At 33.5% G+C, this 66,243-nt stretch overlaps 5 protein-coding genes and 2 pseudogenes across 7 annotated transcripts; 5 read left to right on the top strand and 2 right to left on the bottom strand.

Annotated features, from left to right (window-relative positions):
- Window positions 1-12,857: 12,857 nt before the first annotated feature.
- Window positions 12,858-18,422, top strand: LOC133185121 (uncharacterized). Its single transcript, XM_061320179.1, has 10 exons — window positions 12,858-13,929; window positions 14,195-14,363; window positions 14,464-14,578; window positions 14,715-14,904; window positions 15,435-15,596; window positions 15,974-16,033; window positions 17,064-17,153; window positions 17,565-17,677; window positions 17,983-18,154; window positions 18,245-18,422. The coding sequence occupies exons 1-10, from the start codon at window positions 12,858-12,860 to the stop codon at window positions 18,379-18,381; spliced, it is 2,280 nt and encodes a 759-aa protein (XP_061176163.1). The 3' UTR covers window positions 18,382-18,422.
- A 2,353-nt stretch (window positions 18,423-20,775) lies between these two features.
- On the top strand, window positions 20,776-21,611 carry LOC133186114 (myb/SANT-like DNA-binding domain-containing protein 3; annotated as a pseudogene).
- A 97-nt stretch (window positions 21,612-21,708) lies between these two features.
- On the bottom strand, window positions 21,709-22,780 carry LOC133186113 (putative nuclease HARBI1; annotated as a pseudogene).
- Window positions 22,781-23,069: 289 nt separating this feature from the next.
- LOC133186112 (innexin-11-like) lies at window positions 23,070-26,602 on the bottom strand. The gene is made up of 3 exons (XM_061321388.1): window positions 26,534-26,602; window positions 24,295-25,182; window positions 23,070-23,909 (listed from the first exon to the last, which is right to left on the bottom strand). Exons 2-3 carry the CDS (start codon window positions 25,173-25,175, stop codon window positions 23,531-23,533), a joined length of 1,260 nt encoding a protein of 419 aa, XP_061177372.1. The 5' UTR covers window positions 25,176-25,182; window positions 26,534-26,602; the 3' UTR covers window positions 23,070-23,530.
- Window positions 26,603-34,001: 7,399 nt separating this feature from the next.
- Window positions 34,002-45,986, top strand: LOC133186111 (uncharacterized). The gene is made up of 9 exons (XM_061321387.1): window positions 34,002-34,076; window positions 36,243-36,453; window positions 41,395-41,612; window positions 42,215-42,371; window positions 43,248-43,345; window positions 43,902-44,058; window positions 44,968-45,071; window positions 45,273-45,435; window positions 45,579-45,986. Exons 2-9 carry the CDS (start codon window positions 36,246-36,248, stop codon window positions 45,848-45,850), a joined length of 1,377 nt encoding a protein of 458 aa, XP_061177371.1. The 5' UTR covers window positions 34,002-34,076; window positions 36,243-36,245; the 3' UTR covers window positions 45,851-45,986.
- A 2,724-nt stretch (window positions 45,987-48,710) lies between these two features.
- On the top strand, window positions 48,711-53,626 carry LOC133185525 (uncharacterized). Of its 3 annotated transcripts, XM_061320816.1 has the most exons (8): window positions 48,711-48,758; window positions 48,865-48,925; window positions 50,006-50,219; window positions 50,802-51,025; window positions 51,582-51,738; window positions 52,586-52,689; window positions 52,886-53,048; window positions 53,185-53,626. In XM_061320816.1, exons 3-8 carry the CDS (start codon window positions 50,009-50,011, stop codon window positions 53,454-53,456), a joined length of 1,131 nt encoding a protein of 376 aa, XP_061176800.1. In that variant the 5' UTR covers window positions 48,711-48,758; window positions 48,865-48,925; window positions 50,006-50,008; the 3' UTR covers window positions 53,457-53,626. The 3 variants fall into 3 exon arrangements, with proteins under 3 accessions (XP_061176800.1, XP_061176802.1, XP_061176801.1); XM_061320818.1 differs by lacking the exon at window positions 48,711-48,758 and having other exon boundaries at window positions 48,768-48,925; window positions 52,589-52,689; XM_061320817.1 differs by lacking the exons at window positions 48,711-48,758; window positions 48,865-48,925 and adding an exon at window positions 48,771-48,864.
- A 5,228-nt stretch (window positions 53,627-58,854) lies between these two features.
- On the top strand, window positions 58,855-65,417 carry LOC133185524 (oxidoreductase NAD-binding domain-containing protein 1-like). Its single transcript, XM_061320815.1, has 7 exons — window positions 58,855-58,936; window positions 61,077-61,140; window positions 61,688-61,794; window positions 62,474-62,615; window positions 63,069-63,299; window positions 64,108-64,204; window positions 65,153-65,417. Exons 1-7 carry the CDS (start codon window positions 58,881-58,883, stop codon window positions 65,317-65,319), a joined length of 864 nt encoding a protein of 287 aa, XP_061176799.1. The 5' UTR covers window positions 58,855-58,880; the 3' UTR covers window positions 65,320-65,417.
- Window positions 65,418-66,243: the final 826 nt, after the last annotated feature.

Raw genomic sequence — 66,243 nt, 5'->3', positions numbered from 1 at the left:
AGCAATACAGAATGGGACTACAGTGGGTGGAGTTATTTTCCATTCTGTATTAGCCCTATATATTGTTTTGTATTGGCAAACTATCCTGTATCTTAACTACAGCACGGTTTAAAAATAAATCTGATTCAATTTATCAAAAGCACATACAAATAGTAAATGTGGATTTTTTCCTATTATAAATTTTAGAGTCATATTTCCCTAGGAATGTAAAATGTCAAATGTTTACAATCACTTTTAAAAATTTATTCCACACAGAATCTATACACATTATTCCATCCAAACAAAAACGGAAAATTCGCAATTAAAGAAAACATCCTGTGTGTTGGATAAATTCCTCAAAACCTGTTTGCTTTCCTGACTTTTTTGTGTCCCGTTCAAAATGGTAAAGCCAATGGGTTTACAGATTCAGCATCCTTTAAGTGAAATTCGATAACCCCCCTCCCCTTTCCACTCTTCTCGTGCAAACTCGATCAAATACATACATGCCAACTTCCCCAATTTTTTCGGGAGTCTACTGATTTTTAACCCTACCTACCGCTTGTCTACCAATATATTTTTATAATCCCATTTCTACCGATTTTTAGGAATTCCGGATTTTTTACCGATCCACTTTGAATAATACCGCATTTCCGTACTTGAAATACATTTTTTTTTTTTTTTTTTTTTTTTTTTTTTGCGTTTTTCGTCTTAAATCCTCATCGCTGATGACTGCTGCACCTCTCTTTTACTTTGTTTTTAATGTCACATTTCAATAAGAAAATAAAAATCTGTGCCATCAAAGTCGTTCAGAGAGCTGTCTGTGTCGCCTGTATTTGTACTAGTTAAACTGAGATTTTAAGACCCCTCGAATATATTAAATCGCCCACCTTGTCCATTCAGACTGATTTCAAGTCAATTACGTCTAACCCACTGTCAAAACTAATCTAACTGAATTTTACGTTGCATTGATCACAGGAGTCGGCCCCATAAAACAACGTAAACAAGAACCAGTGAGCTTCGCGAGCCGCTTCGCTCGCTACGCTCGCGAAGCTCACTGGTTGTTGTTTACGTTGTTTTATGGATAAAACGGCCGACTCCTGTGCATTGATTTAGCGGTTGGTAAAAGCAAAATGGTCGATTTCTCCAAAAACGCGTTGCATTCCTAGATATGCTATTGACTTTATTGATAAAATTGCGAACTCCTGTGATATTACAATCGCAAGCACGTTTATTTGGCTGCAAATGATATGTTTCCTTACCTGTTAGATCTAATACTTTTCAGGCGCAGAATCTTGCTGGAGCCAATGGACTCATTATGGAGGTGCAATTTGATACTTTTCCGGCTTATCTTGACGGACATGTCAATCCATATTTATTCGGCGTTGGCATTTCAATATGACGACCAGTTGAAAGCATCGGGTAGATTTCTTAAATAAAGAGAATTTGTTGTTTAAATTAAATAGTGTGTTCTCCACTATTTTTTTTTCCCCTTCATGTTGTCAACTTTTTATCTAGAGGAAGAACATGTTGTCAACTTTTTATCTAGAGGAAGAAAGAAAATATTAAGCAACTCATCCTCTGATAAAGGATTAAATATAATTAATTCTATCTTGCAAGCATTCATTAAAATACAGATCTCTGCAGAAGCAGTTTTAATCTCCGCCGGATGGTTTATTTACTCTATTTCATAACAGTCAATGGAGGTTTTTTTAACAACACTCTTCGAGAAGGGAAAGAAAATCAAGAGTGTCGAGACACTGTGATATTCTTTCACACTGTGACAAAATATCACTTTGACATTCTTTCACACTGTGATAACATTACTTTTATTCAGTAAATAAATTACAGCATTTCATTATTAAAATTGTAATCAAGCTCTTTTCGTTTCTTTGGAGATCACAGTCACCTGAAGTGTGGAACCCCCCCCCCTTTTCAAAATAAAAAAAAAAATAGTAACAGCCTTAAATGTCTCAAAAATATGAGATTTAACCGTCAGTCACATCCATATTTCGTTCCTTGCAAGCAGATTGTACTTTTTTAGGTTTAGAAATTGGCCACACACGGTATGATAAAAATACACAAGGTAAAAAACAAAAGAATGAGTGCACTTTAGTACGTCATTTGGAACCTTTTCGGCTACCCATTTTAAGCTTTACATTACAATGTATCGCTTAATTAATCTGTGATTATTGTGCAAGCATATTCTTTTGATATTTATTCCTTGAATTTTTTGTCATACATATTTCTATAATTACAGACAATGTCATTGAAAAGAACATATACAAACCTTAAATTCCGGAAATTTGAACGGGACCACTTACGAATTTAAGGTATCCGCAAATAGGCGGAATCATTTAAATCGCATGGATGTGGAATGTAAACATTAGCACATATATGATTTTTTTTTCGCACTGCGAATTTAAATGGAGAAGAGAGAGATTGTGTAGTTTTATGGTGCACAAATAATAAATGATTCTAGTGTTTAGGGATGGGAAAGATGTCTCGCCCTGCAGACCATTATACAGAGGCGACATGAGCCTGTACATGTACTTACTAATCACACTGTCAATACCAGAATTCTTTCAAAACACCCGTAATGAAAAATACAAAGTAAAATAAGAGACATACAATCTTCAAACCCTATTAAAATTTGCGCAAAAATCTTCCATAGTTTGAAGTTGAAAGTACGATAGATACTGTCACAATAGAAACTTTCAATAACAAACACAATGAAATGCTCAATGAAAGCCTCAGCGTATCGAACAGTGGAATGTCACGTGAGTAAAGTGATTATAATATCAATCGTTGACACTCGGTGAACTGTTAATTTAGTGGCTAATTCGACCGTAGTTTGGAGACTTTTTCAAAAAATTAGATATGAGCCGCAATTTGTCCAACATTGTCCTTTGGATATGTTGAAGTTTAAATCAAAATACACATTCTGTGCAAATGAGACCAATGGACAAGTTGCGGCTCGATGTAAACAATGTCGTTGAAAACTGGTATGCATATGAATAACAATAGAAATGTGACAAAACTGTTAGACCCCCGTCTCAAAAGCTAGTGTCGCTCGGCATTATTTAATACTTTCATGTAGTATAATATACCAAAACCTGCTCTTAAGACATTGTTTAATACCTATAAAACATAAAGTTTATGAACTTTGGAATTTTATTTTGCGCAAAACACCGGGACCCAGCTCTCATAGCTTAAGTGCACTCATCCTTTATAAACAAAGGGGGGGGGGGGGGATCTCTGCCATATTTCCAACTAGAAAGTAATCGCAGTGTTAACTTTCATATTTTTCTCCCTCTGTCGGGGAGATGTCCTACTAGTTTTTAAACCTAAACCCCATTCTTAGTGTTTTATATACCGCAATCGGACGTTTTATTAGTCCAATTAAACATTCAAACGAAATAGAAAAGCTCTAGCATCAACCGTTCAAAATTTATGGCCAAAGTTAAATATGAATGCCCAAGAACCAACCGTTCGAAATTTATGGCCCAGGTTAAAGTTTTTAAATAAGATTGTGTCAAACTCCAAATTCATTGTCAAAGGGCCAAAATCAATGATACCCAGGGAAATGATCGACTTGTCACGAAAAATATACAAATGAAATAGAAAAGCTCTAGTACCAACTGTCCAAAAGTTATGACCAACGTTCATGTTTTTGTAAAAACAAAAAAAAAAGATCAAACTCCAAGGTAAAGGTCAAAATTGTTGGTATTCAAAGAAAGGTCTTACCACAAGGAATACATCCGTGAAATATGAAAGGCCTTAGTATTTATATTTTAAAAGGTTAAAATTTTTAAAAATGGGTCAAATTCTAAAGTCAAGGTCAAAAAGAAAAAAGGTTTATACCCAAGGAAAGGTCTTGTCACATTGAATACACACGTGAAGTATGAAAACACTAGCACCAACTGTACAAAAGTCATGGCCAGGGTTAAAATTTAGTAAATTTTTGCAAATGTGGGTCAAACTCCAACGTCAAGAGGTCAAATATATTCATACCCAAAGAAAGGTCTTGTCACAAATAATACACATGTGAAATACAAAAGCCATAGCTCCAACCAATCAAAATTTATGGCCATGGTTAAAGTTTTTCAGACAAGAGATTAACAGAGAGACGGTCGGACAGGGCAAAAACTATATACCCCCCGAATCTTCGATTACGGGGGCATAAAAAACTGATACTCCTTAACAGGCATCTAAGGAAAGACCCATCTAACGATAGTGCTGACGCCTTGATTGTGAAGGGAAAACAGCCAGAAGATAATCATGACAAATTTTAGAAATAATTCAGTATCAAATCCCAAGTTTTCGAACATTTTTTGTTCAGATCAAGTATTAGAATGATAATAGATTTACTAATTGTTTATTGATTATAGTTATAGTTGTATATTGGACACTTCAGTCACACTGTTTACAGTTAGATGGTCGTGGCATTTTTAGACTATCTAAACCTCCTGGAAAAGGAGAATTCTGTATAACTTAGGAAATGGCTTTAAATAATATTTATTACTATAAATGTGGTGTTTCTTTTACTAAATAAATTATGACTAGAAAAATCAATATTTTTAGATGGATATGTTACGTAATTTATTGACCACCCAGACTTCTTAAAATTCTTCAGTAAGTCATTGACTTGAATTTAAAAGTGATTTGGGATAACCACCATGTAAAAATGTAAGCAAATTAATAAAAAAGATTTTGTTCAACAAAATAGACCAACACAATAGTTTTTAAGTTTAGTCAAAAAATTGCTAAAATATTCAAGAACTAAGAGTTAGAACCAAATTAACAAGCAATTTCAAAGAATTGTGGTCCCCCGCTTTCGGTGTTTTAGTGAAATGAAAGCCATTATTTATGGCATATTGTGTCAAATATGAACGCCCTATCATATCTCATTCAAAAGTAATCACCAAAGTTTTTTTGTTTGTTTTTTGTTTGTTTTTTTTGTTTGTTTGTTTGTTTGTTTTTTTGTTTGTTTGTTTGTTTGTTTGTTTGTTTGTTTGTTTTTTTGGAAAATTATAGGTCAAACATGAAGTCAATTAAGGTCAAGGAGAAAAAAATCATAGCATGCTCGGAAACATCTTGGCACAAGTAATGCACATATCAAACATGAAAGCCCTTTCTCTTCTCAACCAAAAGTTATAAGGAAAGATAACGTTTTTGAAAAGTAGGTCAAACTTCAAGGTCAATGTCACAGGGTCAAACGTCTTATCACAGATAACATACATGTAATATGAAAGCCCTATCTTTTCTCTTTCAAAGTTATGACCAATTTAAAGTACTAGTAATTTTAAAATTTTTGAAAAGTAGGTCAAACTTGAAGGTCAAGGTCAGGGGGTCAAAAATCATAGTATACTTGGAAAGGTCTTGTCACAGGTAATGTACATGTGAAATACGAAAGCCCCATCTCTTCTCATTCAAAAGTTATGACCAAGATTGAAGTTTTTGTGACAGACCGACAGACGGTCAGACGAATGAGATATAATGTCCCCTCACTTTCGCGAAAGCGGGGGACAACAAGCCAAAAAGATGAAAGAGCCAAAAGATGAAAAGACAGATTCGGTTTTCTGGCAAATAGGGTATTTTATACTCAAAGGGTATTCATGGCCCTGTATATAAAAGTTCTTTTTGGCTGTCCTACTATTGCCTGGCCACCTACGCTTGGTCTGTACGTCTGTCCGTTGACCAATGAACCCTAACATGATTCAACCCTCGAATCAAGATACAAATACGTTAGTATTATTTATTGGCTCAGTCCCCATCTCTACACCACAGGAGTTCTAGCCCCAAGCTCTTTCATCTACTTCAAAGTTCTCCATTCTATTCCTCTTAGTTAAGAATTTTAGTAATAACTTTGCATTTCCGTTCAAATTTTATTACTTAGCATCGATGGGTTTCATTTATCTATTCTGACCATTACAAAAGAATTTACAAAATTAAAGTTCATTGTACTAACATCACAATCGAATTTACTTTAAGTTAACAAAATAATTGTAGTTCATGAAATTAGCCCCTTTTCCAATTATAAATTCACTTTAATTGGTACGCCATTAATGTCCGTGCTGGTTAAATAAACTTTTATTTTATTTTACTGACACTAAAAAGTTCATTATTAATAACTAAATGATTATGATATGAATATGTTTTCAGTTTGAAATATTCAAACAAAATGTCTGTTCTAAACACTATACGTTTACGAAAGACAATTGTCTGATTTTTAGGGCATCGGCACGCCTCAGCCGATTGGTACGGCTTGCCGATTGCACCTCATCTAACGATGGTTTGATGAAGGTGACGGAATCAGCCGAGGTTTGCCGAATGATTTTTAGGGTAGCTCGAGCTTGTTAAACATTGTCGATAAATCAGTCTTATACAGATGACATACGGTGCATTATATGACAAGTTTGTACTTGAAGAGTGTGGTATTTAAACAATCCAAACAAACCAAATAGAGTTAAGGTAAACGTTCTGGAAGACCGCCATTGTTCCACAGAAGGTAAGAAGACTTCTATGCATTACCAAAAACGCATCATTATATAAGATTTTTTTTCTCTCCATGCAGCTGGCTTAAAATAAAATAAATTCGCTCATTGGAAAAGGTATAATTTGGTTTATCAAACAAATATTTACTGTTTGTGTCGCGATTTTTGAGTCAATAAGCAGAGAAAATGTGTGTTACACAAAATAATATTTCAGGCAACGAATATTATTGGTCAGATATCTAAAAAATACATAATATACGTGTATTATCTTTTATATTCAAATACAAATCTCTATTGAACTTAATAAAACACAATAGGTTAATGATATAAAAATACAAGAATCAATATAGGGAAATAACAAATACGTGGTGACTGTAGATCGATGATCTGAATATTTAACATATTGTAGTATCTTACAGCTTTGTTCTACTCAGTAGGTGATTGAGATGAGTAGCTCAAGTGACAATTCGGATTGGGAGCTCAGTGTCGCTTCAGAAGACGTCGAATGTGACGTATGTGAGATAGAGGACGTGGCAATGCAGTGCGAGACGTGCCTCGTTAACTTGTGTAGGGGGTGTGTCCAGAAACACCTCGAATCAAAGGAAGACAAAAAACACAGCATCTCTAGATTTCCCGGCTTCATCCACCAATATCCATCGTGCTCCTCTCACGACAACAAACGATGTGAACTGTATTGTAAAGATTGTGACAATCCCATTTGTGTCATGTGTATTACGTCAGAAAAGCACCGCGGACATGATTTACAAGACGTCCTGAAAACGTATAAGGATAGACGAAGGTCGTTTTAAAGTGATTGCTTTTCACTTGGAAAGAATTATCAGATATTACCAATGACAACTTAAGTAATGTATGGAGTCCATACACTCTAGACGCTTTGGTAACCAGCTTATCCAAGACTGAACATTTCCTGCCCTGTGTGGATTGTAGAGTTAAAATTTTTAATTTGTAGTTAAAATCTTTTTAATGTGTGATTTCCAGAAATGTGCAATACTTTCAAAGAAGAATTAAATTGTAGCCAAAGTGGCATAGTTATTGTGCAAGAATTGAGGTACCCAATGAATTTGGTTGTAAACCATTAAACATAAATATCCAAATTTATTACTGAAGTGGAGTTTAAAATGTGATATCCTAATTTATTAGCTGCAGAACCGTAGCTCTTTGTTATAAATTCAAGCAAATTAAAAAAAAAAACTTTGAATACAATACAGCACTGCTTTTTTTTTTTTTTTAAAGGTAAGTATCAAATTATGAGTAAAAATATATGATAAATTAACGGATATCATATTTTTGGTGGGGAAACGCATGCATATAATGCAAAAATAATACCTAATTAGTACCAAAAATGGTGCTGCAAATCAATATACAATTATTGCTGGTTTTGAGGTCAATACGATGATTAAGACACCTGAGGAGTACAATATTCACCAAGCCCGAAGGGTGGCTAGAAGGTGGCTAAATCATCGTATTGACCGAAAAAACAGCAATAATTGTTTTATTATATGATTCAATGACACAAACTCATTAGGCAATCCATTCCATCATGTTTGCATTTGCTGAAGTACTAGCTAAACATAATGAGAGAAACGGGATTAAAATAAACATAAACAGTTGTTGTGTTAATTTGGAATTTTAAATCCTATTTTGTGCAATTTTGAAAAAAATAAATGTCAGTCGCATACTCGGTATATAGGATCGATTTTGAAAAAGGGGGGTATAAGGAAAAGAAATTGACATCTTACCGGAAAAAATTCTTTGACTGGCTTCCCCTCCCCCACCCCCACCCGCGAAAAAAACGAGAATTCTCCAATTCAAAATTTTATTTGGTAGGATGTTAAAGTCAATAAACGGGGGAGGGGTCTTTGAACATTTTTATCCTTAAAATTTAATTAATTAAAAATCAACATACCTAAAACTGGTGGGGAGGGGCAGGCCCCCTGCAGCACCACAACCCCCACCTCAACTCCTCACCAAAGATTCTATGTGCCTTTATGTTATGTTCATATCAGTGAAAGTCAGGTGAAAGTGAAATAATTTTCCAAAACTATTTGTATCAATTTGGAATTTCACTATATATTTTTAGTCTAATGTAGAGAAAAATAAATCCTTATATTCAGCCGGAAGGTCACGTGCAGGTGAATATAATTTAATATTTTTCTTATCATTGTTTGGTCTCAGTTAATCAGAGAGATGGGATTACTCAATCATATAATAAAGGTTTTTTTACAATACTTGGATCTGTAGCTTTCTGGTTTGTCTGTCCAAATTTTCTTAACCAGAGAGCTACAGCTCTGCTTCAAAGAAGATTTGTCACCACCAGACGTAGTCTTATTTTATCCATGGATGCCATTGATCTTTGCAGGCAAATGCATGACTATCAGTCTATCATCAGCAAGAATTGTAAAAAAAAAAAAAAAAAAAAAAAAAAAAAAAAATCGACAAATCCCAGTTTCTACTCAGTTAATTTCCCAGTTAATTTATTGAAAGATATTTAGAAAAAACTAGAATGTTCCAAGGAACGCATGTGTCGCATGCTTTGTAGATTCATTAAAGGTATCAATAAATCTAAGAGTGGTCAGTTTAGCCTTTTTATTAACTATAAGCATGATAGACTGATAGTTCATGTATTTGCCTGCAAAGAAAAAAATGGCATCCATGGATAAAATAAGACTGCGATAGGATCTGACAATCAAAGAAAATATGGTTCCATAACCCTCAAATGAATAATTAAATTGAAATTATTAGAAATAACTATTTGTCATTTTATTAATACGTGTTTCTAAGAATCCTCCAAAGTAGATTTCAGTCCGTCTTTATTGCAATTGTCAGTCTACACGATCCATTGTCGAATACCGACCCCGACGTATTTTCATGGTATTTAAATATATTAAGTTTGTGTGGTAACTGAATATCATAGAGTTTCAAAGTACTTTTTATGAGCTAAACGTGTTTCCAATAACCATTCAAAAGAGATTTCAGTCTGTCTTTACTGCAATTCTCAGTCTACACGATCCATTGTGGAATACCGATCCCGATGTATTTTCATAGTATTTAGTATGTGTGGTAACTGAATATCATACGGTTTCAAAGGACACTAACAGGAGCTCATAAACATGTATAAATGCTAATTATCTAAACCCTCCATCTCAAAATTCAAAATTCATAAGTTTAATTAAAGTGCCCGAGATATTTTTTGCAAAGTAGGTCAAAGGTTAAGGTCAAGTGGATTATAATGCTGGTATTTTTCATATTGCCTTACGACAAACAGTGCACATACTAAATAGCATAGACTTTACAGTCAACGCGGTTTTCGTATTTACCGCGAGTCCTCGCAGTGTGAAATTGATCGCGGTTTAACACAGGTAACTCAGGTAAAACCGCGTGTTCTCGCGGTACGGGTCCTCAACTAATCCACACCATCGCGGTTTGCGTAAAAAATTATTCTCTTCATAAACGCGAGTTACCTCCCCCGACGGGGAAAAAAAACACAACAGAACAAGAATGAATAGAAGTAAAAAAAAAAAATTTTAAAAGGATAAAACCAGTCTTAGCAGTTATTTAGGTCTCCTTTTTATATTTGATTAATTTATCTTTTATTTCACGCCTCTTTCAAAAATAAAAAAAAAGAAAGAAAAGGAAAGGAAAGAAAGAATACATGATATGGAGACAACTATATATATATATATATATATATATATATATATATATATATATATATATATATATATATATATATATATATATATATATATATATATATATATATATATACTAGATGAAATCCCGCGCAAGCGCGGGGAATTGAATTTATACGACAAAAATTGTATTGTAGTTTCTACTGACAGCATACAGGGTTATAGCAGGAAGAAATACTTTGTTCAAAATCCCGCATGTGCGTCTCCACCCCCACCCCAACCCCTTTTGTAAAAACTTTGAAAAAAATAACAATTTCATTAATTGATCTTTATTGTGAAACCTGTTATACTATGTTATGAATATATTGTATGCTCTTATTTCATTTCCGTCAAGGATAAATTAAAAGCAGTGAATATGCTCATTTTACTGATAAATTGATTGGGGGGGGGGGGGTTAAAATTCACAGGTACTTGTGTCTTGGTTTATAAATATGTATGTATCTTATTGATATGTAAAAAATGTACTTTACCTTTTTAAAAAAAACTGAAACGCATTGATTAAAGCACACAATTTTACAGCTTTAATTGTATTTGAACAATATCTTATTCATTAATTTTCTCTTTTCATGTAAGTAGTGAGGAATATATACACTTTTTACCAATAAATTTATTAGAAAAACCTACTACATATATGTAATAGTCTTTCGATATCTAAGTATATTCCCAACTTTTAGTGTTATCAATGATTTACCATTATCTCAATGACCATTCACACATAAGCTTTTCTTATGTTCCTACTGCTATAATTGTCTCGTTTTTCTTTTTAACATCGGGCTCGATGCTATATGATGTTCTAGAAGCTTCCGTCAATATTAAGATCGGTGAATGACGAAAATAATTTGCACATTTCCCTTTTTAATCGGTTATCACAACTTATTTCGTTTATGTCATTTAAATCAAGTTTTGATTGAATAATTCAGTGATGACGTTTAATGAAATAAATAAACGACTGATTGTTGTCAGTTTCATTGAAAATTGCCAGAAACTTAGATCCGCCAACCGGAAACGCCACCGTACTCACGTTTTTGCTATTTCATGACTGTTTATAGAAAATAAAAGTAGACTTTTCATTTAATGTACGATACTTACAATGCGAGTGAAATCTAAATATAGTTTACGGACATCATATTGTATCTAGTGTATTCTTAGAGGAGTAAGTAAAAACTCTGGTGCATCCGTTTCGGAGTTTATTTGCAAAATTTATTAATTTATAAGTATAGATATATATATATATTGTATGTTCATTTATTAATTGTTCTTAAATTATCCGTAATTATACATATGCATTTATTTTGTAGATCACAATTATTGATCATCCGATAACTCAATGATTTAATTGTCAATTGAAAACAACTTTTCCTTCATTTAACCATTTTAAATAAGTAAAATAGTCGCAATATTAAAAAAAGAGGCTCAGCATAAAATTTTCAAAGGAATAGATATTTTTCTGTATTCCTTATTAGTAATTCAAGTTTACTCGAAAGTACATATGAACGTACAACATGGGTACCAGACTCTTTTTCATGACTTCTAATCTAGTGCACTTTTACGGTATTTATCCAGGTATTACAAACAAACTGTGATTCGGGTGTAAAATATTATTTAGAAAATATATCCTGTCTATAAATATTATCATTCAAACTTATACATGTTTATTTGCAAGCTTTTTTGATTTAAAAATTTAATTAATTTTCGGTCCATAATCGACTGATTATTCAAAAATTTAAAACTGATTCAAAGCTAGTTTAAGTTTTCATTCATTGTTTTCTAGTGACGGTTACCCTAGTGACTGACTTCCCATGCTCTGGGCATCACACATTATCTTCATGCATGTGATACCCCTCCCTGAATTTTTTTTATTTATTTACCTTCAATTACAGGCAAAAACGTTATTAATAGCTCAGAGGATGTTAAATATACAACATATTTGATTTTGAAATTTAATTTACACTGATAAAATACAATTGGAACAGAAGGTTGTATGTGTCCCCGGGCTAGATTCGAGTTTGTACATGTAGTACGCACAGTCAGAATGATTGTATATAGATTATATCTCTGAGTGCATACGGTAAATTTAAATCATATGAGAAGAAGAAAACACTTGCTGTGGCCTTCAACTCGACATTTAGATAAATACCGACGATATATTATCAATTAACAATAGTTACTTTCATTCATATGTCGATTCGATATATCCCTGTGAACTTGAAAGACACCAAAAGTCTGTCACCCAAGTTTCATATTTGGATGTTTTATTTCTTCAGTTTTCCTTGTCTTTGAATTACTACTACAATCGTATGTGGACATAAGATCTAAATATTGTGTTAATGGATAAAGCTGGCACCCCAAAAAGACCTATTAAATTACATGTATTTTGTTCAAAAAACTTCTCGAAATAACATAAAAGTCTGTAGCGAAAATTGTTAAACTGCTATGACCAGATATAAGATTTTACATTCAATTGTAATGCATCGAAACTAAATCCGTTCTTTAAACCGGAATGAAAATTTAAAATCAATATGTTTGTTAATCAGCTCAACAAAATCGACATTTAAAAAGACCATTATGATTGACAGGTAGAAAATAGTATATACAAGGGATTACAGAGAGAACTGTTACAAGGAAGTTAAATTCTATACAATTTAGTTCAAAGTCAATAGAAGCCAGCAATATGTGTGTAGATTTCCTTCTTTCGATTTTATGTCTAATACTAGTTTTCAATCAAGTATTCTCGGTTTGTGATATAACCAATGGGCCGTCAGGGAATACAGGATGTGTTTATTCCCCATCATACTCAAAATTCCAGGCAGCTGTTTGTTTGCCTAAAGAAAAGATCGTGTACTCCACGGGTAAACATTTGACATGTAGGGGATCTAGTACGAAATATTGCTGGTATCAATGTACAGCAACAGCTAGTCACGGAGGACTATCGGCTTGTCAATGTGATCCAAATTCCCCAAGTGTGGGGAACTCGGATACACCTAATATTAACTGTTATTTTCCATCTGGAGACTGCTCGTGGTTTTCTGAATGTTTGACAAAGAGGAAACCTTGCCCAGCAGTAACAGAGGCCAGTAGAACATGTCAAAAACTAGAGAAAAGTGCCAAAGAAATTTCGAAAAACGGCAAGGCGTGGGTTATAGGTGTGATAAAATGCATGCAAAATAATTTAGTTCATTTACTTTATCCACAGATTAGAGCCGATTGTGAAAAAGTGAAATCCATTCTAGAGTCCTCCACTAAATACTGCTACACAGAGCCTCTGGTTGATAATCACTTTTGCGAGTTATCCTGGGATGATATCTTCCAAATTGACGGTTTCGTTGGCGGCGTCTTCTCCAAATTTAAGAGATGCTTAATGACAACATATGTTCCTATTTGGGCAAAGCAGCTCTTGTTTTATGTGGAAAACTATAATACAAATGAATTAGATAAGCTGGCTGAGGAGATTGCGGAGACCCTTTCCCAGTCATTTCAGTGGTCGGAATCCGGTGTAAAGTATAAAACAATAGGTCCAACAATACTTCCAACAAATGTGGACTCGGTACCAATACGAATCTATCTCTACTCTGAATCAAAAAATGAAAAACTGGTTTTAAAAACGATAGATGATCTAAAGGAGAGAATTGCTGAAGGAGATATAGCCACGCTGAAATTCAAGAAGGGAGAGATCGTAAAAGTGACACATGTAATTGGCTGCAATGATCCCCAGTGTCTCTCAAACTCTTTTTCTATGCAAACAGGTATAGTCATGTTATACAGTCTCTTTATTTAAGAATCAAAGAAAGAAAAAAATCCCTTTTCTCTTGCCTAATTAGTACTTTACAAAAATAGTTTGAAGGTAAAAATTTGCGCTCTTTCCTCTAAATGTGACTATTTCACTAAAATAGAGACCTTTAAACAGCGTAGAACAAGAGAAGCTATATATTGTGAAGTACAAAGAGATACTTATATATAAACCTTACAATTTATGCTTTAATTTATTTATTTTTGGTATCTTTGATCCAGAATGCAGTGGAATTGCCAAGACTTTGTCCTGTGAAATCCTTGAAGCTCATAAATCGGACAAACTGACACTCCTCGGCACACATGTAAGACAAGACCCGCCGGATGATGGCGCTGACGCTCTGAGGAATATACAGGACGCTTGTGAAGGGAAAACGGCAAGAAGATCATCGTAAAGATTCTTATTTATAATGTAGTATTAAAACCTTTTTTTGTTTAAATCAGTTAGTTAAACTTTTTTGTTTTTTTTATTTCTTTTATTTATATTTTAGTTATTCCTGTGAAATCAATGGTGAGACTCACACCTCTCCTGGCGGAACCGTTTGTTTGGACGAATTGATTCTTCAGTATGTCATTGACCTCCAAAAGACTGCTTACAAACCACAGGTACGAAATGATTTCATATCTGAAGGATTAACATATATGTATATCAGTAGAAGTTAATTAATATTTCTATTTTAATTCTTTTCTTTTTTATTTTGTTTGTTTGTTTGTTAAAATTTTTATCTGCAAATGGACACAGATAAACTCTCTCGCGGGTTCGTGCCACACTACTACTTCACTTCACTATAGTGGAATGGCGGTTGATTTACAACTGAACAAACTAACAGGAACAAACTTAAGAGATCCAGACCAAGAGGAAGCTTACAAACAGGCCTGCTCTAAAGCTGGAGGGTGGAGTCACGGAGGGACTCACGTACATTGCCAGATAAGTCAGTGTTGTTGTAAAGATCAAAATTAGATAATGACAAACAATTAAATTCACCTCTTTATTTTGTTAAATCCTCACTCTAAATGAGGTCAGAAAACGTTTAATTCAAAGGAAGTTTGAAACAAAAGACAGAAAGCAGATTTAAATTTAAAGACAAAATGATGAAAATCTCTTTTGATATTGACCAGAATGGAGTGTTAGCTCTGTATGAAAAAGAAGTAGAATATAGGAATACATTTAATCATCTGAGCTTTCTACTAAACAAAATGACTGACTCTTTCTTCAATTTTCTTTCATTCTTCTGTATTTAATAAGGCAATGCTCTCTCTCTCTCTCTCTCTCTCTCTCTCTCTCTCTCTCTCTCTCTCTCTGTTGGGAAAGACATTACCTGAGTTTGTTGGAGAGGACATTCATCTAATATTTCCAGTCAGCTTGTCTTAGTAATTTTTACAAAATTTGTGTGAAATACTTCAGTTAAACTGATATATAAAGGTAATAAATCAAGACAAGATATTTATTATATTTTTTCAGTAAATTTAAAGCAGCAAAGCACGAAGACAGTGAAAGGTGATTCAGAATGTACAAACCTAGGAGGGGAATGCAAGGAAACTTCCGTCAGTTGTAATAATGGACGATTTGAGACAATGCTGTGTTCTGGAAGATCATCTCGCCAATGCTGTATTCCTAATTCCGGTAAGAGATATATCAATTTTATATACCCAAGCAAGCGCAGCAATAAGAGAAAACTAATATTTTGTGGTCTCAGATAATTTCTAACTTGCTACAGTAAGATAACCTTGAAAATGCTGGCTTTCAATCAATGTCATAACAGACCAGCTTTACATGTATTAAATAGGCAGGGGAGGGGGTATATAAGCATGTCTTTTATGGTGGCAGTAAAGGAAAGGCTTTCGCTCCAGAAAAAAATTCATGAATTCGTTTAGTACCATTTTGGGGTACTTTTTTTAAGCACTTGTCGCACAGAACACTTTTTATTATCGAAGGCTGTGTTTGTTTAATTTAAGTTTTACACGACTAACTGTTTTTACACGAAATATTTTTAAATATAGGAAATTATGACTGCTTTGGTGATGTAACAAAATTGACACCAAGTGGAAGAAAAAATGGAGGTAAGTATGAGATGGAATCAGACATTGAACTTAAAGGTTCCCCAGCAGGCGTCTGTTTCACCGACAGCATTGCAACAAAATTCAAAGGACAAATAAAACAGTGTTACAGAAGGTCTTATAAAAATAAAACTGAAATGTTGATGTACAATTAGTTCACAAGAATTGTAGGGTGAGCAATATTATTATTCACTTAGAAACTTTTCAAATTATGTCCCAGCAAAATTTTAATTAAGAATTTAATTAAAAAGTTTTGAGCAATCTACGAAGATAGGCGCCATGAATTAAAATGGTTCCGCAATAAGCTAGCGAGCTAGCTTTCCCAAATGGTATGTTTTTATAGCTCTTTAAACATTTAAAATTTTAAAAAAAAATGATTTATATTGTTCATGTATGTTCGGCAAAATATCTTCTTTGTTTATAGTTTTAATCTACAATTTATAGAACTCAAAATGGTCGATGTTTCTTCACAAATTCTTTACCTTCTACGATATCTCGAGCAATTTTAGAAAATGAGAATCTTTGGAATTACTATTTCCATTAATTTTTTTTTTACAATATTCATGTATTATACTTGGATCATTTATTGAGAAGAAAAATGAGTTGTAATACCTTTAAGAATTGTTTCCTATATAAATCTATCTCAAAAAGTCTAACGTTTTAATGAGCGGTAAAAAAAAATGATATTAGACCGCAGAGCGAGATATTGGATCTATGGATGAGATGTTGGACCCTTAGGTCACACCGTGGGCGGGATCAGCGTTATCTTAATTGCATTCATTGGTGTTCGACAAACACGGAATTGACCGAGTTTTAAACGCAGCCGCGGTGCGGCTAAACGAAATTTACACTATGAAGACGCTAGAGCAAGATATTTCAAAAAAGTAAAAAGTATTTACCAAACATTTATTGACTGTGTTCTCCAGACAAAATGCGTTTTATCGGAACAAGAACCAAACTGTTTCGGCAAACATATCTAATGTAAATGATAACTTTTTCATTTCTGTATTACTTGCAATTGTGTATTGAACAGGTATACCTGCTTCAATAAACGAAATAACACCAGACCTAAAGAAACTAACAGAGAAGAAAAGCTGCTATGTGTCGGCTGGAGAAAATAACTGTACGTATAGCCTCGGTATCAAACTTTGAACAAACATTAAGTCGACATTAAATGAGTATCGACTTTGTAGCCTTGCTTCGTATGACCTCAGAATATAGCCCGAAGAGCAGCACACTTCATTCTGATTAAATTGTATCCTTTGATCCGCTTTCATAGCGGATTCCAAATTGATTCCAATTATTTTAATCACTATTCTTTATTGGAAGAGGATTTTGGCGCTTTCTATATACATGTACGTACTTTCCTGCGAAAAAAATTGAATCCGTATTTTCATTGATAATGAATTCTCTACACAGAAAATTGTTTCATCTAAATATAGAGTGCTTTTCCATAATTATTAGCATGTTGACTTATCTTTTAAACTTAAATATATTGAGGGGTGATTTATTTTGAATTCCATTTTTCTTTAAGGTGTTCACCCAGCAGTAATAGCAGCCATTGCCAGCAGAGAGTCACATGCTGGTAGACTATTAATAAACACCAATGGCTGGGGAGATAACGACAATGCTTACGGAACTATGCAGGTACATGTAATATACACATGACAATGTTCACTGAAACACTTGATTATTTTTGATAAATCAATAATAAACAAGGATTTTTCACGATGAGAAATTACAATTGAAAATATTTTAAGAATTTGTAACTGGCTTATCTAATGATTTTACATACAAAACATCCTATGCTAGATAACCAAAGACGTACTAAAATGACAATATTTATAATTTCTGTCTGATAATATAAGTAGATTCTAGTAGATTAGTGATTTGTAAAACTTTTACATAAAACATTAAAAATTTCAAATTTCATGAGAATTCTTTTCTGAAAGTGTGACGTGAGGCATTGTCCTGTTTGCGATAAAACAACTGGCCAGAATTGTACAACATATAACTGGGATAGTTGTGAACACATCAATATGATGACGAAGTTCACCTTGGTGAAGTTCATAAAAGAAGTTCAGAAGAAACATCCCAACTGGGCCCTAGAGCAGCAGCTACAAGGTATAAAAAACTACATACAATTTTATTCAAGAAATAAATCACAGTATTTCAATGTTGAAAATGTAATAAATATTGATATTGTTTCATTAGGTGGTGTAGCTGCTTACAACTTTGGAGTTGGAAATGTTCAGTCGTGGGGAAATTTAGATATTGGTTCCACTAATAACGACTACAGCAATGATGTCATTGCTAGGGCTCATTACCTTATCAACCAGCACGGATGGTAGGCAGTCATCAAAGGATCATAACACAATGACGTCATTGCTAAGGCTCAGTACCTCATCAACCAGCACGGATGGTAGGCAGTCATCAAAGGATCATAACACAATGACGTCATCGCTAAGGCTCAGTACCTTATCAACCAGCACGAATGGTAGGCAGTCATCAAAGGATCATAACACAATGACGTCATTGCTAAGGCTCATTACCTTATCAACCAGCACGAATGGTAGGCAGTCATCAAAGGACCATCACACAATGACGTCATTACTAGGGATCAATTTGTAATCAACCACCAAGGATGGTTGGCAGTCGTCGAAAGATAATAACATATTATAACCATTGGTTGGTTTTTTTTTTGTTTTTTTTTTTTGTTTTTTTGTTTTTTGTTTTGTTTTTTTTGAGTTTGAATTTATGAATATTATACGTATTCCACCCAAAATGTTTTTTTTTTTTTTTTTGGTTATTGTTGTCAAATACCCATCTCCATATGTTATTCACTCAATAAAACTGGAATATATTCATCGGTAATTCATGTTTTGTGTAGATCATCAGGTATGTGAAAGGCATCAGTCCTTTAAAATCCACGTTTCGTATCACCAATCAAGTTTAGTCCTTTAAAATCCACGTTTCGTATCACCAATCAAGTTTAGCTTTGGCATCAGTTAGACATTTATTTATCGTCTCTTGTATTTTGAGTCCAACCTTGTTTATTTAATCAGAACTATGAATTCTCAACCGGATATTTAGGAGAACACAAAATCTGAATGAAACTATGTACCTCAAATCAAGGGAAACACGAAGAGAATATTGAATTCCAGTATTTCCTATGATGCAAAATATTCGAAAACCTTTTGATCGTAGCTACTTTTCTACTGTAAAGTAAAACCTATAAAGCTAACGATATCCATGAAATGCTTAGGAGTATAACTAGTGTGAATGGTAAGACCCATTTAGTAGTACGTTCTAAGAATGAACGTTATTCAACATAAAAAATTATTTGTTTTTTTACGTTTATCCTTAAAAGGTACTTACCCCAGCCAACATTCATGTAAACGTTTCTGATCGGTCTGCTCTGGGTCGTCTGTAAGTCCATGGATATCTGCTTCTTATTCATCAAACTTTTTTTACTAAATTTTGCACAAAGAATCATGCAATCTATGAAACAGTAATTTTCAAATTTGTCTACAAATATTAACAAGAAGTTTTCTTTTGATTCCATATTAAATGCTTCTAGAAAGAACCATTCTTAATCCTTAATTCTAGGGATTAGCTAATGGAGAAGATAAACTTGAATCAGGAATTTTGTGGACACTTTTGCTTTATTTTCTGCCTCATGAACATCAAGGGTGTGTTTTATCAACAGAATGGGAAGTTGTCTTCCTACAATTGGTTTTCTTTCCATCATAACGAATAATATGAAGACAATGAACAGTGATCAATCTCATAAATCCTGTCATCAATACGAATTGTGAACAGAACAGAAACATTGATCGCTCAAAACACCAGAGCTGGAATCAGGAGTCTAGGAGGAGTGAGCTTTCCAGGTCGATCAGTCATATCCGCCGTGAGTCCTCTGTATTGATCAGGGGGTCGTAACATAAAGGGTACTTAAGTCTAAGACCATGCTTAAGTAGGACTTAAGTACAGTCTTAAACTAAAGACCGTAACTAGAAACGTGCTAAGATTTGACAATCTTAGCAAAACTTAGGCTGCCGGTAGAGGTGACTTAAGTATGTCTTAACTTTCTTAAACATATATTTAGAACTATTTAAGATTGACTTTCTATGTTAAATCATTCCTTTATTTATATTATACATTGAAAAATAATTTTCTATATCTAATATACTGGTATAAGAATGTTAGTTTTCCGTAGGGGGGGGGGGGGGTATTCATCACTGATTCCAATATAACTTTCTAAATGACATATACATGTAAATGCAAAATATTATTTTGGGGATATGTTTGAAATATTAGTTGGAGCTAGGTTATAAACACTAATCATTTCCAGTAAATTATATACAGTAATCATGGATTTGTTTGTTCACTGTGAAATAATGAGATGAAATGATTTTAAAAATTGTCGGTGAATTAAAGGATGATGACTAGAAAATTAATAAAGATTTTCTGTAAATTAGAGCTCGACATTGAATGTAGAGCACAACAAGCAGGGATTCAGACAGCGTTCACTACCGTTAACGTTCGAGAGAGAGAGAGAGAAATGGCCACTTGCATACCTGTAGCTCAGGTAATCTTGATTTAATAGGTGATCTGGGGATCAGATAACCCTGTCTTAAACCTGGCTTAAGCTGTACTCGGGTGAGAAGTAGCTGGGTTGAAACCTGTGACTTAACTCTTTCTTACATGAATACGGCTTAAGATTATCTCATTCCTTGAAAATTATGGCAACAAGACAGAAGTCAGCAAAATTTTCTGAATTAGAAAAAGAAATTTTGTTAGCGCTTATCCATGCTAGGAAGGACATCATAGAAAATAAGCAGAATGATGTCAGAATGGTTAGTAAAAAGAACACAGAATGGATAAATATTGAGAAAGAATTTAATTCTAGACACGGTGTAAACAAGAGAACCATAACACAGTTGAAATCATTATGGAAAAATCTAAAAGCCAGAACGAAGTCTGCTGTTGCTGAGGAGAGGAGAGACAAGAAAAAGGTGGAGGACTATCTGGGAAAAGCTTGGATAAAATTTCCAGCACCATATCCGAAATGCTTTCACAATAAATTTTTAGTTTGCAAAATCCATATGACGATGATGCAAGTCTCCATGGGGATGAACCAGAAGAAGACAATGAAGATTCAGATGACAATGATGCGGTATATTTTGTCAACATTATTGCATTAAAACAATTTTAATTAAAATTTCTTTGCATACATGTATGCAGAAACAGAATTCAGGAGGATGCGCCGATAATGTCGGAAGAATCCGCTAAACCGCTACAACCAGCGTCCAGAGTTCCTGGTATTAAACTAAAAGCTGCTGTTCCAGGACGTCAAGACCAAGTCAAGAATAGGCTCCTGGAAATGGCAGAAATAGAATATAGTAAAAAGATCACAATCCTCCAGTTGAAAGAGGACATACTAAAGTTAAAGAAACAGAAACTAGAGAACGAAATAAAATTAAGTGAACCTAATTTGCCAGTACCTCCAACCGCTACATGTGGGGGTACAGATTCTAACAACAACAGTGGCTATTTCTGGCAGCCATATGCACAATGAGTAGTATTTTGCATAGTAACAAATATAAAGCTTACATTAAACATTTGAGAATTGAAAAATTAAATTTATAATCAATTAAACTCACTTGTTCGGGTTTTTACTGAAAATGTCGTATCAAAACTGCTCTTAAAGCCTGTCCCCCCTTGGTTTGCATTTGGTGGCACCGGAACTGGAACAGCTGTATCTCCTTCATCGTCATCATCTGGTACCGGGATGGCAGCTTTCCTTGCAATATTGTACAATACTGCGCAAGCAACAATAATGTGCAAGGTTGTAGAAATCTTAAATCTCAACTGGTTTCGAAGGCAAGGAAAGCGTCTTTTCCAAATGCCAAATACATTCTCAATTCTAACTCGACTGTTACTCAAAGCAATATTAAAGCGTCTCTCCTGTGGTGTCCGGCAAGTAAGAAGGGGTGTTATTAAATAAGGTTTGAGAGGGTATCCATTATCTGCAATCAAAATCCCAGGAATATTTCTTCTTTTAAAACTCGCACAGACACTACTGTTCTCAAAAATCCAACTGTCATGGGTACTTCCCGGCCATCATGCAACCACGTTTGTAAGCGTTAGATCATTGTCACAAATTGCTTGCACATTGATGGAGAAAAACCCTTTCCTGTTACGAAAAATTTCTGCCGTGTCACCTCCAGGTGATTGTATTGGGATATGGGTACAGTCTATTAATTGCACCCACTATTCCTGGAATACCACTATGGTTCAGAAAACCTCTTTGGATTTCAGTTAGTTTATTTACTGATGGAAATACTACATAATTCTTGTAAAGCGATGCCAATGCCGATGATACTCTCTTCACAATGCGAGAAGCTGAACTTTCTGAACTCCAAAGAGATCTCCAGAAACTCTGAGGAAACACCCAGTTCCGTAAAACCGTAAAGCTATTAGTAGTGGATCAAGAGGTGATATTAATGAAACCTTCTTTTGTTTTGGCCCCAGGTGTTCCCCAATTTCATTTAATAATTCAATTACACATTCCTTTCTTAAACGAAATCTGTCAATAAATTCCTCTTCGGAATAATTAAAAAAAGGGTTTGTCCTGTCTCTTACCATTCTTTCTTGCCTGATAAGTCTTTACACTAAATAAATTTGGTCTATCTCATCAAAATAATACTCCATCACTTATATAAACCTTCCTTTAAACCTGCCCATTACCTGGTTTACAGTAAACCCCAATTCTGAGCTCTACTCAGATAAATCAGAGAGGTCTGCAAGTGATTTGATAATTTTGAACCTGACTTAAGCCTAGATTACCTTGATCCAAGTTTAAGCCAAACATGTGCAAGTGGCCAAAAGAGTCGTTGATAAGTTGGAGATTTACGAAAAATTATATTCTGAAAACAATTCTTTTCCATCCTTCATTAAATTGTAAATAAGTATATCATAAAACGTTTGCAGCCTCTGCTTGCTGATATGGGAGGAAAAAAATTCAAAATGTACCTATTGTTTTGTACTTTTTTATTATACATGTAGTTTCAATTTCAAGTACATAAACGTTCGGTTATCGTGCCATGTCTGCGATAATGACAATTTGAAAGCAAGTGAACATTTGTCAAACGAAAGAATAACAACAAACTGTAAACTGAAAACATGGCAGTCTCGAGTAATAAAGAATATTCACGCATTTACAATGAACCACTAGTGCCAATTTGTGGTCCAGAGGCTTATAACCTTATGAACTATATAAAATTATTACTGGATTAAATTACGAAAATTACTTCCAAACTCTCATTCTCTCGTCATAACATTTTCTACATGTAGTTATATTCCTTTCCTAGAACGAAAGCGTTAATGTGTGTAATACAAACTATAGTTTATTTATTAAGAATTTAAATTCGAATGATACGTTATATGCACATGTTTTATGCCCTTCCATTTTTTTACCGTGAAAAATAATATACCTTATAGTGTACTGGTTGGATAGACCGGATATAACAAAGGTGCCGTCGGTTTATGACCTTGACCTGCGCTCGACTCTGACTCTTGTTGAAAATTTTCTGGCTGGGTATGTGATTGCTGTGTTCGAGGGTTCGACATAACGGCTGTCGAATGTACAGGATGTGATAAAATTGCAGAGGCGTGTTGTAAGTCGCCATGATACATCCTCCATAATTCAGTGACTGTTTCCATGACAACACTTCCGCTTTCACTATCTTGGACGTGCTTCAAAAAAGAAATTACATCTTCTCCCAAGGTGGTTGAAAACCGTTGAATATTGCGGTCTGACAAGGCTTCTCTTGAATTTCCCAGTTCCGATTTTAGCAGATTTGATTGTACAAACCTTTAAAGAAAAATATTTTTTTTTGAAAACTTGTACATGTAGTAAATATACATTGTTTAATATTAAGGTATTTGTATCTGCAATTTGAAAATTTTGCAATTTATTCCATTAAGGAAGACTCAACATTAATTTGAAGTTTTTCCTAAAATAGAAGTGTCTATATTAAATATTTTCGGACTAATTTACATGTTACTGGTCATGAAAAGAAATAAACACACAGTGATTTTGTCGTTTATTTTCTTTCTTTTTTTTCTAAATCTAAACTGCAGAATTTCGAAAATAGTGGATTTCCTGGAAATTGTTCCTTACAATGTATTCATGGGTGTATATATGGTATTGATGATTTGCTAATTTTACTTATATATGGCTTGAAACTCAAACTTACCAAACTCTGAAAAATGGCAGTACGGCACCAAATACATGAAATATACCATCAGCTATAGTGGCAGAGATACAGAAGATTAACCAACACCATGCCACCGCCACCATCTGTTCCAAAAACGGATTCAGTGTCAAAGTACATGAAACACTATATTTTCGAGTACGCTGGTAAATATAATAAGTATAATTGCACATGATGTGTTGGGGAAAAAATAGAGAGGGTTTCCACACAGTCAAGTTGTTTTCCTTCGTCTTTCCTGTGATAAATGAACCAAAGTTAATTTTATTGTTCTGCCCCAGGACATAATCCAAAAATCCCAAGTGGATGGAAACACTCACAAAATACATTAATTTAATAAAGCATTGAAATATTGTAAATGACCCAAGAGATAAAATGTTAATTTTCCGGTTTTGTATCCATTGGTAGATGTAGATCGCGAGCCTCTTGCCCTCAGATTTGCCGACTTCTTCACCGCCTCCTGTATGAACAATGAAATGAATGCCAAACTTCGTTTTTCCCAGATTCCATATCATTAACGGAATTCGAAGAAAAATAGCCTGCACTATCAGAAATAGAGATACATATTGGTATAGGGTTGTTTCACCGGAAGTTTCGACATCTTCGACAGATACCCATAGAAAGGTATTTTGATGGCTGGTTTTATCAGGTACGTTCCTTACTGTTCTAGCTTTATAACACCGAGCTTTTCCATAATCAACCATGGATTGTGTGAATTCTGCTGGAAACCCACATTCAATTGGATTAAAACACACTGGGTACATAAATGCCAATATGCCCAATGTTAGGAAAATCAGAGGAGTCCATTTTCCATTTAGCTTGTCCACCCAGCTCTCAAAAGACAATGTGGATTTTTTATCAGTCATGCTGGACCTTGAAGAAAATTTTAAATAAAGAGATAAAGAGATGGGGTCTTTCATCATGTTCTTGAAAATAAGATTTTAAATATTTATAAATTAAATATGTATATATTTATGTTTCAAACGTTGATCTCTTGTGGCCACACCCTAACCCGGGGGTTGGAGGGGGGCAAAATTTGAATAAACTTGAATCTATACTATGTTAGAAAGCTATTACAAAAATTTCATATTTTTTGGTCCGATGTTCTTGAGAAGATTTTTAAATAACCCCATGTTTTTGCCTTTTTTTTATTTTTATTAGCTTAAACAGGATATGATTAGAACTCTCCCTCTCTAGGAACTGTAAATTTAAAAAAAAATAGATGCTGTCATAAGACAGTAATACCCTCTACCCTCACACATAAGTGTTTGCCTCTAAATGTTTTCTAGCTCCCTTGGTAGAGGAGCAGCCAAAGATTTATTCTATAATATACATAAAATATATATATACATGTATCAAAGTGAGCATAAATTCATTACCAGTCTGAAACTACAGATTGTGATGAGGTAAATTCTGATTTTAAAAGAGGTGGTTAACGACCATTGAGTCCCAGGATGAAAATGAAAATTCCGAGACCTCATTGTACATCAGCAGGACACCCCCACACATCTTGCAAAAGATAGGATGGCTACTGCGTAAAATTTAAGAGGAGTTTTGGGCACTAGGTTATTGTAGAAAAACGTTTTTTCAGCTCCCATGTGATCCCTAGGATGAAAATGAAAACTTTGAAACCTTATTACACATCTATAGGGCACTCCTTATCATATTACAAAAGGCGAATTGGTTACTGCTTACTGAATTGTATGGGGAATTACAGGAAAAAGAAATTGTGACGGACGGACGGACGGACCCGGATAACAACAAATATCAGAAAGTGGTACAAAAAACACAAAGGCAAAAGACTTCTAGATGACAAAGATTTATGTTTGCTCAATGGGATTTGGATAAAACGGAGCCGAATTTTTATCTATGGTTATATAGCAGCGCATTTTTTGGTGAGTATTACAGTCAAAGGATATTTCTTACTGATTTAAAAATATTCGTCGCAGTGTTTAAAAAAAGAGTTAGTTTCCACGAAATTAATAATAACTAGGCCTCATCAGTCTGGGAATGCCGTGTACATATAACCCACCGCTGTTAAAGAATACTGTACGTATTCATTTCTTTGAAGGCTTTATAATTTCTCTTTAAAAACTTGTCGTATTTTCGTACGATAAAGCGAGATGTTTCACTTCAGATAACGCCAATGTAAAGGTAGAAAAAAAAATGTATTACTAGTTTTAGAGTTCTGGGTTTTTAAAAATATATGGAATACTTGTCTTACCGTTTACATATAACTAATGTCCAGTCCTCGAATGCGTGGTGCGTTTAAAATCCATCTGACGAATGTGTAAGGTTGGTTTGGATGTGTGTTTACAAATACGAAATTTAGCGGCCTTGATACGTTAACTGGAATGTCAAGGGATGAGCCGTTTGCTAAAAAAAAGGCATCATGTCATTTATGGAGTGGATCCATTGAGTGTAATTTAATTTGGAATGAGGTTTCCAAATATCTTGTATGATTTTGAATTTAAGTTTCTCACTCCCATTGTGATCATGCAATATTCCACAGTCGAGGTTTCTTTATTACCTTCCAGATATTGATTCAGCACTCAAAATAATGAAAATATAAAAAAAAATGTTTATTTATGAAATAACATTGACATTTATTCTTAATCATCCCTTTAGGATTACCGTTTCACAGATTAATCTTCGAATGAAATATGGAGATAACAAACATTATTCAAGCTCAAAAGTCCATTCAAATAATGCAAATCAGGAGCATAGCAAACACGGACCTCTAAGACATCACAGGTGGGATCAGGTGCCATGGAGGAGTGAGCACCCCCTGTCGACCGATCACACCTGCCGTGTGCTCCTTGTCATGATCGGGAAAAAAACGGAAAAAAATCCGTGGACAATTCAGAGTGTAAATAATGGCCTAACAATTAGTATGAAAAACGTCAGTCAGCATTTGACTTAATCTTAATTGTAAATTTTTTGGTCTTAAATCCAATCCTGCTTTGAGAACCTCACCACTGACAGAATTTCAATGTCATATTCAAAACTAAAAGGTTGAAGATAAAAAAAAAAGAGTAACCATGCAATATCGAGTAAATATAATGAATCGTGCACAGGGTAATAACACGGGCCCCTGGAAGCATCCCCTGTCGACCGGTTATACTCGCCGTCAACATTTTTTGCAGACCTGTGAAATAAATAATAATGATTTATGTTGGAAATAAAGACGTTCCTGAAAATATTCAAAGTATTGAGCTTTAAATGTAGACTGAAGCATCTTTTATTTGGCCAAGTTGTGGTCATGACTGATGCTGAAAAATGTTATACCATGTCAGGAGTGCAACAGTAAAAATGAAGTGTTGTCAAAAACATTGATTTTAAAAATCTGTATGACAGTTAAGTCAAAAAAGAATTTTCAAATTATAAAACAATAGCTGATATACCATTCATGATTTAAAAATGCTATATAAATCACAAGCAGCATTAATGAGAGTCAAGGAATGGGTCATACCCAATTATGTCAGGAGTGCAACATTTGATGTTTTGCTCCCAAACATGGAAAATCTTTTATCAGAAATGATTCACTGATTCCTATTTTGGAAATATTAAATTATTGAAATTTTGATATTAAAATCTGTGTCTTTTTCAATTTTATCAATCCATATGTCTTTATCTCTTCTTTGAATTTTTTTATGAATGTTAAAAAACACACTGAAAAATTGTTATAAAATTTATGTAATTCCACCTCAACTACACTAAAAGAACAGAAAATGTTCTGATGTAATTTATTCTTCACAATTCTATTTTAAAGACTCACGTGTTCTTGGTCAGCAGTGCAACAAAAATATTAGAATTATTGCTGATCAAAAATGAATAAATATGAAGAAAAAATCGATGAATGTTTCTGGTTGACCTAAATTGCTTTCAGTATTTGTTCCGTGAAGGAAAATATACTATAAAATATACTTTTATCTTCTTAATATATATTTTGAGGTTATATTTTGACATAAATAGGAAATAATTCAAGATATAATGCCAGGTTTAAATACTTTTATGTGTTTTTAACCATTCACTAGTGTAAGTATTGGATTATAAGTTGCCAAAACTTTTTGAATTTTTGTATTCTATATTTTTACTTTTAAATTTTACTGCAGTCAGGAGTGCAACAAAACTGTTTTATAATTATTAATAAACTTTATCTATCTTGACAAAAAAAAAATAATAAATCGCAGAAAATATTTGATAGGTTATTTGTAGTTCAAATCTTTATTTCTATCACCAAATTACAGATATTATTTGGATATTTTACAGTCATTACACAGATTAGGTTTCATCAATAAACATATATTTTTAAATATATATTACACAAGCAAATAATCTTATTTTGAAGTTTAGAAAGTATGAAAAACTTGCCTTAAATGATAAAAAATATCACAACGACGAACTGATTTACATACTGTGAATGAGTTATTGTGTTATGATTTTTAAAACATTGTTTCATAAAGTACATATCAGATGTCAGGAGTGCAACACAATAATGTAAAATAGGATCACTTCAAAATCTAATATTTTTGTAAGAAAATTTGTATATCAAAATTCTTTTTTAGCTTAGATTTAAAGAATTGACTTAAATGGACTAAAAAGTAATTTTGGGGGAATTTATTATGTCATATTTCTTTTATATTAAAACTTTTCAATTAACCAGAATTGAAAAAATAGTAATGTAAAATACTCAAATAGCCAATTTATTTCACATATACAAGAGAAAAAATGAAATATGTGGAGATAACGAACAGTATTCGAGCTCAAAAGTCCATTAAACATTACAAAATAGGAGCAGAGCAAACACGGACCTCTAAGACATCAGAGGTGGGAAGAGTGAGCATCCCCTGCCGACCGGTCACCCCGCCGTGTGCTCCTTGTCAGGATCGGGAAGTAATGGAAAAATCCGTCGATAATTCAGTGTGTAAATAATGGCCTAACAATTAGTATGAAAAAAGTCAGTCAGCATTTGACTTAATGAAAGATTGTATTTGCTAACAAGGTCATTGTATCGACCATAGAACTTACGAAATGATGACGAACTTACGAGACTGCTGATATTCTTGTTTCATCAACTTGTTTGTCAGTAACTTACCTCGCCTCAGAAACTGTTCATACGTAGAGCATTCTCTGGCGTATCGAATCAACTGAGAGATATAAACCCCGTATGCAGGTGATAAGGGTATATTGCTGCATAAGTAAGGGTAGTTGACGATTTAAAAAGTTAAAGTCATCACGTTTGTCATAAAGCTTTGTTGTTATATTACCATTAACGTCTTTTTTAAATAAAATATCCAAATATGAAACATATGTGTCAGGCTTTGTGGTATCGTATCTCAAGCTCACCGGGATATATTGTGTCGACATAAGAATGGAAATAACCATTGTTAATTGACAATACGTCGTCGATATATCTAAATGTCGAGTTGAAGGCCACAGCAAGTATTTTCTTTTCACATAAAAGATTATGAACAAATTCTGCTTCATATGAATACAAAAATAGGTCTGCTAATAACGGGGCGCAATTGGTACCCATGGGAATTCCAATAGATTGTTGGAATAATTGATCTCCAAAAACCACATAGATATTTTTATTGTCAACTTCAGAGTACTTGTGTGTACAATTAGATTGGTTTTTAACAAAGTAATTTTGCAAATGACCAATGACAAGGTAAGCAAATTTACGAGTTCCAATTTTATTGAAAAAGCATCTGTCAACGATGTCAGAAAGTCAGGACTTTAATTTATCGTGAGGAATAGTTGTATATAAAGTTGAAAAGTCGTAAGGTTTTATGTTGTTGATTTTGATAAAATTTTGTGATCTCAAATGTTTCAAAAGTTCCTTTGAATTTTTTAGTATCCACATCTGATTTACACCACCTCTCGAATATATTGTTGCACAGTACTCTTGAAGTTTCTCCTTCATTACTGTTAATATCTTAGTGAGGAATAAAGAAAGAGGCTTGGTAGAACATTTAATGGAACCCGCTACGTTTCTTTGTTTATAAGGATTTTTATGAAGTTTCAGAATCCAATATAGATATTCATTTTGGTTGTTGGGAATATTAAAAATATTCAAAACTGACATATGATTTTGTAGAATTTCCTCCTTAGAAAGGAGCTATGGGTATAAGTTGGATTACCACTTGTAGAATTAAATGATTTACATTATGTCCCCGAGGGTCTCTACATCTCAGTAACCAAGTACTTCGGTACTAGCCTGAAAATACGGATATATATTTAATTGCTGTGGTACATGTAGATTTTAGAAAATTGTTTTAAAATTAAGGATTATCTCTTTCATGCATAGCTCTGATCCTTCGAGGTATTTGGCTCCATTCTTTGGCACCTTTTTTTCAGCTCCAAGTCTTTTTTATGTAAATATTTTGGATTTCCTACGTTTCGGCTTGAGCATCACTGAAGAGACATAATTTTTCGAAATGCGCATCTGGTGCATCAAAATTGGTACCGTATATGATTTACATCCTAGTTCCTCTAAAATACAATTTATATAATGAGCCTTACAAACAAAGACAATGTTGTTACCTGCTTTGTCAGCAGGGACCAGTACGTACTGATCATATAATCTATTTCATTCTTTTTTCACTTCTGAATTATTGAATACAGAAGGATAGATGGTTTTCATACTGCCTCTCAATCGTTTAACACGAGATTTCAACATATATCAAGGTCTTCTTTTTCACGTCTGACCCAACGCCTGGCGTAATCCTCTACAGAATCCATAATATTTATGAAAATACGACGCCAGTTAAAGGATCGGGGTTCCCTTTGTTAAGGACCTTTTAAAATTAGTGATCTAAGGTCCACATTATTAACTATATTTACGTCACCAGTAATAACGTGTCCAGCAGGACTATAGTTATAGGGTGAAGAAGAACATGAACACGAAAGAGGATTGTGTTTCAGATATTCGATATCCAGGTCCTGTAAAGTTTTTTTTTGTAATTAAAAGGTTTGGAAGCAATAGTCGATGTATATCTGTAGGAAATACAAGGTGTAGTCTTAAACTTGAAATATGGTGGAATACAAGACTAGACCCTTTTGTGATTAAGAATATTACTTATATTAAGCGCGTCAGTTCCTTTGTTGGCATATTGGAGTTTAAGGGGAAAACGAGTTGTTTTAGCTGCATTTTCTTCTGTAGAACGTGGCGGTTTAAAAAGCCTATGATTTGCAATATCCATAATCACAGATCTGAGCCTATATTCTGGTGTCGAGGAATCAAAAAATGGACTTTCCTTGACCTCTTCAAGTAGACTATCTTAAAGTTTCAAAGGATCAGAGTAAAGTTTGGTGCGAATGTGATGAAGACCTAACTGTTGATTTACATAAGGTAGTAACGAATCAAAAGAGACATCGTGTATTAAAGGTTTATTGTAAGACCGGTGCCCATGACTACGTTTACGTCTCTGTGTATGGTTGAAAAAGTCCCATCACATTGACATTGTTGCACTGTGGACTGGAAAGATTCCCAACACTATCGACATTGTCATTGCATCCATAGGGAAAGGAAAGAAACTCAATCAAGGTTTAGATCTAATCATTTATATCCCTGATACCATTTTGAAACATAAAAAAACTTTAATTTCTTTTGATTATGTATATTAGAAAGTCTTTAAGGATGTAGTAATATTTTCTTTTTTCAAATGAATTATCTATTCTATTACAACTTAAAGAATTTTAAGTAGAATATATGTACGTTATGATGCTAGTTATTTGTTGAAATTTTTTTTTAAATCAATTTGGTAGTCTTTTTTTAATTCACCCACAACTGGAATGCATGATATCAGTTTCATTGTCATGTCATTATATAAGTTGACATCTTTATTTTGACATATAGTGAAACTAACATAGAAGTTTTTAATACTTATCAACGGACTCTAGAATAATGAACTCCGGATATCATTCAAACATCAAGGACCTTATTTCAGAGCAGTGAGGCCATCATTAGAATCTATTAAATCTTAAAAAATATAGGTTTATTTTTTTTAATTCATTCTGCAATCATTTTCTGACAAGAAACACTGGATTTCATTACTGACCTTCAAACTTTGATTTCTTTTTTTATCAGGCAAATATCACAATACCATTTATTTGTGGCTACATTCTTAGTTATTGTACGATATAACAGTTGTACTGTCATACATGTACTAAAGTTATCACAAGCAAGAATGTGCGATATAACGGATGTATTGTCATGTACTAAAGTAAGCACAAGAATGTGCGATATAACGGATGTATTGTCATGTACTAAAGTAAGCACAAGAATGTGCGATATAACGGATGTATTGTCATGTACTAAAGTAAGCACAAGAATAGAAGTTTTTGATATATAACGACGGACGCTAGTAAGGTAAACTCTGGTTAAATATCCTTCAAAAACATCAAGGATCTTTGTTTCACAACAGTGAAGTCACACAAATAATCTACTGAATTGGGAGGGGGGATTGGCTATCAATTTATTCATTCTATAATCATCTTCTGACAAGAACTTGTGCAGTTGAAATAAAAATTAAATTTCATGGATTTTATTACAGACCTTGAAATCTCGATATCGTTTTTATCCGGCAATTTTTTACCAGCAGTTTCTTCCTTCGTCGAGTTAAAAACTGAATTTTTTTTTTAAAAAATATACTTTAACTTTGAAAATTTTGTTGCTACAAATAATGAACTTTAGCGATGCGAATATGCTAAATGCCTATGCAAAAACCTTTGCATATATTAGTACCATTTAAATAATACATTTTCCTTGGGTCTGTGAACATAATAAATATTTTTTTCATATTGTTCCGATATGTGATTATTTATTATTGTATGTAAATGGTGTTTACTACATGAAAGTCGTCACAGAGAGAGAGAGAGAGAGAGAGAGATTTAATATATACGTTTCGCTATTACACCTGGGTTTTTTTCTAGTATACGTAAAGAAAAGTTGAATGCACCAAGTAGTGTAACACATAAACCATAAATTCAAAACCGGGCCAAAATGATTTGTTCTGGTAAATGAACTCATATAAACAAGCAAAATTAAAACCGTAAAAGTAGCACAAGTTTTCCAAATATATGTATTATGTATATACAAATTTAATACAATGTATTATGGATATGTATATTTATCCCGATCAATTTTTGGTTAGGTTTTGAATTCACAGTTTAAATATTTATTCCTGACTTATTACACTTCACTTTTTAATTCTCATCAGTACTTCTCTTACTCTTTCCAAATGTCAAACTGAGCGAAACGTGTGGTAAAATATAAAAAAGAGGAAAAAATTTCTGCATGACTAAATCTTCATGTAGTTCACATAGCTGCAATAATTAAAGAGTAACATATATACACCGATCGTTTCACCTCCCTCGAATCCAAGTTAAACCATTTCGAAGGAAAATGGTTTAATCAGTTGTTTTAAAAATGCAGATCCAGCACAATAAAACACTGCAGATTCAGTGTCTATGTATTGGGTTTTTGTAATCAAATACAGACTCGCATTACATGACAAATAAAATTTCTCACTGTAGGGGGGTTGTTACTTGGAAAATCTGAAAATAGACAAAGTGGGAAATCCGATAAACACTAAAACTGAGGCAACTGTAAGCATGTTTTTTCATGAGTATGCTGCTGGTGAGATTTTATCGTGCTGACAATAACTAGTATATTTTTTTTTTTTTTCAGGTGAGAACTGTATGCTTCATCGCGGCATGTTCATTGATCTACGGACTGCTGTGCACCTTGAATTCTGCAGGTAAGTCTACAGATATTTAAATAAAAGTGGATCGTTAGTACATATTTGTGCCGTTAGAATTAGGCTTTCAATAAGGTAAGATTGGGTAAGTTTTCCCTATTTCCATGAGTAATTTAAGAGTTAACAGTTTCTTAACTCGGACGTGATTTTACTCTCAGGGCTTTTGGAATGGTGTATATATCTTCTGTTTACTAATCTATCGATCTCGGTATAAACTTCAAATAAGTAAACTTACGGCCAGAATGGAAAATCTTGTCATGTCATGTTAAGAAAATTCTTTTATCTGGAGATTATTAAATTTACCCATAATACTTAAGAAAACTAGAAATTATGTTGTGTATTAATAAAAAAAAAATATGAAAACTAAAATCTAGAAAGTACAGAGTAGAAGTGCGAGAAAGCAATATCAACTCGCCAGTTAATTGTGTCAGTCCGTGCTCAGTGATGTGTGCAGACTAAATAAATTGAACACACCCAGTAAAACTTAAACCTAACAATAACAGAGCTCGTAACCTGTTACGAAGAATGTCGTTGTCATTGAATTCTTAAAATATTTCATTAAACTGAAGTTATTTTTTTTTCCTAAAATTAGACACAATGAACTGTGTTCAGGCCCTTTAAATTCCGGTAACGTTATTATATCTGCGCAGGGTTTTAGGTCTTGAATTCAATGGCCTGGGCCTTTCCAATTGGGAAAAAATAGCGACAATTGCTTGGAATTGGTAAAAACATTTTATACAAAGAAGTTATACTGAAAAAGATCAAACCAGTGCATAAAGCAGGTACAATTGGAATCCTTTTGGCTTTCAATTTGAAAAAAAAAATGGTTTAGTTAACAATTTTGAGTTGCAATCTGTGGGCCTGTGAAGGAGATTTATGAGCAATAAGATTACCATGCTTTAACGTTTGATCCTTGTTTGGGAATTTTAAAGCAAAAATAACCTGCTTTTCAGCCTTATTTCGGCCCCTATAAACCCTTTAAAAACCCTCCTGCGTGAGCGATATTTTGGATTTCCAACAGCTGTCCAACATTTCTGCTTGAGCATCACTGAAGAGACATGTCGAAATGCGCATCTGGTGCATCAAAATTGGTACCGTATATGATTTACATAGATTAATTGATTGTATGTTGTTTTACGACCCATTCGAGAATTTTTCACTCATATAGAGACCTCACCACATACTAGTGAAGGGCTTCAAATTTAAACCTTTACTCGGCACTCAGGGCCATTGAGCAGTGAGGGATCGCCTGCCGTGACACGAGGCCTCGGTTTTTGAGGTCTCATCCGAAGGACCCGCAACTTTCACTTCAAAGTGCCGAGCGCATGGCGAGGGAACAGTTGCTACCCATTTTTATCGACTTAGGTCAGTCGCGGCCGAGATTCGAACTCACGACCTCCCGATCATGGAGCGAGCGCTCTACTGACTGAGGTACAGTGAACGATAATTTACATAGATAGACAGACAAAGAACTGCGAAAGATAGTATTGTTCTCCCGCCTACCTCCAAGTCAATTTTCAAAAGTTGACACATTGGAACGATTTTTTATATATATATTTATACAGATATTTATATGAATTTTTATAAAAGATTACTTATTTGGGAAAACAAAGAGAGATAACTGTATAAATTTGATAAAACTTGTGTTTATCAATATAGAAATGAATGGATAACGGAAAATATTTTTAAAACACCCCCCCCCCCCCGTGAAACAAAAAATTCTTTGTACAGGTAATATGCCCTTCGAGCTTCACAGGATTTGATTACATGACCAACCAAGTTCATTAAACAGTGAACTTTTTAACATTGTTGTTTATTTCTTAAATGAACTATTCTTTGCATTCAAAAAAGTTTTAGGTTGATGACCAAAATGCTATTCATACTGAATTAGATGGGTATAAAATAAAGGCGGGAATCGAGAGTTAGCGTGCATAGTCCTTAGTGAAATCGAGAAATTTTGCTGTAAAAATTATGATTTTATCCACTTAAGATGCAGACATCCTCAGTGAAAACACTCATCATGGCAGTTGTTGATATGTTTTGCTTTTATTTGGTGCATTTTTCAGTTTAAATACTTTATTCTTATGAGATATATTATTATTTTGTTATTCTATTAAAAAATTTTCTCTTGTTTTTTTTTTTTGTTCAAATGATGCATTTTTGTAGATTATGGCGTACAAGTTTAATACCACGCGGAAATACCAGGGTCTGGCGCTGGTTATAACAAATTTCACCAAAGACAATGGCCCTTTATTGGAAAGGGGAGGAGCTAAGATTGATGTGAAATACATGAAAAAGACCTTCAAACGATTAGGATTTAAAGTTGTTTCCTACAAAAATTTATGCACTTCAGATTTTGAAAAAGTTTTAAGTGAAAGTAAGTAGGTGTGAACATAGATAATTCTGTTAAAAGTAGAATTGAACTGTGCTTTTTGGCTATCCAGCTTTACTTTTTAGTTGAAAAATGTTGTCTCGGTGGACCTCAGTGTTTGTCTCATTTCTATCCATCTAAAAATTAATAAGGTTCACATCGTTGGGTAACTTTTGTTATCATTCTTAAACTGCAAGGAGTAGAATTGAAATAGATTAAAGTTGAAGAACAACGTCAAAAAAGTACATGTACGTTATTGGCTATATTCGGCTGAGAAAATTTATGATTTTTCAACAACGGTTTTTTGGAACTAAAAAAGTTTATTTCAAGCGAATGAATGTATATATATATATATATATATATATATATATATATATATATATATATATATATATATATATATATATATATATATATATATATATATATCATTGCTGTGTTTTTTTTCCTTTGATTGCGACTGTGATTTCTATTTTTGATACATGACTAACTGTGCTCTACAACCGTGCTCTATCAAGATAGAACACGCCAGGGTACTGATGCAACAATTCTTATGACCCTAGCCTTGACCTAATATTGATAAAGAAAAAGAATATAAACAAAGAAACTGACTTTATAAGAAAAATACAAACACAGATATAAACATAGTGAAGGTACACCTTTCCATAGGTCTACATAAAAAAAAAATTTTAAATTTTGCACGTCAATTTTTAAATCCAAAATGGAATTCACACGAGCACATGTTTTCGTCATCATAAATTTGAAGCGTAACAAACCACAAACAATGTAGAACATGGACTTCCTGTTTTTTAATTCCAACACAAATCGCTGCATCCATTAATTTAGAGAATCGCTGTTCATCTTGGTCAAAAGTGGACATTTTCCCATGCCCCACGCCACTCCTTGATTGGCTTGAACATATAAATTGCCTATTTTGGTATTTTACGAGTGTTATGATTTTATTTTATTTTATTTTATTTTTGAAAGTATAACAAACGCTGAATTTTATGAACGGACACTTGTACAAACCGTTCATTTTTCGTCTTTGTCGGCCTCGGGGCTGGTGAAATTAATGGACTCAACTCAGTCTCCATCATATCTACGAGGGTCGTTCAATAAATAATTCAATAAACAGTATTTCATAGTATAGATCTATTTAATCTATTTAATTTTTTTTTTCACAATTGAAATGTTCAATTAAAGAGTTTCTAATTACAGAAAACCCCATGATTTTTCCTATTGTCCTCGCAAAGAAATTCACTTTTAAAGTAGGCAAGGTCACTACACTAAGCTGAAAACTGTTTAAAATGATCTCTGCAAAGAAAATGAAAATGAGAGCTTATGTGAAAACTGTGCTTCTTTACATTAATCGCAGAAGAACTCATATTAAAGATATGATTTTTATATGTGGAAAGAATAATCTTTAACGCTATATAGTTTTCTGATTGATTCAGACATTCAAAAGTAAAAACGGAAGAGTTAAAATATAGAAGTCGAACTGGTCGATTGAAATTTGTAGGGACACCAAAAATTACTGATGCTGTGTGCAACATGATATCTAAAAATGTCAGATTTAAATCCAAAGACATTGCTAGAACACTAAGCATTTTATCGTCATAACGTTTTAAAGAATTCTGACAACGGCAATTATTATAATAATACTTCTATCGGATAGGTGCCTTATTTTCTTAAAACTGCCTAAGGAAAAACACGCATTAAATGTACCAACGGTGTATATAAAACAAATATTTAAACAAAATAGAAGATTTGTTAAATTTGCGTGATGGATGACGAAACATGGGTGCACTTTTCATAGCCAAAAAGGAAGATCAATAATAAAATGTGTAATCAAAGGAAAAGCTATTGTTCTTATTATTGTAAAGATAAACAAGGGCTCCACACATGTTTTATTAGTTTTTCTTTTTCTTCAAGAGGTCCAGTAAAACATGTGCATACACCAAAAGGAAGGATCATCAATGGTACCTTTTATGTTCAAATTGCACTTAAGAAAGGTATACAGATTTCCTGCTAAGGAAGTCCTAATACCACCCCCAGGGTAATTTTCTTGCAACGCTGCTGCAAATAAGCACTGAGAAATAAATGAAATTCTGAAGAAAAAAAAAGTCTACAGAGCTTTTCCATCCCCTATATTCGCTAGATCTCAGCCATTGTGAGATCTTTTTATTCCAAAAACGCATGAAAACAATCAAAGGAAGATTGTACAACATTAGATATGTCATGGAAAGTGATATACATCAGTGTCTTTGGGGCATCCCTAAAGATTGGTATGCTGAGGTTTTCTGTTCATGGGTACAAAGACTTAAGACATGTGTAGAGGATAACAGGGAATGCCCTGATGGATTGAAAATGTTTAGAATATGTATTACGTACTTTTCCTACTTTTAGATGACCTATTGCATTATTTATGGAACTACCCTCGTAAAATATCTCCAATATCGAAACCTATAAGAGGTTCAATTATTAGTTCTTGTAGATCAAACGTCATACTTCCCAAAGAATATTTAACCTGTATCTGGTTTCCTAACTGATCTAAGGAATTTTCCTTCAAAAGTTTGGTTTCCGTGTCTAAGAATTGCGAAAGCATAAAATCACAACCATTATCCATGGCGTTCAGAATTGAATGGACGAAGTAAAAAGTTCAAGAAATACAGCGCGGTATACTTTTCGAATCACGTGCTTTTTTTCTTGGTCATATGAAATGGTATGGTGAAATTTTAATAGATCATGGCTAACTCGATTAGTACATGAGAATATCGTTGAATCACGCCACTAACGTGAAATTGATAGATCATGGATAACTCAATACCTGAGAACAATGATACAAAACATATAAAGTTTTTAACACTTTACCTTTTAACTCGTGCATCTTCAGATATCAGACTCAGTGGACAAGCCCCCTCGTCTGATATCTGAAGATACACTCGTTAAAAGGTACTCTATATATCTCTTGTGAAATATAAAGATGACATTTGTAGCATATTTCATAATTTATTTGTCTATCATTTATAAAATCCATTAAATTTAGGATTAACCATTCCTTGTCGGGAATTTCATAGGTTGCGTGGTTCAGAATGTGAACGTACAGTGTTATCATTCCTCAATATATGTGCATTTGATGATGACCTGATAAATGATCAATAAATCTCTCAAATAATATTTTATGTTACTATGCATTTTAAAGGACAAAGATCTTTATATATATTACAAGTAACTATCACTACTTACTTTGTGATGGTAGTCCGAATGATCGTTGTAAAAAAATGCCAGCTACGGTGTCTCGAATCACCCCCCCCCCCCCCCCGTTTCCGAATTTACCTTACCGACGTACTTTGCACAACTCACACTTGAAAAAAAACTCGTCATTATCAATCATTACAAACAAAAATTATAAAGATAGACTTTGCTGACTTAATCAATAAATTCACAATCCTATCCTTGCCGAAGAATTACCCGTTTAAGAAGCTTATTTGACAAATTCTCATCGATGTTGTAGGTTTGTTTAATGTATGAATTATGGCCATATTTATTTAGCCCTCTACATTTTGGGATATTTCGAATATGTGCACTGTGCACACAGATTTATTATATGTCAGATATTTCTGTAACATGGATTTTGTTAAAATGCCAGGGATGTGAAATATACCATCAAAGACCTTTATATACGATTTTTTTAAACTTAGATCCGCCTTTTATCTCGGAGCAACCTCCCTTCCTCTTATATTTAAATTTTTCGGCGTAATAAAGTTTCTATGTAAAGTAACAAAAATTGATCTTGGAAAACACCACTCCTTTAGGAAACACGGACCCCTTGTATATCATGGTAATAGGAGTCATGTATCTGAAGAAAATTGAATTAGGAGGTTTTTTTTCAATTTAATTTTATTTTTTTTAATGCTCATTCTTAATTTTTGCTCAGAATGAAAAGTTTAGAAGTCTCTAATTTTATCGTGCATTTTAACCCAAACAAGAAGTTTATGTATTTTCTGTAATGTGCTTAAAATGTTTTGGTGTAATATTCGAGGAATAAATGAGTAGTTTACAATAAAGAAACTCTACGTCTGGAACGATTTATCAGAAATAGGGGGAAAAAAGTCTATCAAAGATGGACATATTGAAATGGAAATATTGAGATAGAGTGAGATCGATAAGAAAATAGTAATTTGAGCACCTGGAAAAAGTTTAGATAATAAGTAGTTGTTGTGTGTCACATGCAGACAGTCTGACGATTTGGTATGCAATACACGTGTACGAGCTGTCATCCTCTCGACATCATGGCCATGGTGAAAATTACAAAATGTAAACTTAATTGCAAATGAAATTCTAAAAAATATCTTTGGATGGATTGATCTATAGTTTACAGAAAATCGTACATCATTTCTATGCATATAAATGTGTATAGGACCTTGATATGACGCAAGCGAGATATGTACGTCATTGATGTTGTCTAGCAAAAGGAACGTTGGAACTGACGTTACCATTTCTTAAACACCACTTTTAAGCACTATTTGCGATGTGTTATACGAAATCAAATACAAGCAATTCATAAATCGTTAGAAATATAAATTAAGGTTTCTACTTTTCCGTCAATATATTTTAAGGCTTAGCGAAAATCGACCAATAACGTACCTTGTTCTTTATGCTGGGTCAATGTGCTGACAAACATATTCTCTGGTCAAACCACACGGAAACATGTACAGCATACAGTGCAATGGTCTTTTCACTTGGCTCTCAAACAAAATTCCAGAGCTATGCTTGTCAACTTTTTATTGGAAATGGTTCAAACTCCTTGTTTTTGTTCATGACTTTAAAAAGAACACCCTTGATTCAAAATCATGTCTTCAATGTTACAGTACAATGCGATGATAGGTAATTAAGATGTGAATCCGATTATGTTATGAACACATCCTTAGATTTTTACATTTCTAGCTTCCACAGATCCAGCACTGGAGGACTTCGACTGTTTCGTTTTTGCTATAAGTACCCATGGCGTTGAACTTGAAGAGGCTGATAAAGAGAGAGGTTTGACGGTCCGAAAACACGCCGTCCAGATGTTTGATGGAAAGTACTATAGCACCAGTAAGATTCTAGAGTTCTTCAGCTGCTGTGAAGCACTGACGGGCAAACCTAAGCTGTTCTTTATTCAGGTGAGATCATTTTCTTCTCTCAAAATGTTTTTGTCAGATTTACTGAATAATTGAAATTTTGCACAATTATAGACTCAAACTTATTCATTTATGTGTGCCCCTTGTCATGATTGAGTAAACGGAGAAATTCGTATACAATCCAGTAACAACAGATTGTGTTAATTTTGCAAAGAATGTCATTGTATCAAACATAGAATTTTCAAAATGTTGACTTCAAAAGAGATTGCTGATACCCTTGTATTAATAACTTACTTGTCAGTAGCCTGCCTCATTTTAGAAATTGTCCTTACGTCAAGCATGCTCTTGCGTATCGAATCAACTCTATATGCAGGTGATAATGGTATTATATTGCAACATAAATCAGGAAAGTCGACGATAGAAAAGTTGAAGTCATCACGTATATTATAAAGTTTAATTCATATTACTTAATTCTGGTTAATGCGCCATTTGATTGGATAGAAAAATTAGTTTATTTCGTATTACCTGTGTTGCCTATGCCACAATATGATCATATTGCGTCAAAAACATATCAATTTGCAATTAACCCGGCTGAAAACGAATGAACAACAGATGAGAGTGTTTATTTTATTGCCCGTTTATAGGCGTGTAGAATTCCGGAGACGGAGGCGTCGACAGAACAAAGACGTTCTGGAATTGGGTTTGATCGCGGAACCAGTCCACCTAAACACAGTGGAGGGGAAAATAAGCCTGGTGGCGATAAGACGGATCATCAAGGGTCAGATGACATATCAGAGAAAGGTTGGTATTTTCTGCAAGTTCAACAAAAATAAAATACTTGGTATATTGATATTAGAAACTTCTCTTTTGTCTATACCTTTTCTACTTTATTAAGATAGGAATAAAAATAGTCATAAACATTCAATTTCTGTATTTAAACGTTAATATTAACAGGTAAGTTGTCAACAATTTTTAGTAATTAAAAAAAAGATGGCCTATGATAGCCTGTATCAAAGACTTAATAAACAAATACACGAAATGGGCCCAGTCTGTATTCTTATTTCTTACAACAATTTAGGTACAGTATTTCTTTTAACAGTTCTCTTACAAGTAGACTGATACCTTTTACTGTAACAGTTTTATATAAGCACAAACGTTTTATAATTCTCCTAAGGGTAGTTCTCCTACAAGCTGATTAAGATACTTTTTACAATTCTCTTACAAGCAGATTTAGATATATTTGACAATTCTCTTACAAATAGATTAAGATACATTTTACAATTCTCTTACAAGTAGATTTAGATACTTTTTTCTCCAGTTCTTTTACAAGTAGATGAAGATACATTCTACATTATATTTCTATTACGTTGTCTGCATGGCGATGAAGTTAGAGTGTTTGCTCTACAGTGGAGACCGTATAGACCAAGGTCCCATGTCTAATTTGCAGCCCTCCACTGGCAAGTGGTGGCATTTCAATATGAGTGAAAAATTCTTGAAACGACGTTAAACATACAACCAGACATACATTTCTATTACATTAGATTTAGATACCTTTTATAATTCCATTACAAGTAGATTTAAATACTTTTTTCCAAATTGTCTTACAAATGGCGTTAGATATATTTTAAAATTCTATAACAAGTAGATTTAGATACTTTTTACATATTATTTTACAAGCAAAGTTAGTTACTAAGGAAGAAGATGTGTCTGATACTGATATAGAAAAGGATGACGATATACAGGGAGAATACAGACCTCCAAAAGTCAGTGATCAGGTATTTAGAAACACCTGGATCAACCATTCATTTCATTCAAAAATACTGCAGCAGTTAAATTGGACAAATAGAACTCTACTTATGTCAGCTTTATTACCATTTTTCAGCGGTTTTGCTTTGAGATACTTACTTTGCTATACGAAAATAAAATAGATAAGACTTTATTTAAATAAAAAAGAAATGAATTTAAATTTCATTCAGAACTTATTTGTCAGTAGCTTGCCTCATTTTAGAAATTGTCCTTACGTCAAGCATGCTCTTGCGTATCGAATCAACTCTATATGCAGGTGATAATATATTATATTGCAACATAAATCAGGAAAGTCGACGATAGAAAAGTTGAAGTCATCACGTATATTATAAGTTTAATTCATATTACTTAATTCTGGTTAATGCGCCATTTGATTGGATAGAAAAATTAGTTTATTTCGTATTATCTGTGTTGCCTATGCCACAATATGATCATATTGCGTCAAAAACATATCAATTTGCAATTAACCCGGCTGAAAACGAATGAACAACAGATGAGAGTGTTTATTTTATTGCCCGTTTATAGGCGTGTAGAATTCCGGAGACGGAGGCGTCGAAAGAACAAAGACGTTCTGGAACTGGTCATTATCAAGGAATCAGTGCACATAAACCCATTGAAGGGAAAAATGAGGCTGGTGGCGATAAGACTGATTATCAAGGGTCAGATGACATATCAGAGAAAGGTTGGTAATTTTCTGCAAGTTCAACAAAAATATAATACATGTTATATTGATAAAACTTCTCTTTTGTCTATACCTTTTCTGCTTTATTAAGATAAGAAACGAAATAGTCATAAAAATTCAATTTCTCTATTTAAACGTTAATATTAACAGGTAGTTAATGTTTTAATAATTAAAAAGGGATGGCCTATGCTGGCATGTGCCAAAGACATCAGTAAACAAATACATGAAATGGGCCCAGTCTGTATTCTTATTTCTTACAACAGTTTAAGCAAAGTATTTCTTTTTACAATTCTCTTATAAGTAGACTAAGATACCTTTTACTGTAACAGTTTTATATAAGTAGATTTGGAAACATTTTACAATTCTCCTACGAGTAGTTCTCCTGCAAGTTGATTTTGATACTTTTACCTCCAATTCTCTTACAAGTAGATTTAAATACTTTTTACAATCCTTTTACAAGTAGATTTAGATACTTTTTACATTACATTACTATTACGTCGCCTGAGTGGCGCAGTGGTTAGAATGTTTGCTCTAGAGTCACGCCATTAGGAGTTGATCCTTACGTCGCGGGTTCAAATCCACTGTGCGACGTGGAGACCTTCCCGTGTCGCAGTTGTTACTAACACGAAAAAGATCCCTCACTGCTCAAAGGCCATAAGTGCCGAGTAGAGGTCTAAAATTTACAGCCCTCCACTGGCAAGTGGTGGTATCTCAATATGAGTGAAAAATTCTCGAAGGGACGTTAAACAAACAAACAAACAATTCTATTACTACATTTAGATACATTTATAATTCCATTACAAGTAGATTTAAATACTTTTTTTCCCAATTATCTTACAAGTAGCGTTAGATATATTTTACAATTCTATAACAAGTAGATTTAGATACTTTTTACAATTATTTTACAAGCAAAGTTAGTTACTAAGGAAGCAGATGTGTCTGATACTGATCTAGAAGAGGATGAAGATAAACAGGGGGGATACAGACCTCCTCCTCCATTGTCCAGTGCTCAGGTACTTAGAACCGCCTGGGTCAAACATTCCTTTCATTCAAAAATACTGCAGCAGTTAAATTGGACAAATAGAACTCTACTTGTTTCAGCTTTATTACCAGTTTTCAACTGTTTTGCTTTGAGATACTAAAATTGTTATAAGAATGTAAAATAGATAAGACTTTATTTAAATATGAAAGAAATGAATTTAAATTTCATTCAGAAACAGTCAAAAGAGAATACTGGTTCAGGAGTTCAAGCAAATCTTTTGGAGTCAGGAGATGTGGTGGACCCTCCTCGTGTAATCCGTTTGTCACAGGAGAAGAACATCATAACACCAGTCCCCTGTCACAATGACATGCTCGTTATGTTTGCCTCGCCACAAGGTAAGGTCCAAAGATTAATCTCTTCTTTACAAAGCATAGACGTTCTTAGAATTTTAACTTCAATTTTTTAAATTTTTAAAAAATGAGACTTTAATCCAATGAGATGACAAACTATGTTAAGATGACCTTTCCTAATTAACAAGGTCATTATGCTATAAGACACATTGACATGGGAAGCTACCTTCTAAGTAATCTGTATGAGGCTGTCAAACAGTTTTATGGAAATGGGAAACTGGAAAATAATGAAACCAACTTTCTGGAGATCCTGAGGCAAGTCACATCGCAAATGGCGTCCAGGACTTACTTTGGTCATAAGGAATATACTGTTGTACCATGCATTGTACACAAGCTCACCAAAGATATCATCTTCACTCGGGGAAAAACCATGGCTCACACCAAGTTTATGAAATTATAGTTGCCTAATTTTAAGGGACGTTTTTAATTTAAAATAACCTACTTGCTTCAAATTTTTGGAGTAAATATAATGCTTTATCACGTTGACATTCATTAAATGCTTTATAAATTACTAGTAAATAAATTAACCGAATTGGGGTTTGTTTTTGTTTTTTGTTGTTTTTTTTAACATAAGCAGGAAAAACGGATCAACGGTGATGAACTGCACTTTTGTAAAATTCGTGTCGCTGATTTCATTGCTTTCAGTTCTTGAAATATTCTTTTACGTACATTTACGTACAATTGATTGTTTACTATGAAAGCCTATTATTATCAAAATACAAGGGGGAGGAAATGTGTTGTAACGTAAAGTGAAAAGGGGTAGTAAACAAATTAGCAGTTGTTATTACTTTCACAGGATGAAGCTACACCATTCAGTAGATTGAATGGTGACTGAAAGGTCTGAAAAGGGTCACCGAGTGGCAGAGCTCTGCCCTTCAGTCATCTTTCAGTAGACTTTCAGTCAACTTTCAGTTTACTGAATGGCAGAGTTTCATCCTTTGTTTCAAACTTCAAAGTTTTACAAACGAAGGCGTTTTTTAAAAGGCCTTTTCCCTTCGAGTTATTACGCCTTTTGAAAGTATAGTACATGTATATGATCGTACACTAAAATAGGTAGTTTCTTTCCTCTGATTTACTTTTGGTTGACCCTTAAACTTTCTTTCCACATGTAAAATCGCAGCGTAAACCACTTTTGATTACAGAAACACACCTTAGACCTGTAACATAGGCCTTATCCTGAGAAAATTATTTTTTGCCATTTAGGAAAGTAAAAGAAAGCTACATGCATTTTAAAACAAGTGGTCCATCGGCCTTGAAGAGGCATATTTTTCCATTTAGAAAAGTAAAAGAAAGCTACATGTATTTTAAAACAAGTGGTCCATGGGCCTTGAAGAGGCATGGGCATACTTCTGAAGTTTATTTCGTAACTTTCGATCGAAATGCATGTCTCAAACGTACTTAGAAGGTTCTAAAGCGATTTTCTAGAAAAAGTGTGTTTAGAAACTTCTTTTATTTAAAGAGTTTAACAATGATATGCAATGCACAACTGGAATACAGATTGTACTGTTTTATGCAGGTCCTAAAGTTGGCACAACAAGATTGTGCGATATTGGTTGTACTGCCATGTACTAAAATTAGCTCAAGAATGTGCAATATTATACATTTATTGACTGTGTTCGAGGGTAATATGCATTTTGTTGGACCCTTAGGCCGAAGGCAAACAGTTTAGTTCGAGGGGTCAACATTTTTCCCGAGAACACAGTCAATAAATGTTTTGTTATGTAGTAAAGAAATATTAATACACTACGCTACACGGTCATTGGGAATGGAAGTGAGATACAGTTACATGTATTTGGACATTAGTTTTATTAGAGGATCGTTACCGATACATATTATTATAATGAATTAATTTTTGTTTATAAAACACATTTTCAACAATGACCGTGTAGTGTAAGACAATGCCGCGAGAATTCCATCGGCATCGAAAGCAAGTTTTTGACTTGCCTAGATGGCCGAGCGGTCTAGCACGCTGTTCCTGTACTGCTAGGAGACAGATTCCGTAGGTCGAGAGTTTAACCCCGGGTTGGAGCGGAAGTGGGTATCGTAGTAAAAGGTGAATTTCTTTGTGCTTTCTATATTAATAAATATTTCTTCACTTAAGGCAGTTATGTTACTTAAAGAGTTGTTGTAAAATATGCGTGGTGATAGATAGATAGATAGATAGATGTCAATTTATTTCATTCTGTAATCATCTTCTGACAAGAACTTGTGCAGCTGAAATAAAAATTAAATTTCATTACTGATCTTGAAAACTCGATATCGTTTTTATTCGGCAAAATTTTACCAGCAGTTTCTTCCTTCCTCGAGTTTAAAAATTAACCTTTTTTAATATACTAGATTTTTATTCAAGTTTTAATGCTACAAATAACGAACATTAGTGATGCGAAAATTTTAAATGCCTATGCAAAAAAAAAACTTTGCATATATTAGTACCATTTATATAACATATTTTCCTTGGGTCTGTGAACAAAATGTATATTTTTTCATAATGTTCCGGTAAATGATTATTTATTTATTGCATGTAAATGGTGTTTACTATACATGAAGAATTAATCATACAGGGAGAGAGAGTTATGCTTTCTATCTTGCTTTTTTTAAATAAACGTTTCGCTATTACACCTGTATTTCCCGCTACACGTTAAGTACAGTTGAATGCACTGTGTAGTGTAATAAATAATAACAAATAACAAGTAAACTATAAATTCAAAACCGGACCAAAATGATCTTGTTCTGGTAAATGAAGTCATAAACACAAGCAAAATTAAATCTGTAAAAGTAGCACATACATGTATATACAGGTAAAGGAGTCCGGAAGGGACCCTGGATACAGGTGCAAAAATACAGGTAAGTAAAGGTAGGTCACTAAATATACTTTATTTTTGGTTATGTATATGTTTTGTTTTATCCTGATCAATTTTTGGTTTGTTTTGGAATTGACAGTTTGAATATTTATTCCTGACTTATTACACTTCACTTTTTAATTCTCATCAGTACTTCTCTTACTCTTTCCAAATGTCAAAGTGAGCGAAACGTGTGCTAAAATATAAAATAGAGGAAAAAACTTCTGCAATCCAAGTGAAACTATTTCGAAGGAAGATGGAACAATCAGTGTTTCAAAAATCCAGAATCCAGATTCCAGCACAATCAAAAACCGCAGTTTCAGTGTCTATGTATTGGGTTTTTGTAATCAAATACAGACTCGCATTACATAACAAATAAAATCTCTTACTGCAGGAAGTTGTTACTTAGTTTCCGGAAAATCTGAAAGTAGAAGTGAAAGTGGGAACATCAACTAAAGTGAGGCCCCTGTAAGCATATGTTCTTTCAGTATGTGAATTGTAAGTTCTACTGCTGTGTTGTTCCAGTACTGTTGGTGAGATTTTATCGTGCTGACAATAACCTGCTTTTTTTCAGGTGAGCATTGTATGATTCATCGTGGCACGTTACTGATCTACAGACTGTACACCTGGAATAGGTAAGGCTACAGATATTTAAATGAAAGTGGATAATTAGTTTATATTTGTGTCATCAGAATTAGGCTTTTAATAAGATAAGATTGGATAAGTTTTCCCTATTTCCATGTGTAAACGTTAACAGTTTCTTTACTCGGACGTGATTGTTCTCTCAGGGCTTTTGGAATTATATATATATCTTCTGTTTACTAATCTGTCGATCTCGGTATAAACTTTGATCAGTTGGAGAGGGGGGGGGCACTATCAAGTATCAAAAATCCCCCCCGCCGGTTCCTACGGACATGTTGAAGAAGTAAATGTTACGACCAGAATGGATAATCTTGACATGTTGTGTTTAGAAAATTCTTTTATCCGGAGATTATTAAATCTACGATTTTCGGGACGCGTTTGATTGACACATAATCTTGCACTTTCACACAGTAAACTTTATCCATAATACTTAAGAAATTGTGCTGTGTAGTAATGAATAATAGGAAAACTGTAATCCAGAAAGTACAGAGTAGAAATTCGAGAAAGCAATACTAGCCAGTGCCGTAACTCGTAAGTTCGTGCTCAGTGATGTGTGCAGACTAAATAAATTGAACACACCCGGTAAAATGTATTAACGATAACAGAGTTCGTACCCTTTTTACAAACTATGACGACATTCTTCGAAACATCACGTTACGAGAATGTCGTTGTCATTGAAAGCTTAGAATATTTATATAAGTTCAAATCATTAAACTGAAGTTTGTATTAAATAAAAATAGAATTTTAAAATTGTACACGATGCAATTGTGTCAAGACCCCTTTAAACTCCTGTAATGTAATACCTGTGTGAGCGATAGATAGATAGACAGACAAATTTGTGAAATTCGAGAAATTTTGCTGTACAAATAACGATGTTAACCTCTTACGATGCAGACAACCTCAGTGGGCAACACTCATCATAGCGATAGTTGATATGTCTTGTTTCTATCTGGTGCATTTTTCGGTTCAAATACTTTGTTCCTATGAGATATATTAATATTATCTTGTTATTCTATTAAAATTTTTCTACCTTTTTTTTTTGTTCAACATGTTCAAATGATACATATTTGTAGATTATGGAGTACCAGTTTAATCCCTCGCGGAAATACCAGGGTCTGGCGCTGGTTATAACAAATTTCACCAAACCTGGGCCTGGTCCTTTATTGGAAAGAGGAGGAGCTAAGATTGATGTGAAATACATGAAAAAGACCTTCAAACGATTAGGATTTAAAGTAGTTTCCTACGAAAATGTATACACTTCAGATTTTGAGAGAATTTTAAGTGAAAGTAAGTACGTGTAAAAAAAAAATAGATAGTTCTGATTTATTTCTGTTAAGAGTAGAATTGAACTGTGTTTGATTTTTTTGGTCAATGACATCTAGATTTATATAATGGTTGAAAAATGTTGTCTCGGTGGACCTTAGTGCTTGTCTCCTTTCTATCCATCTAAAAATTAATAAGGTTTACATCGTTGGTAACTTTGTTTATAATTCTTAAACTGCAATGGCCTTTTCACTTGCCTCTCAAACAACGTTCCCGAGCTATGCTTGTCAACTATTTATTGGAATTAGTTCAAACTCCCTGTTTTTTGTCATTACTTTAAAAAAGTACACTTACCTTGATTCAAAATCATGTCTTCAATATGCTATACAGTACAATGTGATATTTATATATCACATCATGTCTGAGATATGATTTTAAGCCTTCTAGATCATAACTGCAATGTTTCGTGATATCAATTCAGATCGGTGTGTTTAATTTAGTTATTGGTGTTTAATTTAAATAATGGTGCCATGACCAGAAGAATAGGTAGTGATGATGTGAATCCGAGTATGTTATGATCACATCCGTAGGTTTTTATATTTCTAGCCTCCACAGATCCAGCAGTGAAAGACTTCGACTGTTTCGTTTTTGCTATAAGTACCCATGGTCTTGAACTTGAAGAGGTTGATAAAGAGAGAGGTTTTACGGTCCGAGAACACGCCGTCCAGATGTTTGATGGGGAGTACTATAGCACTAGTGAGATTCTAGAGTACTTCAGCTACGGAAAATGTAAAGCACTGAGAGGCAAACCTAAGCTGTTCTTTATTCAGGTGAAATCAGTTTTTTTCTAATTTTTTCAAGCTAATTATACATTTATGTGTGCCCCTTGTCATGATCGCGTAAACGGAGAAATTCATATACAATTCAGTAACAACAGATTATGTTAATTTTGCAAACAATGTCATTGTATAGAACATAAAATTTGCAAAATGTTGACTTCAAAAGAATTTGTTGATGACCTTGTATCATCAACTTATTTGTCAGAAGCCTGCCTCATTTTAGAAATTGTGCTTACGTAAAACATGCCCTTGCGTATCGAATCAATTCTACATGCAGGTGATAATGGTATTATATTACAACATAAATCAGGAAAGTCGACGATAGAAAAGATAAAGTCACGTTTATCATAAAGTTTACTCCATATTAATTAATTCTGGTTGTAATGCGCCATATGATTGGATAGAAAAATTAGTTTATTTCGTATTACCTGTGTTGCCCATGCCGCGATATGGTCATATTGCGTCAAAAACGTATCTATTTGCAATTAGCCCGGCTAAAAACAAACGAACAGCAGATGAGAGTGTTTATTTCATTTTCCGTTTATAGGCGTGTAGAATTCCGGAGACGGAAGCGTCGGAAGAACAAAGACTTTCTGGAATTGGGTTTGATCACGGAACCAGTGCACATAAATACAGTGGAGGGGAAAATGAGCCTGGTGGCGATAAGACTGATTATCAAGGGTCAGATGACATATCAGAGAAAGGTTGGTAATTTTCTGCAAGTTCAACAAAAATATAATACATGTTTTATTGATAAAAATTCTCTTTTGTCTATACCTTTTCTACTTTATTAATATAATAATAGAAATAGTCATAAACATTCAATTTCTGTATTTAAATGTTAATATTAACAACTTAGTGGTCAATTCTTTAACAGTTAAAAAAAAGGGGGGGGGGGCTATGATGGCCTGTATCAGACTTCAGTCAACAAATACTAAATGGGATCTGTCTGATTTTTATGACAGTATTATTTTTTACAGTTTTCTTACAAGTAGATTAAGATACCTTTTACAGTAACAGTTTTTTATAAGTAGATTTAGAAACTTTTTTACAATTTTCTTACAAGTTGTTCTTTTACAAGTAGATTTAGATACTTTTTTTACTTTTCTATTACATCGCCTGCGTGGCGCAGTGGTTAGAGCGTTTCCTCTAGAGTTGCGGCATAAGGAGTTGATCCTTACGTCGCGGGTTCGACTGCTGGACGTGGAAACTGGTCCTTCAGATGAGACCGTATAAACCGAGGTCCCATGTCGCAGTTGGTGCTGGTACAAAAAAGTTCCCTCGCTGCTCAGAGGCCGTAAGAGCCGAGTAGAGGTCTAAATTTGCAGCCCTCCACCGGCAAGTGGTGGCATCTCAACATGAGTGAAAAATTCTTGAAAGGACATTAAACAACAAACAAACAAACAATTACATGTAAATTAAGATATTTTTTTAATTCTTTTACATGCATATTGAAATACTTTTTTCCATATTATTTTTCAAGTAGAGTTAGATATAATTTTCAATTCTATTATAAATAGATTTATATACTTTTTACAATTATTTTACAAGTAGAATTAGTTATTAAGGAAGAAGATGTGTCTGATACCGATATAGAAGAGGATGAAGATAAACAGGGGGGATACAGACCTCCTCCTCCAGTGGCCAGTGGTCAGGTATTTAGAACCGCCTGGGTCAACCATTCATTTCATTCAAAAATACAGCAGTTAAGTTGGATAAATAGAGCTCTTCTAATTTTAGCTTTTTTACCATTTTTCAACTGTTTTGCTTTGAGAAACTAACTTTGATTTAAAAATATAAAATAGATAAGACTTTGTTAAAATATAAAAGAAACAAATTAATTTCTTTCAGAAACAGTCAGAAGAGAATAATGGTTCAGAAGTTCAAGCAAATCGTTTGGGGTCAGGAGATGTGGTCGACCCTCCTCGTGGAATCCGTTTGTCACAAGAGAAGAACATCATAACACCAGTCCCCTGTCACAATGACATGCTCGTTATGTTTGCCTCGCCACAAGGTTAGGTCCAAACGCTAATCTCTTCTTTACAAAGCATAGACATTTTTAGGATTTTAATTTCAATTTTTAAAAAATGCAACTTTAATCCAATGAGGTGACAAACTATGATAAGATGACTTTTTCTATAATTAACAAGGTCTTTATGCTGTAAGAAACCTTGACATGGGAAGCTACCTTTTGAAATATCTATACGAGGCTGTGGAACAGTTTTATGGAAATGGGAAACTGGAAAATAACAAAACCAACTTTCTGGAGGTCCTGAGACACGTCACAGAAAAGATGACTTCGAAGACTTACTTTGGTTCCAAGCAATATACTAATGTTCCGTGTATTGTGCACAAACTCTCTAAAGATATTGTCTTCACTCAGGGAGAGACCATGGCCCACAACAAGTTTATGGAATTATAGTTGCCTGAGTTTAAGGAACTGTTTATAATATTAAATAAACTATTTGCTTCAAATTTTTGAAAGGATAATGCTTTACTAGGCTGACATTTATTAAATGCTTTATGAATTACTAGTGAATAAATAAACGATTTTTTCCCCTACATTTGCAGGAAAAAACGAATTAACGGTGATGAACTGCACTTTTGTAATTTTCATGTCGCTGATTCTATGGCTCTCTGTTCTTGAAATATTCTTTTATGTACATGTACATGTCTGACTGAAAACTGGTTGTATACTGCGAAAGCAGACAGGGAACCAAAAGACAGGGAAAAAACATTATAACGCAAGGTGAAAAAGGGTAATTAGGCAAATCAAAAGGTGTTAAAACGTGGAAAAGGCATTATAGAGCGTTTAAACGAAGTTATAAAGGCATACCAATGCGAATAAGGACGTTCTATAACGCGAATCAAAATTAAGGCGTGATATCACGATCGAAGATGCGTCTTTAGGTCTGTCAAAACACAGGATTTCGCATACCTATCAATTTAACCGAAATTTTCAGTAAAAAAAAATACGTAATACCTATAATAATATTATAGGTATTACGTATTTTTTTTATTTACTGAAAATTTCGGTTAAATTGATAGGTATGCGAACTCCTGTGGTCAAAAGGAGTAATAATACGAAGTTATATTGCCTTTCCATTTCATGTGATTACGCCTTTCAAAATGTGTTATAATTCCTTTTCTCTTTTGTGTTAAACGCCAATTTTGAAGGACATTAACCCCTTAATCTTTTCAGCGTTGTAACGTCTTCTTAATTTGTATTTGTGTTATTAATTTTTTACTTATTACTTACTTACGTTATGACACCTATTTTAAAATGCGCAAGCCTTTTCACTTTGAGTTATTACGCCTTTTGAACCTTTAGTGACCCTTTAACTTTTTTCCTACCTCGAAAAAAAAATCGAAGCTTATATACCACCTTTGACTATAGAAATGTAAGGCCTGTAACATAGGTCATATCCTTAGAAAATTAACTTTTTCCATTTAGAAAAGTAAAAGATTCAAGCTATATGTAAAAACAAGTGATCCATGGGTTTTAAAGAGGCATGGACATAGTTTTGAAGTTAATATTTATCAAAATTTTCGATCGAATTCCACGTCTCAAATGTTGCGATAGAGTTTTAAAGCGATAAACTAGAAGAAGTGTGTTTAGAAACTAAAAAAAAATAACGAATCTCGATACGCGTTTGACATACACATGTATATCCTTACACTTTCATGAACTAGAAATTATCCTTCATATTTTAAAAAAAAGTGAGAGATCTGTGGTCTATTGTGACTATTAATAAATGTTGTTGACTGGGTTCGAGGGCAAACAGTTTGGTTCGAGGGGTGGGCAAAACGCATTTTGTCTGAGATCACAGTCAATAATTTTTTGCTATACCTTTTATTTTCCATTCTGTCACTGTCGAACACCAACGAATGCAAATAAGATTTAGCTGATCCCGCCCACATTGTGACGTAAGCGGTCTAATACTTCATCGACAGGTCCAATATCTCACTCAGCGGTCAAACATCGACTTTTTTTTATGACCGCTCAGTAAAACATTGGAAATGTTAGACTTTTTAAATATAGATTTGACTTTTTTAGTATAGATTTGTATAGAAACCAATTTTTTAAAGTTATAACAAAAAGAAGTGAAACCCCCACTGCCCCCCCCCCCTCCCCATCTCCTTTATTTTTACAAGGCATTCATTGCATAATGCAGTCCCATCTTCCTGAGAAAAAGATGGATTTTTACATACATTTTCTTGTAAACCTTCAGACCCCTTTATGGTCTTATTCCTACCAAAAGTCATTGGTTTGAGTAAAATTGAATCTACATGAAATTGTCGCTTATAAGTTTTATAATTTGTAGCCCGAGAAGATTTTTAAAATACATTCTCTGTACATTAGTTCGAATCCGTTTATGGTCCTTTTTCGGTGTTCTATAGCAATAATATTCTCCCTTGTAAAAATTCCCCGTGAAAAATTTCCCCGATTATTTTGCAATGTAGCAAATCTTATCCGTACAAAAAAAATGCTATATTACAATTGTTCTCCTTAGGAATTTTTGCTATATAGCAAATTCTCTCTACTTCTTTGCATTACACCCCCCCCCCCCCGAATGTTTGCCAGTGATATAGTAGATCCCCTTCTATTTTTAACTCTACTGGTCAGAGACCAGAAGAGCTTATGCGGTATAAGTAAGGTGTCCGTCCGTCTGTCTGTCTGTAAACAATTTTTCAAAACGTTACTCCTCCTACAGTTTTGTCTGATTTCAATATATCTTGGCATACTTAAGCACATAAGTAGACTACACTAAGATACATAATTCTGTGTATCGGGTTTTGATTTCGATGAACGGTGTTGCCATGGTAACTAAAAATAGAGATTTCTGGGAGATACTTTCAAAACGCTACTCCTCCTACAGTTTTGGTCTGATTTCGGTAAAACTTTGTACACAAGTAGACTATACTAAGATACATGATTCTGTATATCGGTTTTTGATTTCAATGAACGGTACTGCCATGGTTACTAAAAAAAGAAATTTTTGTGAAAAACTTTCAAAATGCTACTCCTTCTACAGTTTTGGTCTGATTTCAATATAACTTTGCACACAAGTAGACTATAATAAGATTCATAATTCTTTCTATTGGTTTTTGATTTCGATGAACAGTGTTGCCATGGTTACTAAAAATAGAAATTTCTGTGAAATACTTTCAAAACCCTCTCCTCCTACAGTTTTTGGTCTGATTTTAGTATAACTTGGCACACAAGGAAACTACACTAAGATATAATTCTGTATATCGGTTTTTGATTTCGATGAACGGTGTTGCCATGGTTACTAAAAATAGAAATTTCCTTGAAATACTTTCAAAATGGTATTCCTCTTACAGTTTTGGTCTGATTTCGGTATAAATTGGCACACAAGTAGAGTACACTGAGATACATTATTGCCTTTATTGTTTTTTGATTTTGTTGAATGATGTTGCCATGATTACTAAAATCGAAATTTCTGTAAAATTGTTTTAAAAGGCTACTCCTCCCACAGTTTTAGTCTAATTGCAATAAATCTTGCAAAAAAAGAGACTAAAACAAGGATCAATATTCTATTTATTGCTATTGCAAAGTTTCAAGTCCAAGTGCTATTTTACCTTCCTTTGTTACAAGTACAACCAGTAGAGCTACAGCCTCGCCAGAGACTTCTGGTTATAAAGTCAATTTAATCATATCTATGTTTATACCTAATATTCGCATTATGAAAATTTCTGGATCAAAGTGTTGGCTATGTCCAAGGTCTACTAAGAGGAATCTTTGCTATGTAGCAGAATTTCCCCATGGTAGAACATTTAGCAATTTATTTAGGGGATTTTTTTTCTATACAACACCGCATAAGGGACAAATAAATTTAAACATTTTTTATACTACATGAATTTAAGTTGCTTTTATGAATACAAATAAGTTTTACAATTTGTAGCCTTAATTGTAGTTCGTGTGATCAGAGGAGATATTTATTTTTATAAAGCTTTTAAAATTTCCCTATGCATTAAAAATTTTCAATGTAAAAGTGATAAATCATTTTGGGCTATAACCCAACCACGTAGAATATTTTGAACAAATAAATTAATTTTTTTTTAATTTAAAATAAAGCTTCCACACAAGTTTTCTACTTTCTGACTGGTTGGTTCTTGAGAAGAAGATATTTTAAACACTAAATACCTTAATTATTTCCTCTATTTCATAGGATTCATAATCCCTCTGTTCACTAACTTTAATACTTCATGATGTTCAGAAAGAAATGTATTTTATAAGTAAAATTCAAACAACTTTATAGAGCGTGCAGGGTAATATTTTTGTTGTTGTTGTTCGTTGATATGTCCTTTACAAAACTATTTCGTTCGATTGGCTATTAATTTGAAGCAACTAATTTTTCATGTTATATTTAAAGTATAATTGATATTTTTTAACAGTTTAACTGGGAAGTGCCTATGTTGCAAATAAGCATTTTTAATGCTTTTATGGGCAAAGAGGGTGTTGCAGTTCTTTTGTTATTTTCCCTAAAGTTGTAGCAGTTTGAAAGAAAAATTTTGAGTAACAGAAAACGGTCTTAAATATTTTCAGATACAACGGTATATATACAGCACAATGTCTGCATCGACTGCACATCGACTTCCAATTTGCCATTAAATGAATTGTAAATTAGTCACATAGCGAAATAAGTCAAGTTTTCTGTTTTTCAAATAGGGAATCCACATTGTTCTGAAAAACTGCCTCTTTGAAACAGAATGAATTTGATATACGAATAAAGAGACATTATTTTTCTGCAAAACTGCCATTTCTGATTTTTGTTTCAAAGAGGCATATTTTTGAAAATCACAAAAATCGAATAAAAATTATTATCCATCCGAAATGCAAAATGTGCACATAAAATAGCACACGATACTTCACTGTTGGAGCTGGTCTAGTGATAAAGCATGTGGACTTATTGCAAAGATTCTTTTAACTGAGGATGGATTCGAATCCTGTAATGGCTGGTACAAGTAATTATGTATTTTTTTTTCTTATATAATGGATCGAAGTACAATGTAACATCTCTCTTGAGAGAGAAAGAGAGAGGGAGGGAATGTTACTGAGAAAGTTAATGGGTATTTAAATTGTTTTCCTTGATATTGTGATCTAAAACTAATAAGACACATACTTTAAAGTTATTATTTAGTGGCGATGTCTTTAAAAAATAAAGTACTATCATTTTTAATAATTTATTTTTTTCATACACAAGTTTATCATGTTTATATATTGAAAAATATTAACGCATGCTGCCTACAGTACATCTTTCAAAATGATATGCGAGGTGCACTTGTCATTAACGTGCTTTTTATCGTTCTAACTTTTCTCGTGCAATATGGCGACAGTGGCCATAGATGAGGAAAAAAAGTTTAGTCCAGTCTATGTTGCATGAAATAAACGTAAACTGTGAAATGTTTTGTTATAACAAGCTGGACATACCCGTCATATAAATAAAGTCATCTACGTAGCATTATCTTTAGAGATAACTCTTCATGCGTCGTGGGTAATTAAATGTCCTTCTCGATTTAGGGAATAATCGCGAGTTTCTGCAACACCCTCTTTTAGGTAAAATTTATCATCTATGTGTCTTGTAACTTATGTTTTTTAAGTACATCGATCTGCATCAAGTTTCATAGTGCTGCGATAATGTATACATGTTTCCTATCTGTTATGTTTTATATGTGTATTTAGTCATAGCATTCTGTGGTATTTTTTGCTTGAATACTGAAATGAAGTGTTTTTGGTCCTATATCATTTTCGCGGATATTAGCCTACCCCTGAAAGTGAAAGTAGACGAACAGGGTCCAGAGGTCTTGATTATCTAATATAATGACTTTGAAAGGAGTTTACCGGTTGTTTAGAAAGACTTCTCCGTTTTATAAAAGGTATTTAATATACATGTCTCCATGTAGATTTGACTACGTATATTAAATCTATTAAAAATATTTTTATTGGATATGTTTCATAACGATCGTCTGCTTAGCATTAAAACTGTTTACAGTACTGATTTGTAGTGAAGTGCATTTGTATTGAACACTCATAAATTCATTTCAAATTTTGGGATACTCAATTAAATAGTCCTTCGGTCGATAATGGTGTAAACTGTAAGTAAACAACGTATATTTCTTTATTTATAATACAATATCCAGTGACAACTGACAAACTGGATTCTATTCTGAGATTCGCCTGGACCGTGTCGGCATTGTTTTGCTGTTATGCGCAGCTCTCTTATGATCTGCCTATGAAAGAAGTTAATTATGTTTTAAGTACAAGGATTCATTAATTAAATTCATATTTTCACTCAGTTACATACCTTTGTAGGGCTAGTGTCTGAGAAAACACCTATCCTTTAGCTTATTTTTAAAAGTTTTTTTTTTTACACTACTAAATTTATACCTGAGCTTAATTAGTACTGTGATCACAGGTATTTGTTTTTTATACAGGTCACTGTACCCTGAAAGGGATAGACCTGTACATGAAATATTTGCCTATAATATATAAATAGTGCACGTTTTTGAGGGTAACAGTTGAAATTGACACCCCAAGGAAAACCATTGTCAACCGACGCGTCAGCGGAGGTTGACAATGGTTTTCCGAGGGGTGTCAATTTCAACTGTTACCCTCAAAAACGTGCACTATTTATTTTATTATACTGAATGTCTTACTGATTTCGGATGTCATAAAAAAAAATTCGGAGATCGTCGTTAAGTTCACACTTAGAAAGCTTTCAAACTCCCCGCTTATATTTTTCTCAATAAGAAAGCTTCCGAAAAGATTTACCAACCTCTCTATTGTTTGTTTTCTACTCAAAAAGTCCTTTATCATCTAAAGTTTGCACTCGCAAGGATGTTTCGTCTGTCGTTTGTTGTTTTCAAGTAAGCTACATCGGACGCAAGCTTTTATTGACGTCGTTTATTCGGCTTCTTTCAAACGCACAACCGACGTTTTGAGAATTCTACGGTGAACCGTACGCGCATGATTTGAACGCATGTGATATTTTCGTAATGTTACCTGTTGTCAAGTGTGTTGCTAACGCTGAGGGTAACATTACGCATTGTTAAATGCGTCTTAACCAATCAGATTTTAGTATTTAACATGAAAGTATAATAATAACATATAGCTGCAGAACTGTAGTGTCATGGTTTTATATTTTAGTCTTTGACCATAACACTACAGATCCCTTAATGCAAATATAGTGCAATTTACTTCGCAAGATTTTCTGCACATTTTGGGGATATATTTCACCACTTTCCAGCATTGGTCAATTAATTAACTACCTTTCAGTCCCTAATTCTAGACATATTCTATAACTAACCGGTATATATTCTATCCACCTCCTAATCCTAATTCTTTTCATCTCTACAGACCAATAAACTTTCTTGTTGTGAATTTGCTGTCGGATGGCATAAAATTCACAACAAGCGAGTTTATTGGTCTGTAGAGATGACTAGAAAACGTTAGGAGATGAATAAAATATATAGATTGGTTATAGAATATGTCTAGAATTAGGGAATGAAAAGAAGTTGATTGACCAATGCTGGAAAGTGGCAAAATACATCCCCAAAGTGTGCAGAAAATTTTGTGCTGTAAAATACACCATATTTGCATTACGCCATATTTGCATTACAGGATCTCTAGCATTATGGTCAAAGATTTGTAATGGTTTGGGCCGTGGATATCGGCCCAGGTAGCTCAGTCAGTAGAGCACCTGACAAGTGATGCAGGGGTCTCGGGTTCAATTCCCGGTCCAGCCATTTATTTTCTCCTTTCCTGTTACAGACTAAAATATAAAACCATAATGCTACAGTTCTGCAGCTACCTGTAACTTGTGATCAAATGTGATTATAATACAACCACAATTATCCAGAATCAAATGAACTTGTTATTAACTGCTTGTGGCAATTTGATAAAAGGTAATTGATTTATATTTAAATAGATCTGCCAAAGATACAGACAGAAATCTTGATTTAAAAAAATTAGCCTAACGAATATCCTTATAATGAATTTTATTTTTTTTTTTTTTAGAATACAACTGATGTCCACTAAATCTGACCATCTACAGAGAACAGCTCAGAATTCGAGGGAACAGGTTAGCTTATAAAAGTTCAGTTTGCATCATTTTCATTATAACAAACACTATAGCTAATTACATAGTCAAATGCGATCACATAATGAAAATTTCGTTTTATTTTCAAAATTCTTTAGAGAGTTTTTTTGACTTAAGCATGTTAAGTTAGTTCTCAGTTAACTTTATGGTCTATAAACCTCACCTGTCCCTGTCCAGTTTTGTGTTCATCAGGTAGTTAAATATTACAGCTGATGTCTGTCTGGTTTCATGTTTCAACATACTGTTGATTATTACAGGTGGTACCTGTCCAGTTTTGTGTTCAACATGCTGTTGATTATTACAGGTGGTGCCTGTCCAGTTTTGTGTTCAACATGCTGTTGACTATTACAGGTGGTACCTGTCCAGTTTTGTGTTCAACATGTAGTTGATTATAACAAGTGGTGTCTGTTCAATTTAGTGTTCATCATGCTGTTGATTATAACAGTCTGTTCCTGTCCAGTTTTACATTCATCATGCCATTGAATATTACAGGTATAACCTGTGGTTTTTATGCTGTTGATTCTTACAGGTGGTGTGTGTAGCCACAGTCATAGGAATGCGTAATGAGTCCACTACGGTCAAAGGTTTGACACTGAAAGTGCATGATAGATCCTTATCTTTCAAAGCAGGCCAATGGTAAGATATGAAATCATCCAGGGCTTAATTGACCCTTTTTGGAACAGGGTCCTGTACCTTTTGAACTGGAAATCTTAAATGAAAAAGTGGCAAAATTTGGAAATATTAATTAATGTCTTGCGTTTAACTGCAGAATAAAGAGTTAGATTGTAGGCTTATTCCCTATTTACATCTTATGAATCATTATAATTTCAAAAGTCAAGGTTCTTTGATACGAAAATACACTTAAAAAATTCAATCTGCTTTTCGTTTGGAAATTGTTACCAAAAGTTTTTGATAAAAGAGTGTCATTTTCAGTTGGGACAGAGTCCTTTTACAGGACTTGGATCAAGGGATATTGAGTCTTGTCCTCTCCGTCTTTTTCTCTCCGTCACTTCACTTTGCAATTCTACTGGGCTCTATTTTTGTAAAAATGGCACAGACTTGTGCATTTATCTTTAAATATGACTTGTGTATAAGATGAATTTAAAACAAAAATGTTTAATTCAATAGTTGAAACAATATTTCTTACTAGCTTTGAGAGAAATGTACAATACAGATTATTTTTTTTGAATTATGAATATACCAGTTATAAGTGAAAAATTGTTTTAAAAATATTCAAAATGTCAGTTTCACATTTTTCATCATCTTACCAGTAATCTGGTACTTATGAGAAAATACTCTTGTATATAAATAACAGGGTAGACACGTTCCTGCCAGGTTTGGAGAAAGTTGGAGGCTTCTCAATGTGTTCATCACCAGGAACTCTTCAAAGGGAGGGAACTCTTGACCTTGCTGTCAAGTACAGTGATCATCCTCCAGCAAAGTGGATCCATGAAAAGGTACATTATACTGCTTTGGCTTTATTTCAGTTACTGCACAAGAAATTTAGTAATGTGGGTAACTACCTATGTTTGTTCATAGTGGTAGTATGATAAAAATAATCTTTTGCCCAGTCTTTCTGGAAATTTTTATAGAATTTTGATAGGGTACATATGGATGTACAGATTAATTCAAGACAAAGATAATTAAGACATGCATTAAAGCTTTTTTGTATACTATACACCTACATCAAGGGAAAGGAATTGTTTAAAAGTGGTTCTAATTATGTTCACAACACATATACACCATTGAAGCATAGCTTTATATATCTACCTTTGAGTTTAATCTCAATGAAATTATGTGATTAAAAAAATGGGGGGGGGATATGCTCATAATTTTAAATTCTTTCAGTTTGAATGAAATATTTGTTTTCTCTTTGATAAAATAATATTGATTATATTTTTTTTTTCCAGTGTAAAGTTGGCACAGAGCTTCAGATCCGAGTTGGTGGTGATGTTTACTTTGATCCTGATCCAGACAAACCCTCTCCTGATCTACTTCTAATAGCAGGGGGCATTGGAATCAATCCTATACATAGCATCCTCTGTCATGTGACAGATCTTCTAGAATCTCATTGGACAAACTCCCCTAAACATGTGTCTCTACTCTACAGTGCATCGTCCATGGATGAACTTATCTTTCATGTAATTTTTTTTTCTCTTTGTTAAATTGTTAAATAATGATTTTTTTTTTTTTTGGAATTATAAATAATAAATGACTTAAGTAATTAAACACTCATTTCATGATTTTGAGCTTTCTTCAAAAAAATGGAAGAAAGCACATGCTATATTTCTGAAATGTTGACCTAACTTAAATCCCAATTTAGTTCACAATTGATTTGAACATATTTTATTGTAATAATACATTCAAAAGGATTGGATGCAAGTTCTTTCAACTTAATAAATCCTCTCCTTATTATACAAACAATGAATACAATATGATTGTCATAATAAATAAATTGAGATAATTTACGAAAATTTATGTTCACAATTTGAAGGTCTATTCAAAAAACTACAAACCTATCTGGACCAAACCAACATGGCTTTAATAATGCATCTAAGGATTCATGTTGCTAGTCTTGTGACCAGTATTTTTTGAATGAGTTTCTGGATTCAAGTTTTTGGAGCATGTTAAATTCATTCCCAAGCAATCCCCATCCCCACAGAACCAATATCTTACATGAAACTAAGGATGCACCAAGTTAGTCTTACAGCAGATGTTTATTTTCAGATGTGAAAGAAGGACACCATCTTATCTGAAAACATCTTATTGCAGATTTATTTGCTTGTAGATTGCATCTTTTTATTAATATATGTATCATTTGTCAGGGAAGCTTTGTAATCTTTGATACCAGTGTTTTCTTAAATTTGGAGTATTTTTCTCTTTAAGTCAGTCCATCCAAATGTGAAGCTAATTTCCATGAGTACATGAGCACTGAATATTATTTTGTAGGAGGACATAAAAAGATTGTGTACAAAGAACTCAGGGATCCTGTCTTACAAGAGCTTTATAACCAAAGAGAAATCTCAGCTCAGAAGTGAGATTCAAGGTATTTATTTAAAGGGAGTGAGTACTAGAAGAAGTCCTGTAGTTTGCTTCATCATGTAAACTGCAAACATTTTAGGAGGGTTTCAAAAATGTCTACAGCTTAGAAAATATACTGCATTAATAGCACAAAGGGTACCTCATAGCACAGTCCGGTGTAAGAACTGTTGAAGAAAGGTTTCTGATACATTAGTTTATGTGAAATCGCTCATCTTTGTAGGGGATTAAATTTTCGTGAACAATCCACAAATTTGGTCTTCCACAAAGAAATCAGAATTATATTTGTCTACCAACTACAAAATTAAATCCCCACATACCAGTACATGTGTATTTTTTCTTCAAATCACAAAATTTTTAACGTCTTGTAAATAAGCAATATTTTACAGTAACTAAAATTGAACATTGTATTTGGTTCATAATTCATGTAACAAGTCACAGAAAAAACAAATGCATGTATTTATCCAACAGACTATTTTTCCTTATATTTAAACATTTACTTGATCCTTGATTCAATATTTAAAAAATGAATTTTTTATGATATATTTATTCAGTAATTGAAAATTTGTCTGTAATCCCCACCTAGTGTAATTACTATACCACACACAGCAATGAGGCAGTTTCATCACATGATGAGCAATTGGTTTTATGAAGATATAAATTAAGCTACCTCAAACCTCATTATCTCAAACTCAATGGGACCTAGAAAAAACACAGATATCCGAAGGTAGAGAGAAGTGGAGAGATGTTGAGATTAAAATACCAAAAGAAAATAGTGGTTGGGACTTTCAAATCACTTCAACATATCCATAGTATTCAAGATATCAGCATTCAAGATACTGGAGTTCAACTGTACCTCCTTATTTGTAATAATAAAGTCATTTGAAAAGTAAATATTTATTGCTTAGCAGAATTTTACATAAGATGTTTATACAAGTCTTTTTTTCATTGTCAGGTCAGAGAATCTGTCGTGATGATATCCAGACTGAGGTAGAGAGGATGAAGTCACATGACCTTATTGCGTTTATATGTGGCCCACCTCCCATGATACACAACACAGAAAATATGCTGGAGTCAGTGGGAGTGCCAAAGCAGAGAATTCAATATGAAAAGTGGTGGTAGTCAGCTACTGCAGAATTTACATTGGAGTGGTGATAGAAAGCAAATTGGTGTCTCAGTTCACAGTCCTCAGGTTTACTGATGTCATATTGTACCATGTTCTTGTGTATTTAATATTTATTTTATGATAAAATAAATTTTTACAAAACTTCTATATTTTGTGGTGATTATAATTTTTGGTCAGTATATCAGGAGATTTCATTTGATAATATTTGCGTAAATTGATGATGCCTGCTCAACATGCAAAGTTCTAATGGTATATATGGCAACTGCTCTGAAAAATCACTTTACAAAATGAAGAGCACTCTTTCAGAACCCACTTGAGAAGCATTGAACTAGAGGAAACAAAAAAAATTTTCTGAGGAAAAGTTGATTGCTTCTCTATTGAATTTTAATAGTGGTTGAATCGACAAACTAATTAATAATGGAAGACATTTTGGAATTCTATTTGTCTAAAGACAATGAACCTTGCTTGGAGAAGTCTTTCTTACAATTGATTCAATCAACCTGCTAGACTTGAGTTCTAGATGATAGATCTGGATGATATACCAATAATTAAGGGAATCAACCTTGAAAATTTGTAGCAATGCAACACAAACATTGAAATTAACTGGATGTGAAAAAATTACACTTCTTGAATGGAACGCAGCTGATGATAAAACTGGAAGTACATGTATTACTTTAAAAAAAATCGCTCACCAAAGTCAAAGGCTCATTTTGAGCTTTTCTGGTTAAAATTTGTCTGTCAAAAAAGAAAGGGAAACAAACATGCCCAGCCATGTTATTTTTTGGGGGAGTATGTTTTCCTCCCTTTTTATTTTTTAAAGAGCAGGGGATGATAATGGACATTCTTCATCATCTCGGTAAAGTTAAATTTTTGGGGGGTACTGTGTATATCATTTTATTATATATAGTCTCACAGACATA

The sequence above is a fragment of the Saccostrea echinata genome, unplaced genomic scaffold (assembly GCF_033153115.1).
Source record: "Saccostrea echinata isolate AGI-Se365-2 ecotype Australia unplaced genomic scaffold, CSIRO_AGI_Sech_v1 ptg000012l, whole genome shotgun sequence".
Lineage (NCBI taxonomy): Eukaryota > Metazoa > Mollusca > Bivalvia > Ostreida > Ostreidae > Saccostrea > Saccostrea echinata.
Note: the sequence above shows the minus strand (reverse complement) of the source record. Positions and strands in the feature narration are given on the sequence as shown.

Bases quoted from the DNA above. Each gene is read 5' to 3' on its own strand.
- LOC133185121 (XM_061320179.1), top strand. From the start codon at position 12,858: ATGTGTGTAGATTTCCTTCTTTCGATTTTATGTCTAATACTAGTTTTC. The intron at 17,678-17,982 runs GTACATGTAATA...CTTTTCTGAAAG, and splicing joins ATGCTTACGGAACTATGCAG to TGTGACGTGAGGCATTGTCC. The intron at 18,155-18,244 runs GTATAAAAAACT...TTGTTTCATTAG, and splicing joins CCTAGAGCAGCAGCTACAAG to GTGGTGTAGCTGCTTACAAC.
- LOC133186112 (XM_061321388.1), bottom strand. From the start codon at position 25,175: ATGACTGATAAAAAATCCACATTGTCTTTTGAGAGCTGGGTGGACAAG. The intron at 23,910-24,294 runs GTAAGTTTGAGT...TTTTCTTTAAAG, and splicing joins CTGCCATTTTTCAGAGTTTG to GTTTGTACAATCAAATCTGC.
- LOC133186111 (XM_061321387.1), top strand. From the start codon at position 36,246: ATGGCGTACAAGTTTAATACCACGCGGAAATACCAGGGTCTGGCGCTG. The intron at 44,059-44,967 runs GTTGGTAATTTT...TTATTTTACAAG, and splicing joins AGATGACATATCAGAGAAAG to CAAAGTTAGTTACTAAGGAA. The intron at 45,436-45,578 runs GTAAGGTCCAAA...CTAATTAACAAG, and splicing joins TATGTTTGCCTCGCCACAAG to GTCATTATGCTATAAGACAC.
- LOC133185525 (XM_061320816.1), top strand. From the start codon at position 50,009: ATGGAGTACCAGTTTAATCCCTCGCGGAAATACCAGGGTCTGGCGCTG. The intron at 50,220-50,801 runs GTAAGTACGTGT...TTATATTTCTAG, and splicing joins TGAGAGAATTTTAAGTGAAA to CCTCCACAGATCCAGCAGTG. The intron at 51,026-51,581 runs GTGAAATCAGTT...TTCCGTTTATAG, and splicing joins CTAAGCTGTTCTTTATTCAG to GCGTGTAGAATTCCGGAGAC.
- LOC133185524 (XM_061320815.1), top strand. From the start codon at position 58,881: ATGACTTTGAAAGGAGTTTACCGGTTGTTTAGAAAGACTTCTCCGTTT. The intron at 61,141-61,687 runs GTTAGCTTATAA...TGATTCTTACAG, and splicing joins CTCAGAATTCGAGGGAACAG to GTGGTGTGTGTAGCCACAGT. The intron at 62,616-63,068 runs GTACATTATACT...TTTTTTTTCCAG, and splicing joins CAAAGTGGATCCATGAAAAG to TGTAAAGTTGGCACAGAGCT.